We start from the raw sequence: 71,498 nt of genomic DNA, 5'->3' as shown, positions 1-71,498 counted from the left end.
CACAGCTCTTGCAGTTATTCCACTATAAAAGACAAGTTCTCTGATAAAAATTCAAGCCTGTCTACTCCTGATGTAGGCCAAGACTCTGTAAATCTTTCTACATCTCATCTGTGCTGCAACTCTCAGTGCTGTAGTCCTTTCCAGGAGCTGGACACTACGCATATAGACACCAGCCACACTGGTGGTAAAATGCCTGACTCTTACCAGACTCGGTGCAAGCACATCTGCCTGCCTGGCCTCTGGCAGGACACTGGGACCCCCAGGGCCACAGACCATCTCTGCTGCACGGGAGCAGTTTGGCAGGCTGACCAGAGCAAGAGCCATCCTCAACTGGTCTGCAACCTGCGCTTTTGTCCTTTTCCTCCAGATTTTGTTTTTCTTTAGTCAAAGTTGCCACCCTGAAGTCTTCCCCAGGTTATATTCCAGCCGTCCTAGCATGCTGCCACTCTCTCCAGCCTGCCCGGACCCATCATAAGTATTTAGACAAACACTGCACAATGTAACGGCTCCCTTGGCGGTGCGGAATGCCCCCACGGTAGCCCCACATCACCTCCAGCAGCTCCGGGGCAGACCCCGTAGGGTGAGAGCAGGTAAGCCTCCCTAAACCCTTCCCAGACCTTCGCCCGGCCACCGCCCAGGCCCCGGCGGGAGGCGCGGCCCAGCGGAACGAGGCCCGGCGCGACCGCCAATCGGAGCGGCGGGGCGGACACGGCCGCGGCGACTATAAGAAGGGCCGCGGGGAGCTAGTGTTGTAGAGCTGAGCCAGCTGCTTGAAGTGCGTGGGTGGGTGAGCGGGCCTGAGCTGGGGCTTCGGGTCCGAGCGCGCGTTGGGCCCTGTGCTGCGGCGGAGTAGCTCCTGCCGGGACGGGGCCGCCATTCCAGCCCGCCAGCCCCGCCGACCGAGCTTGTTTACAGCCGCGGCCGAGGGCCCAGCCCGCAGGGGGAGCGGGCAGAGGCTGGCTCAGATCGTGGGGCCTCCGAAGGGGGGGCTCAGCGGGGCCCGGGGAACTTGGAGGATGTGGCTTGCTCCTCTCTTCTGTGAATGGACGGCCTAATGCAGGGGTTGGGGAATCGCGAACAGGCGCGTTTCGGGTCGGGCATCGCTGCTCAGGGCTGTGAAGTCAAGGGCGGCTCTCCGGCGCGTTGCTCCGTTTGACCGCTGTTCCTCCGTTCCCTGCAGATCTGCCATCATGAATCTCTGTCTGACCACGCTCTGCCTCTGCTTGGGGCTGGCCTTCGCCGCTCCGAGAGTTGACTCTGAGCTCGACAGCCACTGGCAGCTGTGGAAGTCGTGGCACAACAAGGACTACCATGAGGTGAGCGCCGGGCATACGTGCTCTGCTTGGCAAGCTGTGAGCGCATTCAGCAGGGCCCTGCCAGCTGAGTCATGTCTGCTTTGTTTCTATACTGACTATGGTCTGCACTTGGGAAGGATAATCCTGTTTTTCCTATGTTTCTGTCCTGTGTTTGTGCACCGACTCTGCTGTACTGTACTCTTTGTTTTTGTTAGGAGGGTGGCAAAAAAGACGATCTCAAACAGCATTCAGACTTACGATTCAAGTAATTTACAAAGCATGTAACTCTTGTGCAAGTGAACTTTGTTTGTACTGCCTCCTTGAAGTATGTTGTTTTCTGGCCCCTTAGAGAGAGGAAAGCTGGAGAAGAGTGGTGTGGGAGAAGAATCTGAAAATGATTGAACTCCATAATCTGGATCACACATTAGGAAAACACAGCTACAAGCTGGGAATGAATCAGTTTGGTGACATGGTACGTACAGAGGCATGAAACACAGTTCTAAACAGCGGTGTGTGATAGATGATGACTTCATGTCTTATATTTTTCTTCAGACAACTGAGGAGTTCAGACAGTTGATGAATGGGTATATACACAAGAAGTCAGAAAGGAAATACAGAGGATCCCAGTTCCTTGAGCCCAGCTTCCTGGAAGTGCCACGATCAGTAGACTGGAGAGAGAAGGGATATGTAACTCCAGTTAAAGACCAGGTATTCTCCAATGGGGATTTTTAACCAGGTACAAATCTGGCTTCCTGAATGCTATGTCCACTTCCATAGTGGAAAAACTATAGACTTGTGTAATGAAGCCTAGGGTATGCTTACTAAATTGAGTGCCATTTTGATAAAATTGCTGCACACCTTTAGGATGTTTTATGGATTCTGTACTAAATACTTAAGAACGAAAAAGGCCTGTAATATCTTCACTTGTACATGCTAGGAGTGTAAATCTGAAGTCAGCCTTGTGGCTTTTGTGTTGGGCTTTCTTGTGCTTAGGTCAGTGATAAGGGAACTGTAGTTGCCTAATCTGTCCAGACTTGTAACATGTGACTTCGTTTGTGTCTCAGGGTCAATGTGGCTCTTGCTGGGCTTTCAGCACAACAGGAGCTCTTGAAGGGCAGCACTTCAGGAAAACTGGCAAACTTGTTTCGCTGAGTGAGCAGAATCTGGTGGACTGTTCTCGTCCTGAGGGGAATCAAGGCTGCAATGGTGGTCTTATGGACCAGGCTTTCCAGTATGTGCAGGATAATGGGGGAATTGATTCAGAGGAATCCTACCCATACACTGCAAAGGTAAGTTATAGCTGAACTTGTATTGCAGGTGTCACATGTATGGACAAACTGTGTTGGGGGAACTCATACCTAGAAAGGAAAGTGTCTATGTAGAAATAGGTACATCTGTTCTTTCTATTGCATCTTTCCTAAAAAAACTAGAGTGACTCCTAGCCCCAGTAGGAATCATGTACTGTACTGCTCTTTGAGGTCAAAATCTTACCAGACCAGCTGGAAGAACTAGGGGAAATATTGCTATTGCTCTCCCTCATTGCTGCCTTCCTATCAGATGTCATTCTTTATCTTGGTTGATCCACCAGACCAGGACCCAGTCCTTGTCAACAATGCTACATAGTTGTAGGGGTACAATTCAGCTGTTACGCAGTTGCGACCCATAGACAAACTAATTCTTTCAGCTAGTGTGATTTGTTTTCTTAACAATAGTTGTTGCCAATGCCACTAGTCTAAATGTGCATAAATGCGTATAATAGGCAGACTTCTAAAATCTCTATCTATCAAAAGTTAAACAGACATGAGAGGACACAAGCACAGTGGGAAATTGTGGTATCACTTGAGAGCCCATGGTTTAACCTCTTGACTACTTAGAGTTCTGCTCACTGCAGAGTACCTTCCCCTTCAGGTTAGTGTTGACTGAATGTGGAATAGCAATGCCATATTTTGTGAGGAACAGGAAAAGAAGCCTGTGGATTTGGTTCCTCTTCATCTGCATCCCTGTAATCTCAACTTTTTCCCTAATCTTGGCTCCTACAGAGGTCCCAGTGGATAATAGAAATTGCCTAACTTGCTGAGTATAAAAAGTAAGCAACTGAGGTGTATTCTGTGTCCCTTTGGTTCATGGATGCAACTTTAGTACTTAAGTTGCCACACAAGGGAGGGATGTGCTTGCTCCAGTCTGTTTAAATTTCACATGGCCTAACTTCTGAACTAGGCCTCTCTCCTGAGATAAATGCCTGTGACACTAATAGTTCGGCTTCATTCTTTACTGGAAAAAAAGTAAAAAAAAGTACTTGTATGTAAGGTCATATGATACAAATGACTAACTTCCAAATCATTCTGTACCGTTCTTCAAGGTATGACAGGGTAAAATTGTGGATTTTAAGTGCTTGCTCAATGAGCAGTTTCTGGATTGCTTAGTGAATGAATAATTGACTCTCTTGCATTGCTCATTAATGCATTCAGGGCTTCTTTTCTCCCTGAAAAGACATTTGTCCTGCTTGCCGAAAAAGGCAGGATTCCAGGATGTGATGGTCCTTTGCATACTGGTAAAGTTTTCCTTTTGGGCTCCACTCCCTGTGCTTTTTCTGTAAGTTTGAGAAACTCAAAAGCCCCTTCTGTGTTCTCCCTCTGCTATTTCAAAGCATTGCTGAAGCAATTGGATCATCTTCAGTATCTTGTTTTCAAGGCAGCAAAGTCCCAGGATGTCTGGAAGTTCACCTGTATGTTAAGAGGATGACTATATAATAACTAGAGCTTTCTTTTTATTTAGGATGATGAAGACTGTCGCTACAAGGCAGAGTACAATGCTGCTAATGACACTGGCTTTGTTGACATCCCTCAAGGACATGAAAGAGCTCTCATGAAAGCAGTAGCAGCTGTGGGTCCAGTGTCTGTTGCTATTGATGCAGGCCATTCTTCATTCCAGTTTTATCAATCAGGTGGGGATTTGTTAGCAACCTTTTTTTAAGTTATTTTTAATACTCTGTATCCATTACCCTTCAGTTTAATAGGTGAAAAACCCCCACAATTATGATGCTGAAATTACCAGGAGTGATTTGAATTCTACTCCAGGTTCTCCACACTTCACATTTCTCTTACATATCTGTGTACTTGTCCTTCAGTTTCTGCTGTGATACACTTCACTTAAGACTCCTCTTTCTATGACTTTCAAGAGGCTGTGCATCATTTAATTTGAAATATGCAGAACTTCTGGTGAGGGAGAAGAGCTTCCTGCAAATGAGCTTGTTCACATGTGCGCTTATGTTTCTACAGGTATCTATTATGAACCAGACTGCAGCAGTGAAGACCTGGACCATGGTGTTCTGGTTGTAGGTTATGGCTTTGAGGGGGAAGATGCAGATGGGAAGAAATACTGGATTGTCAAGAACAGGTAAGATTGCTGTCTATGCTTTGTACTCTGGGGATGGGTGGAAGGGAAGGTAGTTCATCACTTTAGTGCACAGATGGAAAGACAACAGCAGTTAAAAATAGCATAAAAATATGGGAGCAGTTTCCAGGTTGTATTGTATGCAGAAGTTAAACCCAGCTTATGCTGCTGGCAGCCTAATAAAGTAGAACCAAAGCAGCAAACTCTTTCTTCTGCTTTTTCATTTAATTCAAGGGAGCTTAGTAGTGCAACAGCTTATAAAGCTAGTGGGTGTTAAAGTGGTGGAGGAGAGCAAGAGGAAGCAAGTTTGTAAGGGTATAATGGAATTTTTGGAAGCAGAGTACTGCTCGCTGCGTGAAATAGGGTAACACTTGAACTTTAAAGAGGGAGTTACCTCCTAGCTTGGCAAGAAAATAAATTAAAGCTGAAGGGCATGTCACATGAGCTTGTCTCATGTTCTCAGCAGTAATGGGGCACCACCCTCAAACGCTGCTTGCAGTCTTGGTCTTCCCTTAAAGTTGGCTGGGGGCAGTGTATTAGGTTCATGCATCTGTAATCGAGGATTGCATGTTGAGGTCTCCACCTCATGAGAGGATGGCTCACCCTTCTGTGAGCTTGGGGTACTTCTTCCGCAACATGCATTTAATTGCTGGAAAGCACTTTAGTTTGGCTGCAGCTATCTTGATCTGATTTATTTTTTTTTTCCCTCCACAAATGTAAGGTAGCAGTTTTCAATTTAAATATGGGGGAAGGAGGGGGGGGAAGGGTAAAGTCTCTTCTGAGTATGAAAACAAATCCTTTACTTCTGTTTTCAGCTGGGGTGAGAAGTGGGGTGACAAAGGATATATCTACATGGCCAAGGACAGGAAGAACCACTGTGGAATAGCAACAGCTGCTAGCTATCCACTTGTATAATTTGAAGACTGAACATTTCAGTACAAGAGGGGATTTTAAACTGAATGACCAAACCCATGTTTGGTCTACATGTGGTAGATTTGTATCCTTCAAAAGTCAACTTGATTTTTTTTTTTAACTTTTGAACTATGTCTTACATGTTGGTGACATGCCACTTGTTTTAAATTAATGTAAATGTTGGTATGTAAACAGCTTGTAATATTGCTGGCTTGACTGGTTAATCTGATAGATTCTTCTTTGTATTTTTTCTTTTTTTTTTCTAAAAAAAATTTCAGTATGTCCAAAGGTTTACTTTATAAATAAATCTTTCAATTTCCAGTGTGTACAGATGACTTGGCTGTTTGATATGTGTTTTTTCTACTTGAGACTCTATCAAATGGGCATCCTAAATGATACAACTAGCTGAAGTTTGTATCCATGCCTCTTCATCAGTTACTAAAACATAACCCTATCTATCTGGGAATGGTTAATAGCCGTTATAAGCTATAGTATTTGTGACACAAAGACATTTTTCTACTTTTCATTTTATCAGCTAAAATGGAGAAGCGATGTAAATATGATCCTTAGTCCTCAAAAGGGCTTGATCCCTGGACTGCATTTGTAAATGAATTTTGGTGTAGTCCCATGACCCAGCTGTGATGGTGTATCTTGTTCTTTGTACTTTGTTACAAAGTTTCTCAGTCTTTTTCCTGCATGCAGCAGCTGATCTTCACTTAGGCTTAATACTGTCAATGTTTTCTTATGTCACCTCAGAGTACTACACTTATGTTAGAAAAGTTGTCTCCTTTGAGCACTGTAGGATATAGCGGGAACACCCAAAGCACCTGGGCTATTCAGAGAGAAAGCTTGGTTCTTGAGATAGTATTTATCGTCCTACATATTCTGCCCATACACCAGAGGTGGCAGGAATTTCATTCCTATGGAAAGTGAAGTTGAGCCACTCTCAGTCCTTGGATATTCAGTGGCTGACAGAACTATGATGATTTACACTGTGCCCTGTATCTCCTCTCTGAAAGGACTTTTTTCTTCTGAGAATATCTGTGCTGCTGAAATGTGATTACTGTTACAAACTCTTCCTTAGATGTGGTTTTGGTAACTAGTTTCTGCAGAGGAGGATGAATTGGTAACACCAAAAACAGCTGGGGGGAAGACTTGCATGGTTTTTGTCTCCTCCCATATTTGGGCTGGAGGGGAAGGAGCCTAGTCCTGCAGATTAACCAGCACTAGTTCAGACTTCATGGGTGTATTGTTTCTTTTTAAGTACAGTATCTTTCCTGAAACTGCTAACCATGCATGCAAGGGAACACTTGGACTGCATGTTACAGAGACTGAATCCATCTTTGTTGGTAACTTGTCCATCTTTGTTGGAAACTTACCATCTTTGTTGGTAAAATAAGCCTTGAGCTTGCATTCCATAATCAGTTTTTTAAGTAAAACCAAGATGAGTTATTTGGAATAATCAAAACTTAACTAGTGCTGTTTGTGGATGAATTCCTTCACCTGGAATCTACCTACAAGGTTTTTTTGGGTTTTTTTTTTGTTTGTTTGGTTTTTGTTTTTTTTTAGGAAGAACCTCCCTCAGCCTAGTAGCTGTTTAAGAAGCTGCAGAGCTGAAATACCGGTTAGAATTTAGCTATTAAGTTGTCTTGCTAAGCCTGTTATGGAGAGCATCCATACTGCCTGGCAGAACCTATGGAGGAAATGAATATGGAGCCAACTGGTAGTCCTGTAAAGGCTTATGTTCAGAAGGAAGTAGCAGTGGTATACACATTCAAAATGGGAGGCAAGACGAAAACGCTACCAGCCCTGGACTGTATCAGCTTATTCTGTAGCTGTTTTTCATTCTTGCTGCCCCAGACCTGGTGGTTGGCAGAGACCTGTCTGAACGTTTTTTTAATCCTGGAAGCTGACATTACTGTGAGCTTAGTAATACTTAAAATACTGCTGGTTTTCTATACTGATTAAAACAAGACAGTGAGAATATCCAGTGTAGGGTGAGACTAGTATAAAGCCTGCTAGGACTTGAACTGCTGTAAAAATAATGGGCAGCGGGCACAGGTGTTTGGTTACAAAAGCCAAGGTTAACAAAAGTTGCTGTGAAAACAAGGTTATTTATGAACAGATGGGAAAAGAAAAGGATGTAACTTTCCAAAGTATATGCATCTGAATAGGAATGTAGCTCACAAAAGACTCATCAGCCTCCGATTTTTTTTGAAGTAAAATGTGATAATGCCACTATTTGTATGGCTTAAAACTTGCTGATGGTTCTGGCTGAACATCCTCCCTTCTGAGTGGAATAATCAAGAAGGGGACAGGGTAACTCAGGTCATGCAGATAACTGAATAAACAGCTTCAGCCACTGTTGCCTTACATGACACTAAAGCAGTAAAATTTTGTGTAAGTTGAAGTTAGGCAAAGTGGTAGAAACTTAAAATCTGTGACATTTCAAGAATTACTTAAATCTGTTTTTGCAGTTCCACTGCAGTGGCCCTATCTTCTGTAGAGCTGTTTCATTTACTTCAGAAATACTATTACAAAATAGCAAATGATTCCATAATGGTATATTCTGTTGGGCAAAGTGTCATCACTCTCAAAAGTTGTTCCTTTCTGAAGATACAGCCAATACACATTATGCATGTGCAGAGAAAGCTTCTGAGTTGTTCCTGGAAAAGCTGTGAGTAATTATAGCTCTCTAGCTGTGTGCCAGTATTTTTCTTTCCAGATTTTCTTTGGCTTTATATTCCTGCTGATAGCTGAAGTTGCATTTATTACAAGATGTTTTATTTATAAAGGTACTAATGCACAGGTATTGCCAGTAAAACATCCTATCTGGACTGCTGTGTTTGGGCCCTGCTTATTACAGCTATTGTTGCTAATGGGATCTTACACGTATCTAAATATGTGATTCAGACACTGTGTTACATGCATGGTAGATGGCAATTCTGTATAGTGATAAAGCAGTGCATTCCTTGCTTGCTTTCCTGTTTTATTTAAATTTGGGAAGAAAAAAGACCTTGCGTTTTGTTTCATGTGCTTCTTAGACTGTCCTTGACCTAAAGGTATCATAAGTTTCCCTGATCTACTTGATGAATGACTGTTTATCAGTAGCTGGTCATGAGTTTCTAAATGCAAGTACTTTTGAAGCAAGGAGAACCATGAAAAGAAATTATTCAACTCACACATGAAGTGTCTGTTCTTTGAACTGCAGTAAGAAATGAATTTAGCTGTCATTGGAAGCTTTATTTTCCCTTTAAAAGTGGTCTTTTTCTTATTCTACCTCTGACTGCTAAGTAGAATGGATTTTTTTGGTTATTTTTGGTTTTTGGGGTTGTTTGTTTTTGTTTTGTGGGGGTTTTTTTGCACAGTCTAAGAAGCACACAAAACAAACTTCCCAAAATTTTTCGTTTTGGTTTGGGTTTTTTTTTGGGGGGGGAGGGTTGTGTGTGTTTTTTTTCTTTTAAATGTGCAAGGTTTTTCACCTTTGCTAATGTTAACATCTATTAACATTATCAGTGGAACAAATGAGCTTATTATCCCCCTACACAATCCATACATGAAAGTAATTTTCAAAATACTTTGAAGGGCTACAGTGACAAAATATTTGTCATCTCACACTGTTGAAACCTTGCAGAAAAACCAAATGTGATGAGTTGTATCGGTGAAGTTCTGCTATAGTGAATGATTAACTGGTGATGTGCATAAGGACACTCGGCAAACCCATCATTCTGAGACAACCAGAGGTGTAGGAAAATAGGAATAGCCACTAAAAACAAATAAAACTAGAAAAACTCTAGCTTCTGAGCATCAGTTAAGCAGTATTTGGTCTTTAATTAATCTCATTGAAGAAATAAAAAATCCTGCCATGTATCTCTTACGCTTAATCAGTTTTTACGTATTTGAGTTTAACTTCATTTTCTGGTTATTAACCAAGGAATTGTGTATACTTGGATAGCTGTGATAATGTAAACTGATGCTTCTGCTTCCTAGCTGGTTCTTGTTTGTTTTGTTTACTTTAAAGGTATATGACAGGTTGAGAGCCTATTTTTAGTTGCAGTCTGCCCCAGTACCTTTCCCTCATTTTGTTGGGAAGTCATAGCAGGAAGTGCTGACTTAACTAATACACTGTTTTGCAGAAAGAATTATTCAAGATGAAATCACTAATGGGGATGTTCTCCTCATTCTGTAATCAGGCCTTTAGCACAGAATCATAGAATGGTTTGGGTTAGAAGGGACCTGAAATGTTGTCTAGTTCCAACTGCCGTGCCACAGGCAGGGACACCTTCCACAAGATCAGGTTGCTCAAAGCCCTGTCCAACCCGACCTTAAACACTTCCAGGGATGGGGCATCTACAGCTTCTCTGGGCAACCTGTTCCAGTGTTGCACCAGTCTCATAGTAAAGAACTTCTCCTAATATCTAATCTAAATCTACCCTCTTCTAGTTTAAAGCCATTCACACCTGCCCTTGTAAAAAGTCTCTCTCCAGATTTCTTATAGGTCTCCCTGGAGCCTTCTCTTCTGCAGGCCATTATCAAATCACTGGTGAAATTTAATTTAATTGCAGGGGCACCTAAAGCATTTGGAAGAAAGGATATAATCAGACACAAAATTTCATTCACAAAGATTCAATTCCAAAGCTGAACCTAGGTGATGTTCAACAAGGCTCATCTGGAAACAGGCAAGGAGCCCAACCTGAAACTTTAACTTCAGGGAGGAAACTCCGTATGCTGGAGACCTCATCCATGGATTGGTAAGATATATTGGGGTAATTTGGTCTGCAGTAGAAACCACCTTCACTTGTGTTCACAGAGAACTTGCTTGCTTGCTTGCTTGCTTTCATGCTAAGTTGCATGATTATTCGTTTTCCAGTGGTCTTAAAATTTTATTTTTGCAGCAGTTTTTGTTTCCATCTTGCTAGCGTGTTGAATAGCTACTACCAACCTTTGTGACTAAAGGGGCAACAAAACTATGAGGACAGGTATTTATATAATACATACCGTGTTCTTTTTAAAATGCTTCTTCCTTGCTTTGTTCAATTAGACTTCTCACCACCTCCAGGAGATGCAAAACCTACTTCTGAGCAAAACCTGATAGCCTTTCACAGCAAAGTGATGACCTGATAGCCTTTCTCAACAAAAATATGTGTTTTAGAAATAACATGTGTTGGTAGGTGTGGTGCTGCAGCTCTGATACCTGCTACTTTATCTTCAGCAGCTCTTCTGGTTTCAAAAGAAGGGGTCAAAGATGGAGCAAAGTCAGAGAGTGAGCTCCTCCTCTCCCCGGCCAACTTCAGAAGACAGTTCTGGGTAGAGCTGGCTTTGTGAGGGCCTCCAGGGCAAGACTGTGGTTGGGCTGAGATGTGAGCAAGGAAAGATAGGATTTTCCAGGCTGGTAAAGGTCACCCATATGCTTTGTGACACCTTATCCACTTTGAACGTTCATCAGGGTTTAACTTCTAATTTCAAAGTAAACTCTTCATATGTGTTAATGTGTGTTCCTCCAGGGCAACAGTAGTCTAAATGCATTCTCCCGGAGTGCCCCCGAGGACCCGCTGAAGCTCTCTCCTCCCATATAGACTTCATGTGTCTACATGGGAAAATCGCAATCTTGGGAACCACTGTGGAGATATACTAAGTTTTGGTTTTAATGAATACGTTGGCATTTTTTTAATTACCAGAGAAAGCTTCCTGTACAGCATGTGTACAGTGATGTAAAAGAGTTTAAAATAAACGCTGGGCTGTTAAGACACTCAAACCGGCTTAGGATGTCTGGGATGCTGAGAACTCCTCGAGGCTGGAGCACATGTTGTGGGACACAATTCATTTTGCTTAAAATCTGAAAGTCAAATAAAATCGGCCAAACCACAGATGTTTTTTCAGACTTAAAAAGGAGTCAGAATCTCTAGATGTATCTCTTAATATATCAATTTATGAGACCAGTAACAAGTCACAGAAAAAAAAACCTAGACAAGGCTGCCCACAGAGCTCTTGAAACAGTTCATTGGTGTTCCTCTAGGTGCCCAGTTGTGCTAGATATGTGTATGGCCAAACACATACCACAATATTTTACAATTATGACACAGCAATGCAAGAATTGTGAGTGCAAATTCTTCTCTATAGCCCTCTTAACATTCCTGCTGCTCAGCCATGTTTACTAGTATTGCAGTTGGCATTCCTGATACAAGCATGAAGCACTGGCTGACAGCAGCGTGCTTTTTTTGAATAGGAAATACATACTGAAAGTGTCAGCTGTGATGTGAAACTGCATTGGCTTTTGGAGATTTATGATAATAATTGCCTGTAGTTGAAATAAACTTCTGTGTTTATAGAGAAATTATAATGCCTTTTGCAAAGATTAAGGATAAAAACTTCTGCCATTTGGCTATTACTGTCTCACTAGTCGCAGGAAGAATTGGAGGGGACCTGTGCTTTCTGATTCAGTGCTGTTACGAGGTTTTATCACATTCCTCTCACAATATAGTAGAGCATTTCAGAAGCAAAACTGTTGTCACAGGAACCCCATCAGGAATTGTTTAGAAGTGTTACTTCACCTGCACTATTTCCAGACATTTAAACAAATTTCATAGTCCCATTTTATTAGGCACTTTGTAAAACAAAAAAAGCAAGAGAACCTCTCTTACCAGCAAGTTTTTATTCTAAATTGGCACATTGTTGAGGAGTGGGAGAAAGGCCAAAAGCAGTGAGGCTGCCTGGCAGAGGCCATGCAGCTGATTAACAGATGCGCATGTGCATCTGGGAGAAGGCTACCTTTCTTCGGCTTTGTTTTCTCAGTGTAGGTTCACCACAGCTAAAAAGTAAACATCCCCATTCTTGTGCTTTTCATGAGTTTAAATTCCAGATGTACCTTTGCCTGCATGGCTCTTTCCCTTCATCTTTCCTGCTTTCTTTACATTTGTCTTCTTTTTCTCTTCCTGTTTTGGAATAGCAAATCACACTGAGTTGTTACAAGAGGGAGAAAATTGTTCGTGTGGAACAAAACAGGAAACCAGGCAATCAAAAGGGCAGAACACAGGTAGTGCGTCACCTGCCTGGTAGGTAGGCGCAGGGCACGCTTGTGTCTCAGAGCAGTGCTTTTCTCAGCATGTGATCCCGAGGCCGGTGCTGCCACAGCTGGGCGTGGGGAGAAATCGACTTCTTTAGTTCCTGGGCATGTGCCTACAGTGCAACTGAGCGCAATGCTGAATCGGTGAGACATCGCAAACAGTTGTGCCCCGGGCTGGGATTAGGCTGGCCTTGCACATTCAGCACTAGTACAGCGGAGCGGGTAATCGAGAGGGTGTATTATCTCCTCTGTGGAGGAGTCTCTTCAAAAGTGATAAAATACGCACTGGGTGATCTGCTCAGCAGCTGACAAGACTACTTCGGCTAAACTGTGTATTAGTGCATGAGTACATAGCTTTCCTGGCCAACACCCTCTCCAAGCTGGCTTACCGAACTCCCTTCATTGGTCAGAGTGGCCAGAACGGCAAAATCCACTGCCAGAAACCTGCTGGGCTCCTAATGAACAGGATCCTGCAAATCCGTGATGTAAATCATCGCACTGGGTGAGAGCAGTCCCCACCCCAGGCAGATCTCTGGGGAAAAACGTGTCTGTCACCTATCTCCATGCACTATTAAAATCAGTTCAGTGAAATCAGATCACATGCTTGGTTTGAGGTTTTTATTTTTGTTTACTGAAACCACATCTGTATTTGCAGAAAGCTAGGAACAAAACCTGAAAGTGTTTTCCATACCAGTGCCTGGGGTTTGTGAATATTGCCCATGATGAATGGTAGGGACTGTTCTGTACCTTCGGGCAACTGCCTGCAGATCCTCTAGCTCTGTTCATTTTGTTTGCTGCTTTACCCACAATTGGGCATTGGATATCTCTGGAAAACAGATACTTCTAGCTTGATGTCTTGAAGGAGTCAATGATCTTTCTCCTTGTTAATCCCTCAATTCTGTTTCATAGGTACCAGTGACCCTTTTCTCACAGTGAGCCCAACTGGGTAGTATAAGCTGTGTACTGAGAGCTCTTTCTTGTGCTTTCTCCTTAATTAGCCTGAAGTATACTGCTTCCATTTTACAAAGAAAGAAAAGTCTTGCCTGATTTTTCCACAAATATCGATTGTCTTTATTTAAAAAGACAAAAAGCAAACAACCCAAACGACAAAACTCCATGTGGGTGTTTCATGGAAAACAGAATAAAAGTAATGACTTTTGATACAAATGCCCACAGGCACGTTTGAGCCAACATTTCAAATAGCATCTCCATTTCAGCTGCCTTGGTTTGTCACTGGAGGGTGAGCTCCCACTGCAGAGGGTCCAGGATCAGCTGCCTGCAGCTCTGGGCTTGCAGACAGGCAGCAGCACAGGCAGGCTGGTCATCATCGCAAGCTGGGTGGGAAGCCTGCCAGCCTCAACCTGTTCTCTGATCCCTCGTCTTGTGATTGCAGTCACAAGGCCAACTCTGTGGCTGGCTGTTCAGACTGACTTAATTCCAAGCAATTGGTGAACATCTGCTCATTTATAATAGACTGCTGGGGTTTCTGCGTTTTCTTGTGCTATTGGATACCCCCAGGTTTAGATAGTTAGCTTTTATTTTATTTCTGAAATAATGCAAATGTGTTCTGCAGTTGGAAATAAGAATTAGGTTTGCAACAAGTCACAAACCAGTGCTTTAAGAATAGTAATACTTGTTACATACCTGGTACAATACAACTAGTATACTTTCCTTTCCATGTCCTCCTCCAAAAGTAACAGGAAATCAAGCTGGCATTGGTTTATATATAGAACTGTATTAAAAAAAACTACATAAAATGCCTAGTTTATATATAATTTTATAAGAAACCATTAAATAGTAACACAAAGGCACACGTGTGAGTTAATATTTAAATGTGTTTGTTCTTCCATGTACTTTGTGTTTCCATGTATTTATGATTTTGTATCATGCTGATGAGTATCCAAGGAATAATACCTGGCATCACCTTCAGTAAGCAGAGGCAGTGAGTGTTGGTCCATGCCAGCTTCCTCTCTCCTGTAGGCAGCACTGATAGCAGCTAGTGGTACATCCCCTCTCTCACTGCTCCAACCATTAGATGCAGTCTCTAGACTCTTAAAAAAGAACAAACAACAACAACAAGCTAAGTCTTGTTTTCTCAGCTGTCTGGATGCCCTCAGACACCCTGGCAGCTGACCGTAAAGGGAAGTTGTGGTTCAGTAGTGCAAGGGCTTTGTAGATCATGATCCACACCCCCACCCCCCCCACGCCCCCCCCCAATCACCACCACAGGCACCCTGTGATTTGTGTTGGAGAGCTCTGGAGAAATGGTCTGAAATGGTATTGCAGTGGGAAGGAAAACTGAAAACTCTGTCCTGATGCTTTCAGAAGTGCTCCGTGGAGCAGTCTGGTTGCAGGGTTGTACTAGATGTAGCAGATACCACAGGGATACTTAGGAAAACAGTATAGGTGTGGTACGTTAAAGTGGAACTCCGGCAAAGAAAATCCACAGTTCACAGCAAAGTCACTGCTTTCTTAATCTGCACTTGGGGTTTGCATGGGTTGTTTATACAGGGAAGATACTGATCTCTTCGTAGATATCAGCCGCCCTGCAGCCCACAAAATGTAAGCATTATCATTTAAGCATCAACAGCCACCCAAACAGCAGTTGTTTGTCAGGTGGGTGACATAGTGCTAGCTCCTTCACTAACAGGTGTTTCTGGTGTAAATTCAGGGAAAAAAGGAAGTCATGGGAAGTCTACCAGCTGGGATTATATGCAGGTTTTGCTGTGAAAACATACTTAAATGAAGGCAATTCAGATGCTGCTGATTTATCTATATACTGGGCTGCATAAAAAGGAGCATGACCAGCAGGTCAAAGGAGGTGAATGCTCCATCCCTGGTGGTGTTCAAGGCCAGGTTGAACAGAGCCTTGGGTGACACAGTTTAGTGTGACGTGCTCATGGCAGGGGATTGGAACTAGATGATCTTAAAGTCCTCTCCAACCCAAACTATTCTATGATTCTACACTGGCATCAGGGCACTGAATGACTGACATATTGCAGTGTGCAGATATATAATTTAACTGCCAGCACAGGAACGCTGATCTTAGTCATTAGAGTGTGTATACCCACTGCTATACAAACTTTCAGCATTTCCCTGAAAAGGGCTTATTGTTAGAGGCCCTGTAGTTACACTGGGGAGTACCAAGACCCTGTTCTTGCTCTGTGTTTAACCATTTCTCTTGGCCCTTTTAATCAATTACCCCTTGTCCTATCACTACAGTCCCTAATGAAGAGTTCCTCCTCATCATCCTTATAGCCCCCCTTCAGATACTGGAAGGCTGCTATGAGGTCTCCACACAGCCTTCTCTTCTCCAGGCTGAACAGCCCCAACTTTCTCAGCCTATCTTCATATGGGAGGTGCTCCAGTCCCCTGATCATCCTCGTGGCCCTCCTCTGGACTTGTTCCAACAGTTCCATGTCCTTTTTATGTTGAGGACACCAGAACTGTACACAGTACTCCAGGTGAGGTCTCACGAGAGCAGAGTAGAGGGGCAGGATCACCTCCTGATTTAAAAAATGCAACAAGAGTTTCTCAGTAAATTAGTGACATCAACAACTATTTTTGTTCTTATATGGAGAACGTGGGGGAGAGAGATAAGGCATGAGTATGTATGTATAAAATATATTTGTGAACATATATATGGGTACATACACTGTGTGCATACTTTGAAGGAAAATTGATTTACTAGCTTTCATAGTCAGTGCACAATTGTGTTCTCCAGTATAAAGTTTGCTATTACCTAAACCCTCACAGGTTTTTCTGCCTCCTCTTGATTCTCCAGGATTTAAGTGTTCCTTGCGTTTTGCTGTTGATAGCAGAGATTCAGGAAGCACATGACGAGGAGCAGAATAAACAAGTACACACTGTACGTGCTGATCCTGGGCAGTTGTCGCTGTTAAAGCTCTACAGAGTGCCAAATTAACACCTGTGAAAAGAGTGCTTTGATACCTGAAGCAGTACTGAAATCACATCCTCACCCCTGGGATAACAATGCCTAAGGATAAAGACGTGTGCTGTATAATTTGCAGTTTGCCTTTGTTTGGCCTCCTTCTTCTTTTTGAATAGTAGAACATAGTTGTAAGTTTAAAAATAGCCACTGGAGTTTCCTGGCATGAAACTCTGTTCTGGCATGAAATTCTCCTATCTGTGTCCTACTGTAATTCGCAGAATGTTCTTAATAATGTCTTGTACCAGCATACAAGACAGCACTACTCCATGTACCCCATGACTGAGAGCGTGGAGTAGTGGTGAAAATGAGCAGTAGGGGCTGGAATTGCTTACAGCAAGATGGTTGCCCAAACAAACATCCATATCATGAGACAGGAGGCTTAAAAAGGTATCAAGATGTCTAAGTATCAGGGTGTCTAATACTAAAAGTGACCTAAAGCCCAGTTTTCACACCCTTGTCACTTAACATAATCAGACATTTCTCTTAATTAATGATTTTTGCTCTCTTGGTTAATGAATGCCTGCTAGTGTCAGAGCTGATTCCCGATCTCCTAAGGCAGTGTTAAATCTGAGACAGCACTAGGGTACCGACAGGACGGGTGTGCTGCAGATGGGGAGGAATGCCAGTATAACGTGTAGAAAAGGGCAAGCTTCAATCTGAAATTAGAACCTTTCAAAGTAAAAGAAAATGGAGTTATAACAGCTCTATGGTGATAGCTCATCTTCTGTTGCAAAGGACAATGGATAAACAGGGAATAGGCATGATTTGAGTGTCACATCCATAGCAACGGTTTATTGGAATTTGTGCCACTGGCAGTTACCTGTGTGCAATAACACAAGGCATTTTCCTGTTCTTATGAAAACTGAATTACACTAGCAACACTGCAGCTTTTTCAGCTTTATTAATTACCCAAGACATACCTAATTTGAAGCTTTAGAACACTGTTTTCTGACAACATGAGACTTTTGGTCTTCCCAGGGCTGTCAAGATAAAAAGCACCTTGCAATTAAACCTCTGACACAAAATCCAGATAATGGCATTGCAAATGTTGATGTGAAAACCATGCCAACCACGTAGTTTCAGATGTAAAGCTTCAGATCAGATGAGGGTACTGACACAATCCACTTCCTTTGTTAATACTATATAAAGTAATTTGCTCCTGTTTAACAATCAGGCCTCTTGTCTCTAAATTTGTGCTGCATAAATCAGAGATAGAGGTGTTTTTTTTTTATGTTTGTCTGCAAGAAAAAATGATTTTTTTTTGTTTTTCCCATCAGCCATTTTCACTATTTTTCTTGTTCTCATAAAGTGGGATTTTCACTTGGAGATGGGTGCTACTTGCTAGAATCCATCATCTTGAAAGGTACGACTTTTTCTGTAGACTGAAGATGGATGAGCAAGGTCTGATGCCAAAAAGCCTTTAACTGCTCTTCTGATGTTTCTGTACACAAGTGAGGTATTCTTGCACATCATCTGGAGAACCAAGGATGAGAGGGACTCTCTGGTGAAGACTCTCAGGTTTCACATCCAATACTGCCTCAGTCCCTGTAGTTGCCATCCCACCTGCCTGCTCAATGATGAAAGCCATAGGATTGCACTCATAGAGAAGTCGGAGCTAGAAAGAAAGAAGGAGCACATGATTGCCTTTGGGGAAAATTACACCAAAGAACTTACCAGAACCTGGCCTTCCTTTTATCAATTGACCTAAGTAGCAATGTTTCTCAGTCCCACCTTTTTCACTTTCTTTCTCTCACCTCCCTTAACATCTTCTGTTTTGAGGAACACTGTACAGACCCTGCGTCCAAGCATCACCACCATCGTTTCCAAGTTGATGGACTGATTTGCAGCACCAGTGAAACTGTATTTTGTCAAAAATGTCAAAAGTAGCTGTCAGGCTCACACACATCAGCGAAAGAGTTCAGTCAGCTAAGTTAACAGTACCTGGAAACCAAAGTCACAATCTCTTCTCATATGGAGGCTTTATGCATTACCTCAAAGCTTGGAGTAATCACACTGTGTTTGGTCAGGATATTTTGGAGTTTGAAACTTGATGCTCCTGGTTTCAAATTTCAGGATTTAATTTTCACTCTTCAGAAAAGTGAATAGATATTAGTGGCCTGAACTCATCCAGATAGCGACTCTGTTTTCAAAAGTAACTGCAGTTATTAGTGAAAGGAAATTTTCCCTTTTTGTATGGACACACTTTTGGTTTGGACCCTGATATCTGTTCACATCTTTACAAAAGTTGCCTCTGGAGTGCCTGTCTGGAATGCAAACTAATTTGGGACGTATGCCAAAAGTTTCTGTGTTTAAAAGGACATGGATAGTAGCTGGCTGTTTTTTAACACATTATTTGTATAGGTTTAGTTGAATCTTTGATGAGCTATGAAGTGATTATGTGAGACAATATTAGTACATACTATGTTTAAAGGGCTGTTCATATGTGTGAAAGAGAGAATATTTCCTGGGGAAAAGAAATCATGACAGAATGAAACTGTATATAGACACAAAGAAATGGGTTGGACACAGGACATTACTACCCATCATTCCTTTATCCCGCTGTTTGTGATGAAACCATGTGTCAAAAACTTAAATAACATGTCACCTTCACGTATCTTCTAAAATGCTACTTCTGGTACAAGGTCTCCACCTGACAGGCAACATAAGACCAACAGCCTCCATTGTTCTCAGTGCATGGCCAACTATTGCAAGATCATGAGCCAGAACATAGCAGTGGAACCACATGTTGATTTTCTTATTGCTCATACTGTGACTACATGGCTTAAATAAAGCAGCTTTCCTTCAGATAATAGTGCAATTGCACTTATGGGTCTTCAGATGGGCTCTGTCTTCAGACTGGTTTAACATTTTCCACCTAATAGATAACTATAAGCCTTAAATTGATTAAAAAAAATATGATTTAATATATCTAATTTGAAAAGAGGATCTATTTGTTGGCTGGTAGAACCAGCACTGGTTATTGAGCATTTTGTTTTAGCTCTTTCTTTAACCTAATGAAGGAGTTCTATATGCTAGAGCCTACGTGCATGTCATTTATGTTTGCTATGACATTTGGTTCCTTTCAGCTAAGTGCATAGACTGTCTTTAAGGAGATAATGATCAGGTACCTGCCACAAAAGCATGATCTCTCTATCAAGAAGAGGTTTACGTGGAAAATACTGTCTACATCTGGCCTCTGAGAAAGAAAGAAGAAAACTTTGATTTGTAATGGTAGTAGTTTTGCTTCTTTCAATATTCTCTCCATTATTTCATTATGGCAGTGCAAACCAGATCAAACAGTCAATGTAGGCTAACTCATGCAGAAATCTTGATTTTTATAAAATTCTGTACTTTGTACATTTGTACTTCTGTTTCTCGTATTTTCTCTACACCAATGGCTTAACACAGATTTCAAAACAAAAAGTTTAATTTGAAGAGGCCCATCAGCAAATCCAGTTTTCTCACACACAGCAAATTCCTTTTTTGTCTGTTGCTCTGATACACAAACAGATCCACACCGTTTTAACGGGTTGAGGGGTTTTTGCTGGTTTATTTTAATTGGCTTTGGTTGGTTGGGGTCTTGTTTATTCGTTATCCTCCTCCTCTTCCACCCCCCAACTATGCCAGCTGTCACAGGTATCTCAGCAAGTTTCTGTGGTACTGAAATATTTCACTTCAGAAAGATGAATAAAGCCCTTGGTTGCGGTGAAGATCATTTGAGTAGTTTGTAATAGAAAAGCACATGGTAAGTTATCTGGCCTAAATTGGGAATTGCCTAAATTTGACCATCATATCAGTTTTCTCCAGGGGGTGGAAAATTATTATCTGTTTATATATATAAACTATTCTTTTACTTCTGCGGGAAAATCAGAGGCATTAGGTTGACTAAGTTCACCAGACAGTAAGTCAAACTATTTACCTTTCCTTTAGGACTCTTCTGATTAGCAGGATACATGAAGATCCCACCATACATCAATGTACGGTGAACATCAGCTACCATGGAGCCCACATACCTGGCACCATATGGGGAACTGCCATCCTGAAAAACATAAAGTAAAGCATTAAATCTACCAGGCTAGACAGGTAGTAGCACAGAAAAATGTAATTTTCTTACAAAACAGGAATCAAATCTACTTACATCAATGGCTGCTTATGGACACTATAAATGCCTAAACCAGCCTGAAGCTTAGCTTTTTGTAAGATTGGCTCTGGAGTTCTGAAATAAGCACTTTAAAAAGCTGCATTCACAGCATAGAAAACAAGCTGCTTGTAATTTGAGTTCACAACCTGTAATTTGGTATCAATCCCTGGTCTGTGAAAAAGCAAGGGTTGCAAACTCACTGCAAAGTGAGTAAAAACTTACTGACATTATCAGAACAAGGTATCCATTTGTTTGCTGATCCTTCACCGTTTCCTAAGCCCAGACAAGAGGTAGGATGTCACTTTTCACAACAGGTATACATGGTTCCCAGTGGGCTTCTAGCCTATTTGTCAAGTCAGGAAATTGGTCATAGCGTTTATTCTGCAGCTTAGTTTAGGAGAAAGCAATTTATTCATGAATATGGTTTTCCTTGCTGTAAGCTGAGAAATTAATGTAATTGAAGGAGAGTTAATTTTACTAAGAGCACACAGGGAAGTATTCAGATCAGTGTCATGTTTGTTAGTTATAAAAATGGTAAGGAAAGGTAGGAAATACAGAAGACAAACAAGGTGTCTTGCACAAACAGAAGTTACATACACCAGATATATAACTTGAGGAATGCAATGCATCACCGTACTTTTATAAGGAGGAGATACACAATACAAATGTAAACTGAAGGAAAGCTTTTTGAAAGCTACTATGCCAAGAAATCTGTCAATATATTTCACTCTGTCTTCAGTGAAGCAGAGGAGGAATTTGTGCCTCAGAAAATTATTAGACACTGGGACTTTGTGCACATTTGATAGATGCAGTTGTGTATTGCAATGCTACAGGTTTGAAAAGACCTGTGCACATTTTTTCTATCTGGATCAGTTGTCTAATGACAGATCCTGGCAGAGCTGAGCCACCTGAGTACAGATCACCAGATACAGTTGGGATGTGCCGGATTTCCTATTCATGCGCAGGTCATTTACACAATCTATGTGTATAGGGGCAGTGTTATGTGAAGATGACGAGATCACACTTGCAATTTTAATTGCTTTTTGCCCTGATTGAAATTCATCTGCTAGAAACACAGAGCTGAATCTGTGCTGAGAAAATTACATATGAGAAAGTCCTTCATTCCAATACTGTTATCTCTGGAACTACAGACTGAAATAGAAGTTTTTGCTTCTCTTAGAGTCCAGCTACCTGCATGGGAGGAATAAATAGTCCTTTTAGTTATTAGAAATGTTACTTCTCGTTTCTCATGTTTGGTCACTTACGCGTTTTTCTTACAGCTTAATAGGTGTTGCGTGTGTGTCGGCACATTGCCTATGCTTCCTTCTCAAACAAAAAAGCAGAGCATGAGTGATAGGGAGTTCCATACTGGGTTCTGAGTAACATCAAGCTGTGTGTTTGCCCAGTGAGAACTTCGCACTGGTTCAGCTGATGCTAATGAAGGATTTGAAAAACCCTGATGTTCCCTTAGTCAGCATTCATGGTGTTTGAGTAAACTTGTGATTGCTCTCAGTTTCACCTTTTTCTTTTTTTGTTTGTTTGCTTAACCCAAAGGAACAAAAAATGGCTCATAACAGATAGGTCCTGTGATTTTTTTTTTCTTCACATTGTGATGGGAGTTACTTTTTCACTTCTTTCTTTATTCCACAGATATTCCAACAGCTATGTTCACCCACAGCAAAACAAGACCATGTTATTCTTGCCTAACTGTAATGACTTAGGAGACTGGGGGGAGCAAAATACAGCAACAAAACCGTGCATCCCTTGGTCCACCTACAGATACAGTAACAAAAAAGCAGAGTTTTCATTAGTTTTTATTTATATCACTCAGGCACATCTTGGCTGACTGGCAGAAGAATGCTTCATGCTAAAATGTGCTGTTGCTAAGATTTTGATGGTTTTGCTAAGGCAAATCCTTAACTGTCTGATCTGGAATGCTGGTTACATAGTGAGGGAAAATATCTCCTCTCCACATAAAGAGCTGATTTGTAATATTTGATTGCTAATGACAGAGATACAGAATACAGGACAGCATCTTGTTTTTCCTGTTTTATTTCTAACTTTTCAATTCTTTCTGGCAATGTTAGTGTCATCTGAACAGGATGTTGATCAAGAACCACAGGGAGGAAATACAGGTAGGATCAAAAGAAAAAAGGGGTAAGGTAGTGACAATTAGCTAAAATAAATGCCTAGTCTCTTGGCTTCTAGTGACCAGAAGGCCACAGGATCAAAGTGGTCTGCCTGAGTAAGAAGGGGTCCCCCATGCCCCACACCTCCTCAAGTCACAGGTGGGGAGTATCCAGCAGATACCCCCACTGCCCTTCTACATACTGAAGAGAGGAAGACAAAGATACCAAAGCTGTGCAATGCGCTGTCTGGGTGCTGCAGGGAAGGTAGGATCATCACCAATGTAGCTGGTAAGGTTTACAGGCAATGCTAGGAAGCAGTTTTCATGCTATGGAAGTGTGGTGGCACCTTCTCCCTCTTCTCCTTCCACAAAGCAAATATTATTTTAAAATCAAGGAACTGAGTTATGCTGTTTCCAAAAGTCAGGCTCCTAACAGGCTTTCAGATAGGCAGGGAACCTTCTTGTGCTCTGTGGCAGTAACACTGGTGCCTTGGCCCTTCTCATGCAGACAGCCCTACGTCTCAGAGTAGCAAAGCAACATGCTTGCTCAGCACCCTTGAGGAGGCTTCCGCTGCCCCAAATAACCTATGCACCACTGTTTTTTTGCTTTAAAGTAACAAAAACACCTTCTGCAAACTTCTGTTGCATCAGTGCAATGACACTTTCAAAAGATTTTCCTCAAATGAAGCACAGATTTAAGATAAAATAGTGTTTGTAAATGAGGTTTTTCCTGTATGTCCTAAGTATTAGTGAATCACATGATAGAGCTGTCCTCACTCAGCCTGTGGTGAAATACCTCTGCCTGGTCATTCCACTGAGTTTGAAATTTCTTCAGTCTTTCTGAGGTTGCCTGGAGTTGACAAAGAGTTTTACTTTAAGCAGCACTTGGGTGGTTTGCAAAAAAACACAAATTAGTAAATCCAGTGTTAGTGCATTATACTGGATACGTAGCTCAGCGTAACATGAGCAGAATGAGAGGCACAGATGTCCTTCTCTTTCTCAGCTGGATTAATTTTCAGGAAGTAAGAAATTTGTGCTGTGGGCTTCTGCTTCTGTCACAGCTGGACTGAAAGCAGACTTTGAAGTTTCAAAATTACCTCAAATATTAAAAATGAATGTGTTTAAAATGCTATGATGCGGCACCCTTTGTAGCTACAATTTCATAATACAGAAAACACATTTAGATGAGAAGTCAGCATTGCAATATATGTGAGAAGGAGCTTCTCACAGGATTATGTTCTAAACTCTTACTTGTTAACTTTCCCAGGTACAACACCCTGAAGTTTTCTACTGGATACATCAATTTTCACATAGCCACGCTTTCTAGGGAGCTTCCAGCTTTCCACATTGAGAGCTTGTGTGATAGCCTGCTATGGTTGACTAGAGGTCATACAGAGTTCTATGTCTCCACAAGGAAGTTCATCAGATGCAGGATGTTCTCATCTTTATCCCTCTGAAAGTTACAGTATAATCCTCTTAACAGAATATACTGAAAGTATGCCTTACACCATTGGGGTTTTTTTCCCAACCTATGAGTTGGTTCATGTTCCATATAATTCAAGTAGATGATAGTGCAAGGGTGATACTGCATACCTCAGATGCAAACGTGTACAGGGAGGAGAAGGTGATGCCACCCAGATGCCTGAAAGCACCTTCTGAGCAGTATGTGGAATCTAGCCCCAAATGCCCAGATGCACATACGACTGAGCGGCATAGTCAGATAACGTAGAAAATAAGGATACCACCACTTTTTGCTGGCACAGTTTCAGAGCTTTGTTGAAAAACTCGGTTCTTCATGTACAACACATTTTTCTCCACACAATGAGGAACAAGCTATGAATTTACTTACCAAAGTCTAAGTTATGAAAGACGTCAGGGTGCCAGAAAAAAACACATTGAATACATACCCAAAATGGATCCAACAGCACAAAAGTATTATATGGGGCTAAACTCAGTGCGGCCTTCAGATCTTTTCCCATCATCCAGCACTTTGTGGAATGCAGTGCTTGCCAGCCCACAGTACATTAGATACAGTACTAATATTTTCTTACCTCAGGGAATTTCTTCTTTTGTAAATATTCTGTCATTGCAGGATCAAAATACTTTGCATAACCTTCATTCAGACTGTATACCTTCCCTTTCTTCTTGATTTTAACATCCTTGTCAACCAAAATAAATTCACCAAGACCCTATAGACAAAAAAGGTAGACCAGCTATTAGCAAGCAGCAGAAAATCTTGTTGGCTTTTTGTAACAGTTACTACACTAGTGATGGTAGAAACTGTAGTACAGCTTGGTCCTTGTAGCAACAGTCTGTGTATAGCTTGACAGCATTTCAGACAGAGCAGAAAGCACAGAATCTGTGTTAAGTTCATGAAAACTTGTCACATTATTGCTATAAATAAAAAGCAATTCAACTCAATAGTTAGCCTATCAAAAGAACACCGGGCAGCCCTGAAAGCAGATGTATCATGAATTTCTGACCACAAATCTTAAGGTTACAAATTAAGAAATTACACTGCCTTCTGATTTTTGAACTTCTCTTGCCTGTCTTGCCTAAATATCTTAAAGTGAATGCTACCCCCAGGTGTTGCTGTCTGCAGTCTGAGTACAACTTCCACCTTCTATGTGTTTGTCTCTAATCAGAGCATCCCAGCTCCCAGTTCCTCACACTTGGTATAAGCCTGTTTATAAGGTTAAAAGAAGTTTCATAATAATGCATTCTTTTATCAAAAAAAAAAAATCCTCCTATGCTATTGCTCTCATCTAATGTTGTCTCTTTCTAACCAGAGGTCTCTTTTCTGCATTCCTCCAGTAACACTTTTGGGGCTCCAGGGGTGGGCACCAAGGGGTGGCATATGTCCAGTTGTATGGGTATGGTGGTGCTTTTGCAGATTGTTGGGTATGCAGCTTAGAAGGCTCAGTCATAAATCCAAATTGTACTCAGGTAATCAGACATCACTCTGCATGAACCGTATTGAAAAACAGTCCTTGCCCCCAGCTAAACACAGAACGTGCTGAGGTTCTTCTACAGAGAGAAAAATCAAGAACAATCTAAAAGCAGGAGTCCTTTAAGTGGAGGCAAAGACACTGCTCAGAGTAAGTTTTCTTAAGTGTCTGTGCAAAACAGCAGTCTGGAATACTCATAACTTACACTCTCCTTCACTGAGTAGAAAAACCGAATAGAGGTATTGCAACCAACATATTAAATATTGCAACCAAACTATTAAATACTTGTGAGGTGGAGGTGGGATGCTCCAGGGCATGGGTGAAAACAAGAATCATATAGATCACCTAGATTAGAGACAAGGAGTAACAAAAATGATTAAATCCAAGCACAGAAAGCTCTAAAAGATTGTGGCAATTTGATTAACACCATGACTGTACCGGATCGAGCATGAAGCAGTCCACTCCTTGCCCTGTGGAGAGGGCAACCAGTGTAGCACTCCCATACAAGGCATAGCCTGCAGCAACAATACGGCGTCCAGGCTGCAAAGCATCTTTTTCAGAGGGCTCGCTGTCTGTTTCCTGAGGAAGAATTACCACTGGACTGAAGGTTAAATTCTTACAAGAAACAATCAAAACAACTTTTCAATAATGTTGTGGGGCAGATTTCCCTTTTGTTTCTATTCAGGCCTTTGAAACAACTGAAGTAGAGATTGTTCCCACTACTTCAGGGCAGGTTTGGTACAAGTACATATGCATGCTGGGACAGGACGTGGAGAGTTTGGTATTTATTACATGTCATGCAGTCAATACAATACCTGCAATAAAAGCTGATACCTTAGCTTTACAGCACAGTCCATTAATTCCGGATCACTAGAAATTTGAGACATAGCAGAGGTACTAATTTTGTGGAAGTATAAACTTAAGCTATCATTCTGACACCCCTCAGAGGAAATAACTGTGAGGTGAGTGCAGTCATTAGTATTACAAACTGCTTCAGTAGTCAGAATAAAAGCATAGATGGTGCAACATGATGGAACCAAGACTGTGCATTGGTCTCTGCTGGTGAAGAGATGGGTAACTGAAGTGGTATAAATGTTCAAATTAAATATAAAATAAAATTTTATAAAAACTATTTATAAAATTATATATATGTTTATACGTAAAATAGCATGTTTAATGTATGGAGGTGTGTATATATAACTCTACACAGAACATTCACATGAGATTTCACATCAGGCTTTTAATCACCTTCTGACACTCATATTTTGATTTGAATATCACTGAACAACAACAGCTCAGTCAGACCTGGTGCAGTATTTCCAGCCAGCAATAGTGGGGTGCCTTAGCCAGGGCTTACAAGAGATTGACCGGTGTGGTAAGGAAGAATAACAGACACGGATGGGTACCTGGAACTGCAAAATGGGTAGGGAATGCTTGATAGTAATGTTGCTTTTTAAAAGCTTGTCAGTTGTGAAGGGTCTTCTGTGGATGTTTTGATGGTGGTTTGTAAGGAATTAAAATTAGATCCTTTCTTCTTTATTGTTCCAAACTCAGACAATTTCTCAGTGATTGCATGGTCTTAATTAGATTAAGTAACAGCTAAATAGAAATAGCAGGCCTATTCCAAAATATGTGGTTAAAAAAAAATCAGTGACTATTTTGTGTAGGAAATAAAATATTTCATGAATATTGAGTAAATTCTTTAAATAATCAAGAATGCCTTCCACAGATAATTTCCAAAGAAAAACACCTCTCCTTCAAGGAGAGGAGCACACCAGAGAGCAAGTAACTTTCAGGGTGCCCATTAGGGTCCTACCAAGGTGGAAAGCTAAGAGTAACCTGGGGATCCCATTCATCATTTTATGCCAACACCTGGAGCAAAGCTGAGATGAGAGACACCAAAACTACATATTTCTTGGCATATGAAGATGAATTGCACATCAAAATATTTTCATTTTTAACTAAAAGATTTTGCTACTTATGTTACTGTGGCTTACAGTTTTTAGCTGTAAATTTTGCTCAACTTTTTTAATTAGTATTATTTTGCCAAGTTCTGTGGAAAAAAAAAAATCCCTTTGCCAATCAGTTTGTCACAGGAGCTGAAATAGAGTGTGTACAAATACATCTTGTACACAGTCCCTTGGAAGTGCTCTACATCAAGCTGCTTATTCAGCAAAGTTATAATACATGTAATGAAGGAAGGCTGGTTAAAACCCCTGTTTGTATATTCCAGAGCTTTGAGTACTGACGACTAGTGGCTAATCCTTTGCTAAACCATCTTTTACAGAACCAAGGATTATACCTTACATAGCATCTTCTGTTTCCAAAGTGTATCTCCATGGTACCTCTCAACATCAAAAGCAATGGTTGTCTATAATAGACTAATGGTTTGCAACACTAAATACAGACTTTAAAACATATTTACAGAACTAGTTGCAAACATATTATGATTATTGCAGGTTTTTGTATGATTTCTCATTGAATAAAAAATATTTTTGTATAAATACAGTAAAAAGGTTTGCTTTGTAGAGCATGATGTTTATATAGTATACGTAGCTCTAGTTACATGTGTTGTTGACTTAAAATATCTTGTGAGATGAGCTTTTCAGTCCTATCTCTTAAATTCATTTTCTATGTTTACATGACTGAGAAACCACACATTTGCTGACTCTTATAAAAAACAGAGGAACTCTTCCATCAGGAGATGTACAGTTGGCAGAATTAATTTGTTTTTTCCATACTAATTCACAACTGCATTTGCTAGAGGCAGCTTCCAAAAGGAAGGAAAAAACTCAAACAAATATTTTGCAGAGCTTGTCAGAATGTAAAAAAGCTAGAGATCAGCTGATATTTCACTTTTAGGACTGCAGAAGTCCTGCCAAGTACCATGCACTGTGAAACAAACCAGGGAATTAAGCTGGCCGTAGACTCTGATAGCTGCTGAATATTTTCAGTCCTTTCTAGTGTGCAGATGGGTTTCCTTTCCATTACATTTTGACTATGAAATGCTGGTAGTCAAATCTCTTTAGAGGTCTTTATGCAAAGCACTGAAGTAAGCAGAGGGACTGCAAAAGTGCTCTGACAAGCACCGACATGGTCACTTTGTCTCGTTGTTGTGAAGCAGATGAAACAAGGTCTGCAGAGTCTTGCTATAGGGGTACCCTCAGGTGATATCCGAGTTGGAAAATATTTGCATATATGGTTTGCCTGACATCACATAGAGGAGTTCTGATCAGCACCAGGTACAGCTCTGGAAGGACTTGGTTTACAGGTCTCCATTTGTACCATATGTTTGATGAGTATCCATTGCATTCAATTCTTACACGAGGATGTTGTCCTCATGACAATGGATGCATCCGAGCTACTGTGCAAACATACAAGTTGAAAACGAACAAAACAAAGCAGCACTGTTTCATAGCATGTATATGCAGTATCAACTGAAGTTGTTGATTCACCTTAGTGGCATGAAAAATTCTGAAGAATCCAAGTAAAAAATACATATTGTCACCACCCTCTGCACTGCAGCAGCTGAGAGCCCCTTAGCGGCAGTGACTGTCAATGTATTGCTTGCTCTGGCTTCCACTGATTCCACAAGGGGCCTCCCTCAGCCCTGCTTTTTTGATGTTTCTGCTTATTTTATCGACACCACCCATGGATCAGAAAGTAAAAGCCAGGTGGAAAATTAAATAAACCTCAGATGACATTTATTTTTTGGTGGTTTTCTCTATGAAACTGACACAGTGCTTTTCTGCCACTATGGTGGTGGCTCTGGACTGGGAGCAGCCAGAGAACCATTTTCAGGTTTGCAATGTGCTGGCACTCAGTCTGACCTTTGTAGAAAAGTGCTGTTTATCCTTTTGTGGTTTGTTTTTGTTTTTTTTTCCTGCGTTTGTTTTTTGTTGTGGGTTTTTTTTTTTTTTTTTTTTTTTATGAAATATTTCAGTTCTGGAGGGTAGGCCCATGGAAATGAAGTGTTGACATGGTGAGATAATCAGATAATCATCTGAGAATTGGAAGGTAATAAATATCAGACAGGAGCTAAGTATCATCCTTTGGAATTACAATTCTTATAGCTTTTCCAAAGGAACCTTGAATAGTTTGAAACTGTGTTTTCTTTCTTAAGTGATTCTCATCCATCAGGATAAACAACTCTCTTTTATTCCTTTCGTACTACTCTTCAGTAACAATCAATAAAGCACTTATTTCATTATTTCAAAGGATTTGAAGTTAATAGTATTTAAAATTAGCAGTGTTGCTATAAAATTTTCTTCTCTGAGAGAAGGGTGCATTAATTAATATGTACTTTGGAATTAGCATTTTAATGGAAATAATAATGCAAGTGAAAGACTGTAAATTGCACATTGTTTCTAACTTCGCAGGGAAAATTGGCAAGCTGTTCTTATAATTGACAAACCACTCTTCATCCTAGCAGCAGGGTTTTCTTTTGTACATGAAGCATTTGTACAAAGCAATGTAATTTGCTTTTTATGAGGTGGTGAAGGGTATCCACCCACATGAAAAACAGAAACTTAGAAACAGTATTTTACAACAAATATATTAATCAGAATCGTAGAACAGTTTGGGTTGGAAGGAGCATTCCAAGGCCATCTAGTCTAACTCCTCTGCAATGAGCAGGGACATCTTCAACTAGATCAGGTTGCCCAGAACCACATCCAGCCTGGCCTTGAAAGTCCCCAGGGATGGCGCATCCACCACCTCTTTGGGAAACCTGTGCCAGTGTTTTACTACCCTCACTGTAAAGAATGGTTTCCTCACACACAGTCTCAATCCCCTCTCTTTTAATTTAAAACCATCACCCTTCATCCTATTGCAGCAGACCCTGATAAAAAGTCTTTTCCCATCTTCCTTACAGGTCCCTTTAAAAAACTGAGAGGCCACAATAAGGTGTCCCTGGAGCCTTCTCTTCTCCAGGCTCAACAAGCCAAACTGCCTCAGCCTTTTCTCATAAGAGGGGTGCTCCATCCCTCTGATAATTTTTGGGCAGAATCACTTCCCTCAACCTACTGGTCATGCTCCTTTGGCCAAGACTGGCCTTCTGGGCTGCAAGCACACATTGTCGGCTCATGTCTGTTATTATGCTTAAGCAACAACAGTGGAAGGATCAGAAAATAAATTGAAAATTTGAACATTTGGGAACAGTATGAGCTCTTTGGGGAATGTTTCTGTTCTGAAGCAGAATCCTTCGGCAGACTAGGCAGTCTGTAGTCTTCATACTCACTATCAGGTGAGCTAAAAATGGTAGGGAATTCTGATCTGTATTTCCACTTGCTAAGCTGTATTAATCACACTGAGCACTTGCTTTTAAAGCTAATGTTTAGTATTTATGTGATGCTGCTTACCAACTTTAAGAACAGTGGACAACACAGCTATTGCCCACTGTAAATCTTAGGAGGTACTGTAGTCTTTTAGGTTATCTTTAGAGAGGTAAAAGGATGGGGGCCCCTTTGCGTACCATAAGAACACATGGCATCAACTGCATCCATACAGCTAAACTCTTTTCCCTGCAAAACCCAAGATGGTAGAAGGTACTGGAGGTAGTCCTGGACTGCTCTTTCCACAAACCATACCCAGGCATCATCTCAATGTTGTCTGGCCAGGGCTGCATCTATGATGGGGGTTTGCACTAACCATCAACAGTGTAGACAGCCATTTTCCAGCACTTGGCTTGTGTCATGAGTCTATAGACATCATGCCCTGACTATTTGGTTTGCTAGTAGATGCATATTCCCAGCAGTGATGATTACTGTATTGCCTAACAGAATGTAAAAAAGGAAGACTAGCCAGTTGAAAATTATGAGTTAGAAGGTGAGACAGACTTTAAAAACTTATCTTCATATGTTTGAAGTATAGCATCTGAGCCTGTAAAGACTTCTTTGCACTCACAAGAACTGTAAAAGTTACTTCACAATAGTAATGGCCGAGGGTCTCTCATAGTCATATGACTGCGAGCTCAGGGTTTAGGAAAAACACCAGCTACTGAGAGATTAAACAATCAAATCACAAGACTTGGCATGACTCTAACTGTTAACATTCGTTAATTAGCTGCACAGTTGCTGTTCTGTACAGCCCCATGAAAGCAGAGAAACTGGCAGGGCCCTGATGGCTGTAGGTGACTGATTCCTTGAGCCTCAGGTGGCTTTCACTGTTAGCATGCTTATAAACTCCCATCTGTAACAAGCACACAACATGCGGTGGGAAGTCACCAAACTGCTAGCCTTAATATAGTCCAAGCAGTGACCGTCAGCCCTCCCCAGTCAGTATCCATGATACAAATACTGTGATTCACAGGCACTGTGACACCCTGCAGCTCACCTGCAGCAAGTAAAGAATCACTGAAGAGCTACCCAGCTGCCTAATGGTGAAAGAGTTTTGTTTTAAGTGTCTGTGTGTCTGAAGGAGGGAAGTGCCGTCACACAGCAATTTCATGGGGCTGAATGTCTCCTTCCCAGGAATTCAGGCAGCATTTTAACACATGTGAATCTCAAGTGTCATCTCTTTTGCTTTCTCAGGCTCTGTTGATCACTTACAGAACCTAGGAAAGAAACTAAGCAAGTTGACATACCCAACAAATTTTGCTTTCAACAAGTGTTGATGTTGATGAAAGCCATATGTACTTTGTTGTCTTACCTTCTTGTAGATAGCAAATATCGTTCCTATTGGTGCCAAGCAGTCTATATTGGACGAACCATCAAGGGGGTCAAAGCACACCACATATTTACCCTAAGACAGAATTGGCAAGGGAAGCATTAAGTGATACATATTCTTACGCTATTCTCCCCTTTTACTTGACAAACCCCATATTTTTATCACTGCGTGTAGTCCTGCAAGCATGCCTGACATGGCTTGCCAGAGAGAGCTGCGCTGTTGACCCAGCTGGCCCTGCAGCATAACACCCACTCCCTGCAGAGCCTGCCAGAGAAAGAGGAGAGAGCATGTTTCTGCACAGATAGATAGCACAAATCTGATGATAGAAAGGAGCAGTCCTCAGCTGCCAAGTAATGCAAGAAATCACTTGAAAGCAAAAGGAGTGACTCATTCTGGAAGCAAGCATCTTCCTCAAGTAAATAAGGGTGGGTTTTTTGTTACATTCTGTTCCAGACTAAATGATTTGCCTGTGATGGGAGATTTGAAAGTAAGAAAACATCTTGGGGAAAGGCTAGGTTACATCAGCAGTACCTTGCTGCAATAGGATCCTCTCCTGAGGGAAGCCTGGTGAAGCAATCAGGTGTTTCCTCTGGACACATAATGTAAACCCCAGTTCTGCCAGCCTCTCCTATCATTTTATGTTGCCGATTTACTAACATAATCCAAAACTGTTACACTGGCCCTCAGGGAATACACTAGTACGCATACACCTGAGATCTGGAGTGTGTTAGCAACATCAAAAATGATTAGTATCCCCCTTCACAGAACATTAATGATAATTTTACCCTGCACAGCTCATTTAGCTGTCGAAGCCGTGCCCTGCACCACGGTTATTAATCAAAACACGCAGTAACAGTGCAAATGCTCCGCATTCCCTCGGGGAGGGTTGGCTTCCATACGCGAACCACGACTGCCCCCTGCTGTCGCCCGAGCCGGTGTACAGACCCTCTTGTCTTTGGGGGTGACGATGGCCTCTTTGTTCTCCTCCGAGACCAGGACGCAGGTGCTGTAGGAAGACTGCAGCATATTAATCACCAGGGAGTTGGATAGTACGTCCAGCTTCTTCACTTCGTCCCCAGTCACGTTCACAGTGCCAGCTATACCAAACCTACAGAAAAGGGAAAACATCAAGAAACCGGAGGGAGGCCAATGTTACAGGTTTTTAGGAAAAACAAATAATCCCAACCCAAGTCAGGATGGCTCCTTCCTCTCATCTTCCCACACCTCTAATCTTTGGATTAAACTACTAAGGTGAATTACGAGATGGTTGCTGCTGCTAAAAAACAAAAGTGTGCGTAAGAAGGGCATCATTTTTGGGGTTTATCTGTGTCCTTTTGCTCCTGATTGGATGTTCTCCAGGACAGACCAGACCCCCCCCCCCAGCCCACCCAGTGGGTGCCAGGCTTCCCTAGAAACCCCACAAACAGCTGGCAGCAGCTTTGAGGAAAGAGAAGAGGATTTAGCATCTGCATTATTTTCTGCCACTGGCCGCTCAGAGCTCCATGATGACCTTTAACCCTGCCCTACTCAGTCCCCAACCACCCCAAAACCAGAAGCATTGAAGACACCTCCAGATAATTCCTCATGCTGAACTGTGTTCCAGGATCAAGGTCTGTTTCATTCGGGGGCCCTTGGCTGAGTTAAGATGATGCTTCCATTCCCTATTCCAATTTTAGCAATATATTAATGAAGCAGTATACAGTAGTAAACGTATTTCTGAGATTCCTAGTTGAGGAAGCACTGTTTAGACCTGATGTGCATGGTCTGGGCATCTTAGAAGTATAAGGATCATGTAGGAAATAGATACAACATTTTTATTCACTATGGAGAAAGAAAAATAAATGAAAGGGACAACTAATTAGTCCCCAGGGTGTTGGTCAGCAGCAGGCATTAGCTGGAAGCAGGGTAAGTCTTTTATTTTACTCACAGCTTAAAACTGCCTGAGCTTTTCAGAAGTATAGTGTTTGGGGCATTCTATTTTTGAGTGCCAAGTTTGAGATACTAGAAAGAGCCATGATTTTCAGGGAGTCCTTAGCACACATTCTTCTGTTAGTGTGTTTTCAGGCACATTCCCAGCTCAAGTCTATGTCTTGGAAAAAGTCTTCCTTTACTTTTGAATGGCAAATGTGCTAAAAACTCATGCTGAGGTCTTTAACATTGAAGGAGACACTTCACAGTGTCTGTTTGGAGGCAGTAGAAAAATGAGAGCTCTCTAGCTTCACAAATACACATGGATGCAAGCCAGTGACTGTGGCTGAAAGCTATCCATGAGAATTTCTGAATTTTCATGGTTACTTGGTGTAATTTGAACGGTACAAGTTACTCATTTGTGTGTTTGGATACATCAGATATTTCTGGCTCGTTACTTGAAGCTTTTGTTTATTGAAAAGGACATTTGCTCTCCAACATAACAGGTGTTCTATTTCTGAGGGGAAGATCCATTAGCACAGTAGCCATGTGTCCTGTAGACTAGGTGGCTATTCTACCTCTAGTCTACCAAATAGAGGTTCTCCCTACTTATTAAACACTTCAGAGGCTGCATATTGAAAGACTAAAATGAGATAAAAGCAACTGTTCCTCTAAGTCAGGGAGGCAAACCAGCTCAGCTTCACCTAGTAAGTACAGAGACAAATTATAGTTTAACAGCTAAAGGCATAGGAGCTTGGTGCTGTGGTTAAATTTGAGTATGCCTCATGTCCTTTCTACATGTTATGTTCCGTACCTCTAAAGTGAGGGTGATAGTACTGAGATATTAAATTCATCATTTGCAAAGATCATAAAGGACTTTGACCAAATGGTCAAACGGCCAACGAAGCACACCCCCCCCCCCCCCCCCCCCGGGGTTACACATTTTGGTGTTTCCACAGGAAGAAAAAAAACAACAAACACACAACAAAAAGCCCAACAAATTACAAACATTGTGTTTCCTAACGAACATATTACCTGTCTTTCTCATGCATGGTATGCATGCGTACACGCAGGAACTTACAGAAACATGTATATCAATACATAACAAAACCTATATATTTTAAATACATAATTTTATTAGGATATTCCATCTCTCTGAACTGCTTCAGATAGATCACCATTAAAACAATGACACTGATGTCTATTTCATCTGGTTGTGTGAGGAACAGCTTGGTTCATTCCAGCCTTTGCTAAGGCAATTCTTTATTCCTTCTTTATTTATTTGCCAAACAACTACATGCCAAATAGTGTTTTTTTCGTTTTCCATATAGGGCCTTTTAAGACTCCCCATCTGTAATCCTGATACTGCTTGAGGAAGAAAGGGGAAATGCACTTATGCATGGCAGCATATGGCATTTCTTGCAGGTCTGTTGCTTCAGTCCATTACTTATACTGCAGTGAGGCAGAACATCAGCTCCCAAAGATAAGCCAAGTTCTGATTTGCATAGCTCAGCACTAGGTTGGGATGCTAGCAAAAAATATTGTGGTGTGATATTCTGCACTGAAAATACCACAGTGTGATATTCTACAAATTCACAGTAGGTTTAAAAGTAGATCAATATCAACATTTACAAGGGATGACGAGGTGAGCAACGCACTGATATTCCGGCTTACATTTTTAGAGTAACAGCAGTTAGTTTAAATGTCTGCCTTTCTCCTGATATTAAAATAATCCAGAAAAAGAGATTTCCCACTTCCCACTCTTGACAATCCAGGCTCTGGCCTCATACATACAGTCACTTGGCTTAAAAAAGACACTTCCAACGTATTTGTGAATCCCTGCCCACTCCCCAGCCTTCCTGTGCCAGCAGCTGTCTCTCTAACCTCCTCTTCCTCCCCTTATAGCTAGGTTGGACTCACATGTGGGCAAGGCCTGCCTTTCTGACTGCAGAGGAAATGGCCTTTATGGCAGTCAGCATGGAGTTGAGCAGCTGTGTCAGTTCCCCCGTTGCTCCTTTAACACGGCGTCCCTTCTCCATAACAAATCGCGTGAGCGTTAGCATATCCGTTTCAAAGGGGGTTTTGTCGGACATTTTTGCTGGATGCCGGAGTTCCTCGCCCCTCGGCTGGACAGGACACTATTGCAGTGCTGAGATCCCGGGTAGCTGTTTTATTCTGAGGCAAAGCTGTTGTCTGCGTTGCTGGTCAGATTTTATTAAGATGTTTCTGAGACCATGTGATTTGAGTGCTCAGAATAACTGCACCCCAGGCTGGCTCCACAGCTCCTCTGGATGCAGAAAAGGAACCAGAGACAGGACTGCAGCTGAGCAACCAGTGCTCAACTGCTTTTCCCCAACACTCAAATTCGTGATGTGTAGATCTATTAACATACTCAAATTCTGCATTAGACTGTTTGTAATGCAAAAACCTCGCTGTCCACTTAGCTGGAAACAGCTTTCCTGTACCTGCTGCTCAGCAACAAGCTCAGCACAGCCAAGGCAAAGCGCACGATTTGCAAGGCACAAGAAATGAAGCCATAGCACATAGGTAATCACACAAGTCATAGTGCCCCACAGCAGAGCATCTGCCATGCTGTGGCTCTGGACAATGAATTTCCAATCCCATGCTGCCTCAGTCCTTGCTTGTTCACTCTCTTTCAGCTTCTCCATAGAGGAGAGTTTTGTAGGTGTATGGCACAACCCATGGGAATCAAGAGGAAGTGCAGGGTGCATCTAGACATGTATTTATTAAAATGGTTTATGATGCTAGTTGGTCTGCTGCAATCTCCTTTTAATGACTTCATTCCCAGTCTGCGCCACTTGTAATGTTATAGGGCTTGTGTGAATGAGAGGTACTGGTCAGGTGTGGCTTTATAGGTTACAAAATAATTACACCTTCAATAATTTACAAACAAAGCTTATCTGATTTAAGCATGTCTGTCTCACAACTCACAAAATGAAATTTTATGTCAGCTTTGGCATTGTAGTATGCCGTATGAATATAGGTATGTCCAAATTTGCAATTGTACTGCCTGCTTACAAGCAATATACCTGCATCACATCACAGTATCACAGTATCACAGTATGTTAGAGATTGGAAGGGACCTCAAAAGATCATCTAGTCCAATCCCCCTGCTGGAGCAGGAACACCTAGATAAGGTTACACAGGAACGTGTCCAGGCCGGTTTTGAATGTCTCCAGAGAAGGAGACACATGCTGCTAATGTGAAGGTAGACAGAATTGTCAGTGAACTAGCTACATGCTATCTGGAACAATGGAATTGTGGACTTTAATTACAGCACTGTCTTCCCACTCGGATAAGGAAGTAAGAACAATTACATGTTATAGCCTTCATTTTATGTATTAGCAGCACTCTCTTTTTTTTAAGCAGAAGATCTGGAAAGCCCACAAGCAAAACAAGAAAACTGAGAGTTACACAAGAAAAGTTTCATTGAGTTTCTTTGTTATCACTCATTTAACCCAAATTACTGCACTAAAATTGTGCCAGGAACACCGAAACGAAATTCAGTAACAAAACATGCCTACCTTTGGCTTCATTAATAGTAACTGCAGCTGTAGGCACAGAGTTTTGATTTCCCTTTGCATTCCTCTCTTCACCTATGAACTATGCATTATGTGGAGAGTTTTAAAGGGATTTGATTGCTAAGGTTTTCTACATTGAAACTAGCCTCAAGCAAAGGCCTTCCTTGAGACTGACAGTTAAGTGGCAGAAAAACATTAACTGAGTCTCTTCAAAGTCCTGTAAAAAGTGCTTTAGGGCAGTTTAGTCTTCCCTACAGGGTTCAAATTTTACCACCTCTTGCTTTTTGACAGCATTTTTCCTAAGGTGTGGTGGAGCTCAGAGGGAAAGTCAGGAGGTGACAGCTTACAATCCCATCACCCATTTTAATGGACATAACTACTGTTCATCAAACACCAAAGGCCTGACGGGCAGCATGACGGGTTGCACACAGAGGACCTTCTTACCCCCATGTCACAGTGCCACCACCCAGCAACACAGCAGTTACAGTGAAAGCATAAAAGGGATCATCCTCCCATGTTCCTCTGCCACCGATGCCCTGGGGGCAGCCCAGAGACATTTGAGAAGTCTGTGAGCTGGTGGAATTACTTAGAGGGGGCAGAGGGAAGAAGACCAGAGGCTGGAAGAGGCTGCTGGATGTTCTACACTGCAAGGCCAGTTCCTCATGGAGCCACCATCAAAGCTCATCTGAGGGACAGAAATCCTTTTCAGCTGGATAGCCATGGCCCAGTAATGGGAATGCCTTCTTGAGGAGCACTGCTGAGCTCACCATCCTCGTTCCCCATGGAGTCAGGGGCAGTAGCCGTAAGAAATGGGATGCAGATACATTGAAAGGGAGCACCCACTGGTGCCATACCAGGCATGGAAGAATTCTTGCCCCCAAGGTCAATCAGGCTGGGGGCATTTGGCCTCTCTCAGGAGCCACTGAGGTGGCTCCAGGTTGAGGGAGAATAGGGCTTGGGAATCTCTGAGGAGGCGTGACCAGCCTGTGGACCAGGAGCAGGTCTTGCTCCCATGCTCAGGGATCATCGATGCTGGGATCAGGAAGAATTTTCCCCCAGGGCAGATTGGCCCTGGTCCCTGGGGATTTTCTGCCTTCCTCTGCAGCTCTTGAGCATGACCATTTGTCAGGGCTGCTGTGATCCATTCAGGCTAGGTTACTGCCTGCTGCTCATGCACCACGAAGGTGGCCCCTCATGCCCTGCAGCTGGGGGGGGAGGAAGGCTTCCTTTACCCCACAGTGGGCTAGTAAGTGTTCCTGGGGTTTTTTGCCTTCCTCTGCAGCACTGAGCATGGCACCTTGCCAGGGCTCCTTTGGGCCATTTTCGCTAGGTGCCTGCTCATGCTCCATGCAGGTGGCCCTCATGCCCTGCATCCAGGGGGAGGAAGCTTTCTAGACTCCAGGGTTGCCCTTGGGGATTGCTGCTTGTCCTCTGCAGCACTGAGCACAGCTCCATGTCATGGATCCCCTGGGTCCTTGGGCTTGGTTCTTGCCCACTGCTCTTGCACTCCAGGGCCATTCATGCCCTGGCTTTCCCTATCTCTCATGCCCAGTGCAGACTCATAGCAGGATTGAGCTCTGCTCTTCCCTTAGCTGCATTTCGCTGGGGGTTCTTGCTTGTGCACAGCAAGCCTGTGCTTGGGAGGGCTCCAGCCTTGCTGCCCCATCAGCAGCTGCTACTTTCCAGCTCTCCCTCCATGCAATGGATGAGCACTGGGCAGGCACACAAACACTTTTCATGCACCACTGCCCAAGCCCCACAGCAGTAGAGCAAGCTTTGGAAGACAAAATGTGCTTGTCATCAATAAATTTCATAGTTTGGGAAATAGCCCGCAGTACCACACACCTCTTCTACTCCGGTGACCCCAACACAAGTAGGACATGGACCTGCTTGAGTGAGTCCAGAGGAGGCCACGAATTTGCTCAGAGGGCTGGAGCGCCTCTTGTATGAAGACAAGCTGAGAGTTTGGATTTTTCAGCTTGGAGAAGAGAAGGCTTCAAGGAAAGCTTAAAGCAGCCTTCCGGTACATAAAGAAGGCCTACAAGAAAGCTGGAGAGGGACTTTTTACAAGCAGGTGGTGATGGTTTTAAACTGAAAGAGGGGAAATTTAGAGTAGATATTAGGAAAAACAATCTTTACTGTGAGGGTGCTGAGGCACTGGCACAGGGTGTCCAGAGAAGCTGCGTCTGCTCCATCCCTGGCAGTGTTCAAGGCCAGGTTGGACGGGACTTGGAGCAACCTGGTCTGGTGGGAGGTGTCCCTGCCCATGGCAGGGGGCTTGGAACTGGGTGATCTTTAAGATTCCTTCCAACTCAAACCATTATGTGATTCTATGGTTCTGTGACAGCACTGAACACTAACAAGTTCAGTGCTACTTGCACCCCATGTCTGTGAGGATGTTATTGAAGTCTCATTTTGAGGAGGAGGAAGAACAGATGAGCAGAGCTCCTCAGGTGAAGCAGCAGCCAGACCTTGCCTCTAAGGCAATGGTAGAAGAAAGTGATCTTGAATATTAGTTTTTCTCTTTCCTACAAATGTGCTGTAGTTAAAACTATGCAATCCCACTCACATCACAAGATTCGAGTACTTTTTATCAGGTTAAGAGACTTTCTTTCTTCAAACAGACTTTGTACAAGACGAGAAAATAACATACCTAGTGAGCTCTGGCATAGCATATAGTGCTATTAGTAAAAGAAGGGGACAGGTTTCACATTATAATGCAAAGAGATCTGCTTTTGGTACAGCCATTAAATTCTGCACATTATTTTGCCACCATGGCAGTTGTCAGCCTGACCAGTACTAAAATGCTTTTAATGCAAAATCCCTCTGCTGTGTAGCTAGAACATCATTGGTATATTAAATCAAATTAGCAAATAAGAAATGGGGTAGTGTTTGGCCTATTGCGTCTAACATTTGTCAAAACATCACATGCAGCTCTTCTGTTGATTCCAAATGATCTTTTACGTTGGTCAAGAAGACAAAGTTCAGATAATCTCCTAACAGAAAGTTTGTTTTGGACTTGGTGGTTGAAAGGGTGCTATCAGAGCAAGTCCATTATTTGCCTCTTTTTCTTTTTTCCTACCATTTTCCTTTTTTTTTTTTTTTTTTAACTGAAAAATCCCCAGATGCTTTTTACAGGTCCTGAATACTTTTTAGTGTTTATAACTCACAGTGCTTTGAGCTGCTGTTCAAAGAGAATCAGGCATAGAATCAGTCATAGAATACCAGGTTGGATGGTACCTCAGGGATTATCGGGTCCAACCTTTCTAGGCCAAGCATGACCTACACTAGATGTCCCAGTGATTGCATATATTAAAGGGAGTATCCATCTTCTTTGTAGCCACCCTTTAAATACTGATAAGGTATTCTCTGAGCCTTTTTTCCTCACATGGCAGGCTTCCCAGTCCTTGGATCATCTTTGTGGCATTTCTCCAGACCTTCTCCAACCTTTAAGCACTAATCCAAAACTCATTTCAGCTTTTGTTTCAGTAATAGATAGTGTATAGATACACTGATGCAAACTATTTTCAGAATAAATGAAAAATGTGTGGATCTTGTGAAAAAATTTATGAGAAAAATAGTTACTTTATACATGCAACTTGTGTCAGTGTGGCATTGCTCAAAAGATTAAAGGCAAAATAATGAAATAAAAAGTAAAAACAATATGCTGAATATATGTTTATTTGTTCCACTTAGATTTGTAGATCTTTTAACTGATAGGTAGGCTTTTACACTGTAAAGAGATCTGACAGACAAATGGCAAAAGGGGACACACAAGCACTAATAACAGGAGATGAAGAGACTGGTACAACATTCCTTCAATATGAATTTAACTTACTTAGACTAATACCTAAAGAACACAGACTCTACATTTCAAGCTTTCTAGAAACATTGTAGCCAGCAGCAAAGCAAGAAGAGAAATGAAAGGATAAAACTTGGATAAAGGCACAAGCTTGTGTTGCATGCAAACCTTACCCTGTTTAGATAAATACTGCGATCCCACGGAATGATTAAAACCTTGATGATTAAACTGATGATTAAGCTATACACATAATTAGCATTTAAGGGTGATGGGGGGAAAATCAGATTGTTTAAAAAATGTGTGATGATTGTTTTTAAACCTGAGGACCACTCAGTAGGGTGGGTGGGAACAGTATAGAAAGGTAAAAATATAAACACCTCCATCTGACAGATTGATGGGAGATTTGCGCTCTAAGTTTACAGAAGAGCTCTCAGAAGCGATTCATACTTCCACTGGCATATTAAACTAGTCCTGTGCCTTGAAGGTGACACCTTTTCTAGCTGATTTTAAATGTTAGTCTCTTGGATGGTGCCAAATGAAACTGGAGCCAGCGACCTTTCACCAAATGCCACAGTTCAGCCTCTGAGCAGGGCAGTGGGTACTACTGCAGTGGGGGCTGACAGCAGATGCTGTGACAAACCAGCACTCCCAACCCACATAAGAGTGCAGGGCAAGCACTGGAAAGGGGGCTGTGGAAGGCAATCACTAAATAGTCCTCCCTGTTGGTGCCTACGTGGGGATGCAGTTCAGATCTGGGCTTACATGGTACAGATAGAAAGGAAAACCCAGGTCACAATGTGAAAAATGATAACTATAAAACGTCAGCCTACAGACACGACCAAAACACTGGGAACTGACCTAGCAAACACAGGCAGTATTGGCTTTCCTTCTATAACCTTTGCCTGCTGCCAGTGGTGTCTTAAAAATAGATAACATGCAGCCTAGGGACCCCGGAAGAGCTTGAGTTCAGAATACAGCTGATGAATTACTACAACTAGACAAAAACGGCCTATGTGGACACTGTCTGTCAAGTTGTGCCAACAGACTACTGAGGCACTGCAGTCCAAACTCATATATGGAAAACCAGAAAAGAGTTGTAAGCGCTTCCAACTATCCTCTGCTTAGTATATTAAACGAAAAATTGTGCCATGGGTCTGGGTGCAGGTTGAATTAAAAACATAAGGATCTAAAAGAGTTGTGTATGACAACAATATTCATGCACTTTGCCTGACAAGCAGCATCCAGAACCTGAGAGATCTAGTCTTTCTCAGCATGCTGCTGGCTATGGCTGATTTAGTGAGCCTGGAGCCCTTTAAAGTGTTATAAAGCATGTGCTAGAGCCAGCAAGTAAGAATATGCTAGGGACAGAAACATGCAATTCCTTTGGAAGAGCTTCACTGCATGAGGTGGGAATCTCCAGCCACTCCTAGTACCTTTATACCCTGTCAAAACTCAGGCTTGCTGTTTCTTTTGAGATCACAATGAAAACGCAAAACAGATGCAAGAAGTGCGTTTTTTTTCTTTCTTTCACAAAAGTGAGAGCATGGACGTATACCAGTCGTTTGCTGCTCACATGAAGAGGCAGAGGAAGCATCACTGGTCCTAACGCAAGAAAGAGCATCTTATGAAGAAAAGCCCAGGCCCCAGGATAACCCCAGTACAAAGCTGTCCCACTTTCTGTCTGGTTGCATGAAATCCTCTCCCACATCATGGCACAGCACTCACAGGTTGGGGTAGTAAACCCTCTCCTTCCAGGATGGCTCCCACACTGGTGACAAGGGCACCTCACTGGGAGATGGGTGTTTGAGCCTTCTCCCAGGGGGAATTAGTCAGAAATCAGACATCATGCCACATGGTTTCTCTTTTTGGGGTGCCTGATTTTGCAGGCACATATCAGGCAAAATACACAAGCCATGGTCAGCTCATCTCCCAGAGCAGAGCTTGGCCCACAGAGGAGCAAGATCCTGTGCAAGGCCAGACTTAGGCCCCCACAATATGAAAGACGAGTGCACAGGTAGAAGAAGAGCTCAGCTAGAGATTTCCAGCACTGTCCACTCTTTAAGGGCTCAAGTTCCTGAAAGCCCTCTCTTCACAGAGCAAGCCTTATTGGAAACAGCATTTTCAGTGGAAACGAGGCCATTCAGTCCCTGACAGAAAATGCTAACTATTAAGAGGTCAGCCTACAGACAAAACCAAAACACCCATCTAAGGTGTGCCAGTATGCCTCCAAATGCCCTGAACATAACCTGTGACAGAACAAGGGCTCTCAGGTTTTTTTCCATGTGTTTTTCCATGTCTCACAGACTATGCTTTTGCGTATGCTTTTTTGCTCCTGCTATGGCAGGGGGATTGGACTAGATGATCTTTTGAGGTCCCTTCCAATCTCTAGCATACTGTGATACTGTGTGATACTGTGATACCACGGCCTCTAGGTTCTCTCCTCTCTTCTTGTTTTACAAGAACCAAGCTCAGACAAGCTATCTCCACTGATGCATACAAAATCCTCAGACAAGCAGGTTTACAGCTCATTGCACCCTTAGACAGGGGCTCCCGGACCACGGCTTGAGTGAAAGTTCAGTAGCAGTCTACCCAGCAGCAACATCCCTTAGTCTGAGTTTGGCAAAGGTAAGGGGGCAGTTAGAAATGTCAAAGATTTGTAGATTTGGACCAATTCAAAAAAGCTTGTGAGTCATGAACATAAACCATACCCAGACAAGTGGTCAGCCTCTCTAGCTCTCAAGCACTAATGTCGTGTTCCCAGCAGCATGCTCTGAATCAGCATATTAAATGTCAGTATGCTTTGTGGGGATCTTTGCAACTTAATTCTGCTTGAGCAGCAGAATCCCTTTCCATGGTAATGCACACTCCAAAAATTGTGCTAGCAACACAGACATTCATTTTTTCATCAAGCAAGCAGGTTAATTTCTGGCAAAGATAGCCAGATTGTCAAAGCAGAATGGTACCAAAGCTGTCTACACATGCTCCTTACCCAATTCAAAATCCACCTTTAAAATGCCATTTTGTGTCCTTGTGTAACTGGATCTGACAGAATGCCAAATGGCAATATCAACAGTATGAGCTAGAATTAGCATACACTAATGTACCTGTTTCACAAATGTTAACTCTCAGTCAGATTAAGCCCAGACCAAAGTCCCGTGAGTAACTTCTGGGGCCTAGAAACAACATGTAAAGGTGTCCACATTAGCACTGATATTTATTGCCAAACAGCTACAAACTGGTCTAGGAAATGCCACTCACTGTAAGAGGCTTCAGAGTCTTTACCACAGCATTTTCAGAAGAGTACATAGTCAGATATTCTCAGGATATGCTGCAGCTTGTCTGAGAAAGTTGCATCTTCCGCTAGTTAATTAATGCAATGCAGTATTGCCCTGTAGCACAGTGGCTTTTGTGTAATGACAAATGATAAACGAACAAGTAAACATTTTTCCTTTGCTTTTACTTTTAATGCTTCCTTTAATACAATCTTCAAATGCCTTTTTATTACACAATGCAATTGCACAAGATTTCACTTAAAAAAAAATCTTAAGAAAATATGGCTCATCTGCTCTCTTGCTACAGTGGTCAGACAGCTCAACCTTGCAGTACTGCTATGTGTTTCTTGGTTCAGCTGTCCGATATTTCTCCCCATCTCCACAGTGACTCCAGCAAGCTTCCTCTACTTAGTTGAATGCTTCCTGACTATCTCAAGGTACTCCTTCACATCATCAGGAGATCCCAAGACAACAGGCACTCTTTGGTGGATATCCTCAGGCACTATATCGAGTATTGCTTGATGCCCAGTTGTTGCTATTCCCCCAGCCTTCTCAATAACAAAAGCCATTGGATTGCATTCGTAGAGCAGCCTCAGCTAAAAGAGAAAAATAAAAATGGCAACAGTCAGCCCAGGTAATGCTGAGAACAGTGAAATGTAAATACATTTGGCATTTGATTTAAAACCAGCCAACACTCCATGTACTCCAGATTTCATATAAACTTTAGCTCAGGAATGAAATTGTGTGGATTTTTACTTTAAACAAAACATGGTGAACACAGTGAATTTGCCCAATTTGAGTGCTTTCTCCGTAGGTCATGTTTGCATTGTGCTCTTTACACAGAGATAAAGCTCATATGTACGATGCAACCTTTAACAAAGCAGCAGACCACGTAGGCCTCTGTGAAAAGAAAAACAGTGGACCCATTACATTTCTCTAATGAATAACTGCATCTTATCTACAACCTGAAGCAATGATTTACAGACAATTGCAAAACACATGAAAGGTCTTTGCTGAATAAACGGTCCCCTTGTCAGCCTGCAAGTGTGTGACCCTCCCTGATGGACTGTTGTCCTGGCAGAGGCAGCCAGGCATAGTTCCTCCAGATAAGGCAGTGCTACCAAGTACAAGACACAACACGGTTTTCTTTTGGGCAGAGCTACTCATAAGGGGCACGCTACCCTTAGGCTTCTTATATACGAGCTTGTAATGGGAATCTCAGGATAATGTGGGTTGTTCGTAACGTTTCACTTGGTTGTGGCCAGCCCAATTTGGTTGTAGATGGTACAGAGAAGCCTGTTTGAGCAGCATATCCCCTGGTACATTCTGTAATCTGAAAATGTTTGGGGGATAAAGGGAAGTCAGTACAGTCGAAACAGGCTAGTTTTGACAACAGGTTGCTGTCACTTGTCACAGTGTGCAAGGGGTAGCGATACTCACACACCAGAGGTGCAAACTAACAAGCTGTAAAACACATGTTCTGCAGTCAAAATACTGTTCTGTGATATTGAGGTATCTAATGTAACATTTTCTATAATTGGGCTTATTCAGGTTTACCTTTCCTTTGGGACTTTTGGAGTTAGCAGGATACAGAAAGATTCCTCCATACACCAGTGTGCGATGCACATCAGCCACCATAGATCCTATGTACCTCCCACCATAGGGTGAACTGCCATCCTACAGAAGGAGATTTAAATAAGTGTAACTTTCAAGCACATCCGGTTAATTTCATCTCCCCACCCATCCACCCACCCTCTTTACTCATCTTAACATCCAACTCCTCCATATTGTTCTTCACTGATAATATTCAAAGTAGTTTTGGAGAAAAATTAAGCTTCCTCCTCATTTTCTGAGAAAATCCAAGAAAAAGGACTGACAGAATATTTCAGTATAGATGAGTGGTAGTGCCAACAACAGCAAATGCATCCCGCTCTCCATCAGTGCTCTAACCCTTTAAAAACATTGCATTTCTAGTAGATAAAAGATCAAGTGCTAGGAATTGACGCTGGGATTTTTTCTTTGTAGGAGAAAAAAATACCAAGGAGCAAAAGAAGTGACCTTTCCTGTTTCTTCTACAAATTTTTGCCATGTTCTACTTTTTTTGGTTTTGGAAATAAAAAGTCAGTAGTTGGCTACTGGTACAATTTCCTTACTATACTCCAGACAGTATATTAATTATTTTATTACCTAAATAAACTAGACCTTAAGTGTGGCAAGATGCCAGATGAAAACACCAATGTTTGTTCTAAGCAAGATCAGGAAGTCAAGAAGGTACACAAGCAGTTAACAGTAAATGTTTACACTTCAATGTCCACATAATAATTCCAGTGATGACAGGCATAAGGCATGAAAACAGATGATTTTTATGGGCACTCCTTAGACCTTCAGGCCTCCTGACACCAGGAAGTTGCCAAACCATGAAGAGGACCTTGAAACTACACTAGATTTTGAAGTGAGAGGCCCCTGCAGGACCCATCTTGTGTTACCACTCAGCAGTGACCCACTGCTGTCCCCACACAGCTCTCCACATACTCAGATGCTGCAGTGAGGAAGCAGCAATTTAACACGCCTGTCAACCAAATTTCTTCATGACCAGATAATACTTCCTCTCTACTTGGCTACCAGATGCCCAGTGTTGTCCCTAGCACCATTACTTGGGCTCCCAGCCAAAAGGAAAAATTAAAAAAAAAAAAAAAAGAGAAAAAAAGAAAAGAAGAAAGAAGGAAAAAAAACCACACAGAAGAGGTGAAGGGCAAGAGCATCACATAAGCATGGTGAAATATCTGGTCACATCAACTGCTGCTCTAATTATCTAATTATCAGTCCTACATGATACATTTTAAATAGGTAGGAAACAAAACCAAACTCTGAACAGCGACTGGTCATAAAGTTGGAAATTATGAGTGTTGATTGTTGTCAGAAACTTTCTCAGAAACAGGATCCTTTACCTCAGGGTATTTCTTCTTTTTGAGATATTCTGTGACTGCAGGATCAAAGTATTTAGCATAGCCTTCATTGAGACTGTAGATATTTCCCTTCTTTTTGATTTTCACATCCCTATCCACCAAAATGAATTCTCCAATTGCCTAGCAATAAGAAAGAAAACCAATTTGTTCACATTAATTGCTCCTTATTTACAATGAAAAGCAAAAAACAAGTGTGCACACAATTCAGGAAAAATTTACTAGTGCTGCCATTATCATTAGTAACTCAGTGTTCTAGATCAGAAGTGGTTTTTTATACATGAAACACAGAGCACAAATTTTTGGGCTCAAGCAAGCTTCTTCACACTACTACTCCCAGCTCTCTATCACTTTTCTGTGCCAAAAAGTACCGTTGCTTGTGTATTTATTGAGCTCTCCACCATCTTGCTAGTACAGCTCTGGGGAGTTTAGAAACTGAGCATCGGCTGAAGCAATGCATAAACATCTTCAAGTAGCTGTAGATATTAATAAATTCTAGTTCATTTTAGGTTAAGCTAAGTGGATCCCTGGAGTCAAGAGAGCCAATCTCTGCAACCAAGGTATGGTCTGTTTAGTTTTCATTAAAGTAGATTCCCAAGTTAGTGATAAAAATAAACACAATAACATGCATGCATGCTCAAAGTTAAATCTGTTATCTAAATACAGACAAAAATACATGCAGCTACTTAAGCTGTTACTTAACGAGGGGCACCAAGTAGTATTTCCTGCAGCTTGACCATTGCATGTTCTAAACATTTAACACTGGCAGGTGGCGCAGCATGACTAACTGATTACAAAAAAAACCCACAAACAAACAGCTCACTACAAGCAAACAACTTTCAGTTATGACAAACACAACTGTTATTTTAACTTATGAGGTCAAGGTGTGCTAGAACATCAAACACACCCACACACTTCACTTACTCTTTTACACATTATGGTGGGATCTGAAAACACAGAAGAAGGTTAAATATTTCTCTTTTTCTGCTTTACTAAGGTCCTAACACTAAGGAAAAGACGAATAAAGTCTTAAAGGCCATTCTGCCTTGCAGAAAACAGCTCATTTTAAATGACACATGGGTTGACACATGCTGTATATTTGCTTCACTGACTTGGCTGTCTTCCCACTGTTGAATCACGTATAGCACCACTGTAGCGGACAGGCAGAACACCGAAATCTCATGACATTACTGCTGATGTGTTATTAAGCATACTTCTCCACATCAGCTTGAAAATTGCTGCTTTGTTTGATTCGGGGGGAGGGGGGCAAGCAGTTCTTACAGACAGTACCTTTTTACACCTAACAAAGAAACAAAGAAACAGAAGACAGTCTCACCGGATCCAGCATGAAACAGTTGACACCTCCAGCTGAAGTGGCCAGTACCAGCATTGTGGCACTCCCATAGAGAGCATAACCAGCTGCCACAAGATTACGCCCAGGTTGTAAAGCATCTTTCCCAGAAGGTGCTTCAGGGGACACCTAGAATAAGAAGGAGCATGGGCAAATTTACTTCATTTCTATAATTCTTACATAACTGGACTCCCTGGGACAGGGACAGTCTTTTACTCCATAACAATGCATGAGGTGGCACAAATGACCATGAACAACAGCTAAGATTCCTACTGGATGCACTACTACAAATTATAAGGAGGAGACAAACACAGTGATCTAGAAACACTCTTGTATAAGCCTAGTTGGAATGCAGGAAGCCGGAAAGAATTAAGGTGATAATATAGAGCTGTGTACCTCCTTGTAAGTGATGATGAACACAGCTCAAAGGAAAACACCAAGGCACAGCTAAAGAGCAAGCAATGAAAATGACTCATGGAGTTCATAGCTGATCTAAAGTACTTGAATTTTTTTTTTCTTTTGCATCATGCAAAAATGAGGTTGAAAATAGTTATTTTGGAATATATGACAACATACAAAAGATTATTAAAATGGACAGCCAGGTGTGGCTTGTCTTACTTTTTCCCCCATCTTCTGGCATGTAGGTCCGGTATTTCAAGCTTCTTCAGGCAAGGTTCCTGCCTTTCAAAGTAAATTAGACACTTCAAATATACATGCCATGTTTCAGCTCTGGTTTGTGTTTGAAGCCTGTCCTCAGGCTAGCAGGACTATTAGCACAGAGAACAAGAAAACCTGAAAGCACATTCGCGAGGTTGATGACAAACACGTGGTATTTTGTCTCAACACAAGTATTCATGAAATCTAAGACCTGATTTGTTGTGAGGGATAATTTCTTTAGATGGGTAATTAAATATCAGCCAGGCTTCCATTACACATAGGTAACTCATATTCCAAGACACTAATGCAAATCCCTCACAAATGTTTTATACAAGTGTCTGCAAAATAGCAGATTTAACTTAAAGCTGATCCAGAAAGTCTTTCACAAACAAGTTTGGTTAGATTTTATTAAGTCTTCACAAGAAATTATGTTTCATCAAAAGATGCACAGTAGTAGTTTTTCCTGTCCTATATGAAATCATTTTACCTTTTTATAGATGGCAAAGATGGTCCCAATGGAAACAAGGCAGTCGATATTTGATGAGCCATCTAGAGGGTCTATGCAGACTATGTATTTACCCTAGAAAACACAAAAGAGGGATCAAATAGATTACCAATATCATTTACCCACTTTCCCTAAATAAAAATACTGTGGAAGGTAAATTGTATCAGAGGCTTTCAAAACAATATAAACTAAAAGGCTTTATAGATTACAAAGGAACTGAATTAAAATGTTAGAAATTCTGTGGCCCAGCTTCCATCCTTGATTACAACTGCGAGACTTGTGCCACTGCAGAAGATGGGAAATCTTTGAAGTAAGTAATAGGAGATGACATGGGAAAGATTTTCCTACAGAATTATATCTATTATATATTATCATATATACATTATATTTTTATATATATATAATATTTTTACTTATTAGCTTAGCTTCACTTAATCTACTTAATGTTTTTGCATTTCGATAAGTATTCTGTAATAGCTATCTAATATCTATTCAGGCTGCAGTTTCTTGTCTCCTGCAAAACGGCTTTCTGAATCATGAGGAAAAAAGACAAGAAGATCAGTCTTTTTCATGTAGAGCTAAAAGTAAGAGACATTAAAAACAGCTTTAACAGCTTACATTCATAAACCACACATTTCATTTTATCTTAAACATTAAACTTTATCTGTGCTCTGCATGCACAGATGGTCAGAAATTACCTTAGGCAATCTTTGGTAAGAAACACAGCTTTTGGAGTTTCCCACCAAAAAGGAATCATCTCTGCCTACTGTTGTATTAAGGATTCCTATAGTTATATATATATTTCCTTTTCATTTGATTTCACCCTGCATGCCAGGATGCCATGAATTTACTTAAATCCACCAATTCTCTATTCTGAAGCTACTCACATGTAATTTAGAAAAGCATTAACAGTGAGCCTCCCTCAGTGAGGATCTGAAATCATGTTTGTTCAGATCTAAAGCAATCTTTGTTCACCCAATGCCTATAAAATAATTTTTCAAGCTTCCTCAGGAGGGAGAAAAAGAGAGAACTGCTTCGGCAAAGCAAACATTATTATACTTTAAAAACACGTTTTAGTCAGGGTTGGTTTGCTACTTTTTTACTCAGATTTTTACTTTTTTTACACCAAAATATTAGCTAGGAAAAAAGGAGCTATGACTCAACAAGTACATGTGAATATAAATAAATTAAAAATATTTCTGCTTTATTGTTGCTGGGTCATTCATGGGCTTCAAGGAAGATTTTCATGAATTAAAAAACTCGAGGTTTGGTCTGCATAGAATACGTACCCAGTGTCCTACTGACAACGCCACTTTAGAAAAGGGGTTGACTGAGTCAGAACATATCCCTTGCTTATCCCAGAGATCAGACGGGATAAGCAAGAAATAACTTTCCTCCATAATTAGGGAAAGGTGAGAAAAAAGAAGGTGGGTAGGAACAACAGAATAACATAAAAATAAGAATCAGTCTCCAGGGCAGAATTAGCAGAAAGAACAAATGCTGAATGACACTGTCTCTGCCCAGCCCACCCCCTTCATTTGCCAGTATAAAAAAAGTACAGTTTGTTTTTTTTTTTTTTTAGGTCAGTTTCAGTTTCTCAGACCTGAAGCAATACACCTGTAAAGGCTGATTTGAAGTCAAGCAGTGAGAACCTTTAAAGTTACTAACCTGTTTCTCAGTTTCCACTATCACAGCATCCTTGTTTTCTTCCGACACGATTACACATGTACTGAAGGATGACTTGAGCATGTTAATCACCAGGTCATTAGAAAGGATGTCCAACTTCTTCACTTGATCTCCTGTCACATTGGTAGACCCAGCAATCCCATAGCTGGAGCAATGACAAGAGAGAGCATTTCATGAGAACAGGGCACTACATCTTCCAAAGCACCCTGTTTATGGCAATCTTATGCTTGCAAAACATCTTGTAAAACAAACACTTTTGGATGATTTCTCAGTTCTCTAAGCCTGTTTTTTCTTTACTGTCCTGTGGATTCTTGCCAAGACCTGGTAACATTAGCTGTGGCAGCAAATCCAGAAGACACTGCACATGAGGAACACGAAACAAGGAATCACCTTTCATACTCCATAAACTAGAGGCAAACATAGCCACAGCAGGCTGTGAAGGCTGACTTATCGTAACTGTGTTATTTAATGAGGAATTACCTTCAAGACTTAAATACTGCCCCTGAATCCTAAGTTCCAATATTATAGCTGCATACCCTAAAAGCTAAGACTTCTTTAGAAAACTTAAAAAGTAACAATGAATCTGACAACATAGTTATGGTCTAACTTCTCTATGTAATTTGCTCCTACTTAGCAATATGATGAAACACAAATGCTCACAGATAAATCAACATTTTTATGGTTCAACGTTTTCAGTTTTTACTTCAAGTAGTAAAAATTCCCTTTGGAATAAAACCAAGAAATGAAAACACAGAACACAAATCAAACCCTGCGAGCTAATCTGCATCAAACCATTTGGCATCAGGAAGTACCAGGAGACTCTGCAACAGGAGATTTTGAAAGCACACAAAACAGAGAGAGAGACGGGAAGTTTAACTGTTCGAACAGAAAAACAATAGCCAGCTCTGCTCACATTCAGGTGACTCAACATAGTTCTGCTGCAATTCACTGATTAGCCTGAATACCGGTATTGTAGGTCTTTTTGTAATAACCCTGAACACTCTACTTCAGGAATGTACTTCATTCCTTCAGTTTAATGACAAGAAAACAACCTGCCATAATTCTCTGTTTTTTTCTCTCTTCCTGCAGTAGCTTGAACATTTTTCTGCAAGCATAAAAGTGCCATTAGGAAACAATGTACTTTGAAGACCACACTTGCAAGTGGAGGCAGAAGTTCTAATCTCAGAGCAAAACCTACACATGATCAGCAGCTACAGCTCTCACGCTTCATCTACTGGGGACTCGTGGGAAGGCATGGCAGGGTGCCCTGCAGAGAGCCTGTAACTGGGAGGGGGCTGTGGCAACTCCCCTTTGACTGGATGACTACTGTTCCTGAACAGTGCTCTTTCTAAAGGCCTTAGACATCCACAGCTTCATAGAGAAACTCACGTTACTATGATGCAATACGAAAAAAAGCACACTGAATTTGATTAAATGCTCCACAGCATAAAACAGTGCTTTCATCTTAAGCTAGTAAGTGCAGTGAGCAGTAACTCAGACATATTTTGACTCCCCAAAGCACCCAGTCTGCTGAAAGTTTGCACAAAGGTCTATCAGCAGCAGACATGTCAAAGAATGCAAGCCTTATCTTATTAAAAAGTCATAGGATCCATTTCACTTGAGAAAATCAAGATTCCAAGATACTAAAGGAGTTGCTTAGAGCTCTGGGTAAGGGGTAGGTGGTCATCACCACGCTGACACGCCTTTCGGGTGACATTCCCCATCCCCACCACCCAGGAGGCATCAGGATCCCTTGGATCCGCGGGGGTGCGGGAAGGTGCAGGATGATGCCACCGGCGCTCCAACCCCCCGCATCCCGAGACTCACAGGTTGGCGATGCCCGCTTTGCGGACGGCGGTGGAGATGGCTTTGATGGCCGTGCACAGGGAGTTGAGGAGCTGCGTGAACTCCCCGGTGCCTTTCGCCCGCCTGCCTTCCTCCATCACGAAGCGGGTCATGGTGATGACATTGGTGTCGAAGGCGGAGCGGTCCGTCATGGTGGCGGCGCGGGGGCAGTGCGGCCACAGCAGCAGCCGCCACTGCCACTAGCCCCCGTGGGGCGGGGCCGGGCCCGGGGCGGGGCTCAGGAGGGGCCGGGCGGAGAGAGCCCGGGACAGGAGGGACCCCTCCGAACTGGAGGTAGCCAGGGGTAGGGATGGGGATGAGGATGAGGATGCGGCTGGGCATGAGGATGGGGGTGAGGATGAGAGGGGCCCTACTCCACCTTTCTCCCAGAATAACCGTGGCAGGGGAACCTCGCAAGAATCGTTTTGGTTTGGTTTGGTTTGGTATGTTTGTTTTTTTTACCAAAGCATGTCTAATTCCCGTGCACTGTGGGGGAACAGGTGCTTGCAGGCACAAGTATGTGAATGGCACAGAAAGCAGATCGAGACATAGGTCCTGGCAGCTAGGAGTGTTTGCACTGCTTGTGCTTAAATGCTCATGTTCCTGAAAACATGCCCAAAACTTTAGGGGTCTTACTCATTTCACTGCTTGATTGCAAAACTCTGAGTGTGACATTTGGGTTAAGATGAACTGCACATAACTTACAGAGCAAGGTTAATGTCTTCTGCCTCACAGAAATGTTCTTATCCTGACCCAGCAGTACAGAAAAAAAAACACACATTTAGTAATCGATTACATCAAGTATTAACTTATTCTGTTTAAAGAGATCATGCTAACCCCACACACATCAGTATATCCAACACCACAAAAAAGCTGCAAGGAAACAGCTACTGGCAGCTGAACCCAACAAGTTTTAAACAAATTCTCTAAACTTGTTGAATAAAAAGATACAGGTCAACTTGCACTCCAAAACCTAGAAATTAATGCACCTCATACAAATACTGCTGCAAAACACACCAAGGTACATGGACCCTCATGAATCTCACTGCTTTTGACTTCAGCCTTCTGATGATTGTGCAGCAAAACCAAGCAATACATTTTGCAGTTAATGTTTGATCAGAAAAATCCAGGCAGTAGTAAGTGAAGCAAATTCACCCAGCACCTGACGCTAGATACACTTTTTCACATAATAATTTGACAAACACAGATATGGATATGAGTGATTTACTCTGTACATTTGTTATACTATCCAGCATTTTATGTTTGCAGTATCTAATGAGATAAATTCAAGAAACTTTGATTACTTTCCAGCAGAATACATCCATGAGTTGGAAAAGCAGGCTCAAATCGAAAATTCAAACCACATACTGAAGTTATTCCAGGTGAAGCCAAATGCAGGATGAAAATAATTTAAAATGTACACCTCTTTGTATATATATGTTCTTTTCTTTATGCAAAACGCACTGATTATCTGTACCTTAAGGGTAGACAACGCTTTACAAACACCTATAGCAGCTACTTCAGTTTTAATAGTTGAGAGCAATTGATAGGAAAGACCCGAGAAAATTTCGGATCAGTGCATTTAAACTTGGTAGAAGCAAGTAGACTTGAACAGCCTGGGAATATATGAATTATGGTAACAAATTCCGGAGTTGCTTATCTGGGACAATTTACCTTAATTGTGAAAACCCCAATAAATACATCAGTAATCTCCAGAGCAGCTGTAGTTCAGTGTAAAATAGCCACGAGTAGTCACAGCCTAAGGTTTTGGCATCCATGCATGAGAACAGCGTTACCTCTTGCACCTTACTCACAGGGCTGTGCCTACCCTCCTCAAGTTCTAAGCTTAATTCCTTGCCCTGTGGGAGTTGGTGAGGTAAATGGGAAAAGACTTTTACTTTGTTCTTACCACACAAGCCAGGTAGAAACAAGCAAACTGTGAACTGAAATAGCAATCATTTGAAGGGATGATAGTTCCACATTGGTATATCTAGATGCACATTTTCCATTGTGTGGAAGCAATGTAATTATTTTTAGCATATATAGCATGTTCATAATCTTCTGCAGTCGAGACAACTCAACATACTATAGCTTAACCCATTTTCACACCCCTGGCAATATGTGCAAACTTTGGTCATTTCTAGGATTTCACTATAGTATAGAAAACTGAGATTAAATAATTAATGGTTGAGGGTAGACATGAAGCTTAATGCCATACATTGCCTGACACTTACCCAGCTTTTCAGGCAGATTTTGCAGTCTGGAGTGAGTTCCCTTCTGTTACAACTGGTTATCTAGCTAAGCTCTCTAGGTAAGTCTGTACTAACCACAGTCTGCAGTATAGGTCTCATGAGATTATTCTGATCCCTTCTCAAACATGCATTTGTTATGAGAAAAGGTCTTAACAAATATATGTAGCTCACAGTATAACAGCAGCTTAACCAGTGTTGGACTATGAGCTTCATTTTTTTCCTTGTTTTCAGTATTTTCACATGTCTTTGGACAGGACAGAAAAATGTCAGGAGCAAAGTGAGGAAGGAGATAACACAATGTAAAAAGACATTTGGAATACAGACGAAAAATTTTAACCTGCTAAAATGCATAAGCAGCCCTGCAGCAGCCATGCTATGTGGTAACTATAAAATCAGTGTAAGATTAAAAGTAGGTTCTTTGTGTCGTGAACCTATCCCTTTAGAAATCAGTAGTTAAACATTTATTGAAAACGAATTTGTGGCACTTGAGAAGAAAGGTCAGTGCTGGTTGATTAAACATTGCTGAAACAGCTCACTTCTATGTAGAAGAAAACAGTCTTGTTTGTGAACAGATGATGTTCAACCAGACATGGTTCACAGCTGGTTTAGAACCATAAGCATCCAAAACCACTTAACTTCTTTGAAACAAACTTTTCTCCCAGCATGTAAAATCTCAAATCTAATTATTTTTGAAAATAAGACACGTGCTGATGAGAAATCCCCAGGCATTTTATCATGAAGGTTGCCTCTTGTAGGTTCAAATCACTGCTAAAAAGACAATGGGAGTGAAACTCCTTCACAAAGGCCCTTTCTTTTCATGAAGTAGGAGTGTCCATGTGCAGATTCTCTCTACCTTGCAATACTGTGATGTTCAGGGCTGGAGCAGAATGAGGAGGATGACTGAGGATGGTCCTGGGTGCTGCAGGAGATGAACCAGGAGGAACTGCAGTAGCATAGGATGACTGAGGATGGTCCTGGGTGCTGCAGGAGATGAACCAGGAGGAACTGCAGTAGCATATGCAGAGCTCCAGGAAGGGAAGAATACCACATGGGAAATTACCAAGTGGATTTCTAGCCAGATAATCAATCTTTTGTTTTCCTTGCTTCAGAAAGCACTTTGTTTCACCAGCATTAATTTCCTATGCTGAGACAGCATCCCAGAATATTTATTTATGACTGTGATTGATAGCAAAGCACTTCACATTTCAGGACACAGGTGAAAGATACCAGAAGTCATGTAGCTATAGTTAAACATATGTAATTATGAGTACAAATTGGCTAAAAAATAATTTCTTAGTACAGTAGCTGTAAATTAAGAGTCATTAGATATTATGCATTAAATTATTCTCACAATTTGTACTATTTCCTATGATTAATAAGTAGAATTGAACTATGTTGTTGATACTAACTAAAATCCAGTGCAAATGGATTTCCCTGTGCCGTGCTTGCTTACTGCCCTCTTGTGGTAGTATGAACATTGTCAGCATTTTATTGTGAGATAAGACTCTGTCGGAGTCCCTTTGCAGTTTTCTGCAGGGTGACAAAACTCTTAATGTGCACACAGGAGATCCCGGAAAGGAAGTCTGTGTGCTTCTGAAATACGAATATTGAACCGTAATGTTTAGATCTCTGTATTTGTTACTTATCCACAAGACCCGACCAAGAAAGCAGAGCAAAGCATTTGCTACCTGAATATTACTTTTGTTGTTACTTCTCATCTTGTAAAATGTGTAAACTGAAAGACTTTTAAGTAATCATGCCAAGCCTACATCGACAAAGCTAAAATGAAACAAAACTGCTAAAACCATGTAAAGGTTTCAGTGCACTCAATATTAAGCTAAGAAGGCAGGGGGGTTGGAACCTGATGATCTTAAGGTCCTTCCCAACCCTAACTATTCCATGAGTCTATTCTATGGTTCTATGATTCTAAGGTATTAAAGTGTAGTTATAATCTATAACAGTTCACTTTGCAGAAATAAATAATTTTTGTCAGCACTGAGTGACATAATGTCATTATTATATGATGCAATTTATCAATTTAACAACTAAATGGAAAAAAAAAATTGCTTTTATACACTTAAACTGGGATCCTGGAAAACTGAAGACTGACAGAGGAAGAACACATGGTATAAAAGGTCAAACTTTGTTCTTAGACCCTGATCCGTGGTTAGATTGCTGGGACAGATCTCCCATTAACGATTGAATTGCTGGCTCAATATCTAGTTGTATTGCTGTATTTCAAAGTACAACCTGTTCAGGTTTTTCAGATCCTGTTGTTCAGGATTAATTACATGGACAGTATTAACAGAGGTTCAGCTGTGAAGGTCTAACTCAGGCATTTTTTCAGCTCTGGTAATTTTAACTTTACATTCAATTCAGAATTTCTAGGTAATCTCAAATGTTTATCAGCACAACTAAAAGTATTTCCTTGCAAAAAGGCACAGAAGAAAGAGTGGTTGGCTGTTCCAGTTTTATTGGCAGTGTGAGGAAGGTCTGACCTGAAATTCATGTAGTGAGATGTACTATAGAGCATTATGCAGAAATGCAGAACAATACTCACAAAAGAGTCCTTTTGTGTAACGTCCGAAAAATATGGCCAACAAATGAGCCTGTGTGACTGTTTATACAGTTTTCCCCTGTTCTTTACCATAAATATTCTGTTCTATGCCAAAAGTACAGGCAAAAAGAGCCCAACAAAACAAACATTTAAAATTACTGATAAGCATCGGTGGCCTTCTATTGAGGCAAGATAATTTTACTATTATCAACAGGTATCCTTCTGGGACCTGGATTAGAAGTTTTGCTAAATGGATTAAATGAGGGTTTAACCCTACTGTTGAATGGCACACCGCATTTCATAGTTTTGTAAGAGGGCTAATTCCATCTTTGGGAGTAAGTGAATTAGAGAAGGCAATTGTAAGTATCTCAGCAACTATAGAGGAAATGGAAAGCGAAAACATTATATAATCCAGGCAGAACAACAAGAGATAACCAGCCTGTCTGAAGTAGTATTACAAAACCGAATGGCTCTAGACATGTTACTGGCATCACAAGAAGGGGTTTGTTCCATAATCAATGAAAGCTGTTGTTCCTATATAGACCAAAGTGGCAGAATTGAAACAGATCTGGAGGAAATTTGGAAACAAACTAAGATATTTCATGAAATGGCCATGGATGACACCTCCTGGGGTTTTGAAGAAATATGGAAAAAGTTCACTTCATGGTTACCCAATCTCTCCTGGTTGAGCATCTACTGCACGTGCTTCAAAGGCTGCCAGAAGTGATGAAGATTGTTCGAAGAAGTAAACGACCCTCGGAGACCACCACCACAATTCTGTACACATGCGGGGAACTCTCTGGAAAATAATTTATGCCCAGAGACTATATAAGGAAGGCTTGTATAGCAGTACAGGGACACACATTAGGAGGAGTTATCCCCCGTGTCTCCCGGCGCCGCAATAAAGAACACCTGCTTGTTAGCTTGAAAACTTTGTTGGCAAGTTTGTTCCTGGAGTTTTCTCCGAATCACTATGACACAGTTACAGAATTAGTGGATAAGAGAAGAGCAACTGATGTAATTTACCTGGACTTGTGCAAAGTATTTGACAGTGTCCTACACAACATCCTTGCCTGTAAACTGGAGAGACATATGTTTGTCAGAAGGACCACTTGGTGGGTAAGGAATTAGCTTGACGACTGCAAGCACAGAGATACAGTCAACAGCAAAATGTCCAAGTGGAGACTGGTGACAAGTGCTGCTCCTCAGGAGCTGGTATGAGGACAAGCACTGTTCAGTATCTTTGCTGGTGATATGGACAACGAAATCAAGTACAGCCTCAGCAAATCTGCAAATGACACCAAGCTGTGTGGTGCAGTCAGCATGCTGGAGGGAAGGGATGCCATTCAGAAGGACCTTGACACACTAAAGAGGCTGACCTCTGCAAATCTCATGAGGCTCAACAAGACCAAGTGCAAAGCCCTGCGCCTGGGTCAGGGCAATCCTGGGCACAGCTACAGGTTGGGCAGAGGAGATTCACAGCAGCCCTGTGGAGAAGGACTTGGGGCTGTTGGCTGATGAGAAGCTCAACATGAGCCAGCTTCAGTGTGCGCTCACAGCCCAGAAAGCCAACCGTATCCTGGGCTGCATCAAAAGGAGCGTGTCAGCAGCTCAAGGGAGATGATTCTTCCCCTCTACTCTGCTTTTGTGAGACTTCACCTACAGTACTACATTCAGCTCTGGGGCCCCCCAACACAAGGGGGACATGGACCTGCTTGAGTGAGTCCAGAAGCAACTTGACTCCCCCAGTTCTTCTGGCCCTAGAAACAACTTTAAAAACTTAGCCAGCTGTCGAAGCTAGCATCTGAAGTAATGAGGGGGTGAGGCTTGCGGAGTCCACAGCACTGAATAGAAATTTTTTGGTAGAAGAGGTATTAAAGAATGCTCATGGGAGATTCAGCATTGACTGGAGAGAGCGAAAAGGGGTGCCAGTCCACTACCTCAAAATGTAGACATATTGTCATTTTTCCAGTGCACGCTGACTCCACGGGAGATATTTGGCTGTTACGTCACCCACCTCAGCAAAATATATCACTTTTGTTGACATGTTTTCAAGGGCTTCTCCAACCCTTTTTTTAAAAGAGCAAGCATGCATTATTACACTAGGAAAGATCAGAAGTGCTGTGGCACTGAAGTATGTCTTCCGCTAGGGCCACTTGCTGCCACTGTGTGAGTGGGGCCAGGGCAGTGTAACTGCAGAGCTGACAACTGGCACATGGGAGAAGCATGCACATGCATATACACACAGAGACACAGACAAACACGTTTAGTGGGGCTTCTGCAACTGGCAGCCAAGTCATTTTTCTGAGTTGATGAGAACTAGACCTCTGCAATGCCTGCCTGACCACAGGTCATCTGGAAGCTCATGAAAAGAGCATTATATTGCAAGAAAGGTGAAGGAAGCGTGATCTCTGATCTCAGATGAGAGATAGAAGATGATGAAGCAGAGTGTGGCTTCAGAAGGCCAAAGTCTGTGAAGGCACTGCCAGATGAGGGCAGCTGTCAGCTGGGTTCAGTGGAAAATCTGGAAAGGAGTGTAAATGAAAACAGCTAGCATGATGAACTAACCTCATGAACACTGAAAGAGAAAAGGAAGTCCCTTCAGACACCACGACTCAGTAACATACAGATAACAGTAACATACAGATATCGGTATGAACAGCAGATGACTGCTGCCTTCATGCACGTGCCAAGATGTCTTGAAGATGTCCCTGCTCATCACAGGAGGGTTGGAGCAGATGAACTTTGAAAGTCCTTTACTACCCAAACTATTCTATGGCTCTATGACTATGATAAGAGTATCCTTTTAATATGTGGGAAGAATTAAGACTACACTGATGAAGACAGTTCTGTTAAGTTCTGACAGTTCTATTAAGACAGAACACTGTTCATGCTGATGACAATCAGGATAAGGGTACTGTGCAGCACCATACCAGCAGATACAAACAGCACAGATATTTGCAACTGCTTTCATCATGGCAAGATGACTTTAGGAATAACCTTTCATGTTAATCCCATCTGCTGTTCTTTACCATGTAGAGCATATTGCTGCGTAAAACACCCTTGCAGACCAGAAGTTAACTCTTTCCCTAAAGAAAGTGGTATTTCACCCTCTTCAGCAGCTGCTCACACATATGAAAGGCCTGCAGCTAGGTTTGGCCTAAGGTCTAGGGCACATCAACATGCCCCAACTCACAGACGTTTGTCTATTCCTTTTTAGAATAGAAGTAGCTGAGAAAACTCCCTGCAGACTGCAGCTAGGTGACCATTTCCTGGGCATGTTACAGATTACACTGTTTTCTACTTTCACACAGGCCAAAAACAAGACAAAAAATCAGAACAGGGAGAGAAAATTTCACACTCACAGCTTCCAACAAATGGGATGATGCTGGTATAGATGGTGATACCAGTTCAAGCAGCTAACTCATACACATTTGTCTTCTTTGAGACTATGCTTCACTCACATACATTTTACTAGTGACAGAAAGAGTAACAACAGTTGAATCATTCAGTATGGTGGAAAATATGTATTCTCTATTTTTTTCGCTTTCTTCTGTAATATTTCCCAAAGATTATGAACTATGAGGTGTAGTTTCCTTGCCTGAAACCTCTCTTGAATGGGTATACAGTAATAAATGAAAATTCACTGTATTCTCAACAAGGAGTCTTTTTGACAGTGTTGTTAGGACAGCATAATTACAGACCAGTAGGGCTAAAAACTTGAAGCTCAAGTTTCTTATGCTTGCAGACAAAGAAGCATGTGGAAGTTCAAATCAATAAATGGCTCTGAAATGTGATTTATTTTATTGGCAGAGTTCTTTGTAATTAATTAAGGCTAAGAATTTATTTGTGAAATTGCTTATAAATTCATCTGGTTGATTCTCTTGTTTTGCACCCATCTTCACTGATATGCTGTGTATGACTTCTGGTAAGAAGAAAGTCCAGTTTGCAGCATGCTGCAGCAGGCATGTTACAGAGTAACGGTGGAAGAAATCTTCAGCATTTTAAGTAGAGGCCATAATGAAATGTGTACTTTTTTGTACACAAGGCTGGAGTGGGTGCATTGAAATGCAGCAGTCAAAGCTCTGTCTTGCCAGGAACTGCTCAATCTGTTTTCTCAGAAGCACCACAGAAAACCTGAGGGAGAAGTCACACATTTCACTAATGAAGTGAGACAAATAGCGGGTAACAACAAAACCAAGCAAGAGAACAACCAGGGTCTAGTAAAGCTGTTGCTTTAGAAGTACTCAGGTTTGACAGTTATGAGCAGACTGGAGCAAACTGAGGCTAAAGGTTTGTCAAACAGATTTGGATTGTACCTCCACTTAAGTTGCATGTTTTGTGTATGTGAATGAGAACAGAAGTTCTACACCTCTGTTTTCACCCTGTGGAAAGCCATTAGTACAGAATACAGTAGAGCATGCTGTGTAAGACATGAGAAGATACCCAGCACTTATAGATAGCACTGATCCTCTCTAAATGTTACATCTTTTTACAAAGATGAGATGGTACTTTCCAGGTGACAAATTAACTGTGAGAGCTCTTAGAACAGTAAGCCCATGCATGACAAAGGATAGTAAACCCAAGGGTCAAGTGGATGAGGTATGTTCCATTTTTCAAAGGACTGTGGGTTTTGCATATGCAGAAATATATATGTATTGGGTTTAGACTTGCTAGGTTTAGTCTTGTCAGCAGCATGAAGCTCTGCAGTGATTTCCAGGCTACTGGAGAAATAATCTCAATAACTCATTTCTTTCCAGGAGGAACTGTTAAGATACAAAGTTGTGAGCACCATCTTCCAAACTGAGAAAAAGCTATGTGCTAAGAATGTGGAATTCTTTGCCTGGCCTTTCAGAGAAAAGCAATATGTCAGAGTTTCCTCATTCACAGGATAGGCTATGAAGATAATCAGTTAGTAAAAGATTTTGATATCCTAGCACAGACTACGAAGTAGAATTTCAAGCTACTTATTTTTCTCCTCCTAAAATAAATTAGTAGCAATCAATGTTTTTCTTTTTCCAGGCCCCACAGACAATGCTAGTTTGATCTGGCCTGGTTTAGCAGTAGCACTGAGATCATCAGTATGTCTCTTTTGACGACAATTAATTTGGAGCAGAGTTCTGAATGGAAGGGCAGGCTTCCTGTGCCAAGCAGTAAGCCTGGCAGCACTGGAAAAAGTGATTTTACAGTGGCGAGGCTGCGACATAGTTATACAAATCACTGTCAAAAGTACAGTAGTGGAGAATGAAAACACCACTCTTGACAGCTCAAATAGACAACTAAGGTCTTTATAAGGGATGTCTGTCCAAGCGCAAGACACACTGCCACCTAGAACGATAGAATGGCACTTGGGAAAAGCCAACCATCCAAAATAACAGTATGTGGACTCCGAGAGGTTTCACTGCCTAAAACCTTATGCTTGTCTGAATGGCTGTGAGCAACACCACAGGAAGCCCAGAGAGGGAAAAAGCAAAAGCTGAGCAAAAGTTTCCAGCATCCTGTCTGTAAGGAAAAGCTATAAATACAGTGATCAGGGGAAAAACCCTGCATAGTTCAGGAAAACAGGATTTCCATCACGAGAAAATCATCATTAAGTGATGTCTGGAAAAATCTGGTGTTTAGTCATAGACACTTCGTTTGAGAAAAAGCCATTTTCTTTAGGCAACTTCTCACTGCAGTACCAAAGCTCCGCCATCAGATGGCAATGCTTATTTATGCCAAAGTACTGCAAAACTAGGGTCTGGCAGCTCTCCGAAGGCAGGGGCAGGTCTGGGGAGCCTCTTGTGTCTTTCCCTTCAGAAAAGGTCATGAAGCTCTTAGCATTGATGGCGAACAAGTTAACGGAGGGGCTGTCTCTATTCTATACTGTAGAGACTGACGCTGTATTTCAAACTTACTCCTAATACAGAATTATAATTTAAGTACCACTGAAAACAGTGTATTCACTACCATGAGGTCTCCGCTCCTGCTCATCGAATTTTCCTCATGCTCCCACAGCTGTGTCAGTCCTCACGGTCTGGCTCCTTCCAGGCAATTTCCAGTGGTGAAAAGCTGTATTAGCAGTTCAGGATTAGACCTTCCACATTTGACATCCCTAAGTACTGTTGTTGTGATGGCTGTTTTGGTTTTTTTTTGTTTGCTTGTTTGTTTGGTTTTTTTTGGTAGTATGGTTGTTGTTTGTTATGAAGAGCATAATTTTGTAGCAATGGAAAGGATTATTAGCATTCTACAGACGGAGAAGAGCAACACAGACTTTGCCTTACACAGTCCACAGTTTGAGACTAAGAGAAAACAGACAAAAACAGGCATATGAGGATGTGCCTGATTTTGCAGAGGAGATGCTGCAATGCTTGTACGAACAAAAGATCCACTGCCAGTCAAAACCTTACTGTCAGTTATTCACCTTTTCCTTGTTGCATTCTGCAAACTACATGTCATTCTGCAAATGGCATTTTGACAGTGTCTGCTAAATATATCACCTTCAAAGGAAAAAAAATAGTAACTGTAAAAAAAAAAAAAGTAACTTGTAAGAATAACATATTTTGCGTTGGAAAAGATAATTTTCAATGCTCTAATTGGGTGAGGCTGCCAAGTGCCACATCCTTAATTCTTCCAGCTTACATCAAAAAAAGATGCCAAAGTGTCCTTGCACATTCAGTATTTCCTTCTGTTTGTAAGCCCAGATCACATTCAGCCATTTACAGGCCGAATACCAAATCCAATTAAATAGGCCCCATGTGTGTTTTGTGACATGAACTCCTTATGAGACAGCAAGCATCAAAACATCCAGCCCTCAGCTTCCACTGTGTCTTAATTACGGAGGATGAGCAAGCACTGCCCAACCAGCCACAGCTGGAAGTTGATTTAGCTTATTTTTATAGAGGGAAAAAGATACTATTTTTTATATTGTCTGATAGGATTTCTCTTGCATGCTACAGATGCAGGCCAAAGTAGAGGATTTTATATACTTTATTTGGTACAGAGATAATAGCTACATAGTGCTCAAAGTGAACTAGTGCTCTAGAGCAGCAGTCTCAAAAACTTTTTTTCATAGAGTCATAGAATCATATAATCACATGATTTGGGTTGGAAAGGACCTTAAGATCACCTAGTTCCAGCCCCTCTGCCATGGGCAGTGACACCTCACACTAAACCATCTCACCCAAGCCCCATCAAACCTGACCTTGTGAACACTTCCAGGGATGAAGCATTCACACCTTCCTTGAGCAACCTGTTCCAGTGCCTCACCACACTCACATTAAAGAACTTCTTCCTTATATCTAACCTAAACTTTTCCTGTTTAAACTCATTACATCTTGCCCTGTCACTACAGTTCCTAATGAAGAGTCCCTCCCTAGCACCCTTGTAGGCCCCCTTCAGATACTGGAAGAGGTCTCCAAGCAGCCTTCTCTTCTCCAGGCTGAACAGGTAGAACTGGTATAAGACATAACAATACTCCCATTTCAGGTTTTAACAGTCTTAAGGCTTTGCAGTACAAACCAAGGCTACTCAAGCAGCCCTTCTCTTTCCAGGAGCAGCCCCGGTTTATCAGCATTCGTCTGAAGCTTTTTGGACTACAGTCCTGAAAGTAGCTTGAAGGCTGGAGCAAGCATCAAATCTTAAGCCAAATCTCCACCCAGCCAAGGTATTGCCTAGATCATATCGTAGCTGTTCGGCTTGTAACCCAAATATAACATTTATGCAGTGTTAAGCGATCCCTCTAGACGGAAGCATAAAGGATTGCCATCTGGGCCCTATTATCACTGGTCTTACATTACCCTTGCGACCCCCTGCCAGACGCTGGACTATCTATAGTTAGTCATTCCCCCTGGGCCCCAAATTTAAATTAAAAGTTAAATTTAGCCAGTTCCTTATTTACCCTTGCAGCCACTTCTGCCTTTGCCTAGTTTGTTGGCCTTCTTTATGACAAACCTTAATCTTGAATCTAATCTCAATTTTAGTCATAGCCCATTAATGACTTGAAGCCTAGACCCACTAACCACGTGGTAGGTCTTATCATGGCGTAATGTGCCCATCTACTCTCAGCCTTAGACTCAGCTTCTCACAAGGCCAAAACTTCAACCAAATATTAATCATAGTCTCAGGCATTCAATGACTACTGCTAAATGGAAATCCAAATGAAGTCACCCCTAAACCAGGATCAAGTGGCCCTTTGTTTACTAAGCTATAACTGAGCTGCACAGGTCATGTATTAGCCTTATCCCAAATCCTAGACTTTGCCTTGTGATTGCTACTATCCCCTAAACTATTCTAAGCACTGCATCATCTGCAAAGCTCAGAGATGTTCTTAGCTAACCAGATCATTCCTGACTGATCCTAAACACAATCCACTTTCTAGCACTATCCTGAAACTTGGACAGTGCTGGCTGCATGCCAGACTGCAGTCTAGCCCAGCAGTCCCTGCTGCTGTCAGAAGTAACTATAGTTCATTGGCTGACCACGCATACCCTAACACCAACCACAGCTCTAACTTCTGAGGTTGAATGTACCTGTTTCACAGCCTCTCTTTCAGCAGCAGGCAGCTTCAGTGTTCATACACTGAGGGCTTTGGTGATATGGTTTAGTGTGAGGTGTCCCTGCCCATGGCAGGGGGGGTTGGAACTTGATGATCTTAAGGTCCTTTCCAACGCTAACTATTCTACAATTCTATAATCCATTATCCATCAAAGGCCAGCAGGTATTAAACCAGGATTACAGAAGTCTATTTTCAGGTTAGATCTTTCTGGAGATCTAACTCCTCTGAAGAACTTCAACCCAAAAGTCAAACATCATATATAATTAGAAAAAGGATGCTGAAAATTACAGCAGAGTTAGGAATATCTACAGTGCCTTTATATGCATGTTAGATTTTTCTGTCATGAGAAAATGACAAGGGGTCAAGGACAAGGGGTAATGGGTTAAAACTTAAACAGGGGAAGTTTAGACTGGATTTAAGGAGGAAGTTCTTTCCTGTTAGGGTGGTGAGGCACTGGAATAGGTTGCCCAGGGAGGTTGTGAATTCTCCATCCCTGGCAGTGTTCAAGTCCAGGTTGGACGAGGCCTTGGGTGAGATGGTTTAGTGCGAGGTGTTCCTTGCCCATGGCAGGGGGGTTGGAACTTGATGATCTTAAAGTCCTTTCCAACCCTACCTGTTTTGTGATTCTATGTGGATTTGGGCTGTCGTCACACTGCTTGTAGCAGAAGTCCTTAGGTCTGTTGATGCTACCACAGAGTGCTGCACATACACTGCACAGGTGTGCAGTACATTTTTAGAAGCTTATCCCTCTCCTTAAGTTTTACCCTTTTGCATGGCCCATGTATATTTTAAAGCATGTAGCCACCTTATTTTCCAGATATCTTCTAAATTTGCAGAAGCCATGTGTTACTGCATAAATTCAGACTTCCAAAAGAATGTAAAAAATGGTTATAAGAGTTGCAAAAAAGTTTAAAAATGTGCCTGGGCTAAGGAGTCACTTCCCTGAAGTCTGCACAAAGCTTAAAATAGTGATAGTTTGAGGCTTGGAATAGGCTTAACCAGTGTTTTTAAATCTTGCACTAATCAGCACATGTTAGCTGAAGGAATGTAAACACCATTAGAGGATGTGATAGATTGACTTTGGCAAACCTTGCTATAGCAGTTTATAAGGTCACTGGCCCTTGCTGTTTCCCTTCCCCTTCTGCCTGAGGTTAAAGTCCCCCAAAGCAGCCTGAGCTGAAGCTGTCGCGTGGCTGCACCTCTGTACAACTCCAGCTCACTTTGTCATCCCTCAAAGGTCTGAATTCAGCTCCCTTAGAGGACAGCAGACCATATTAAACCCCAGGTTTTATGGAGGAGAGCAATATACAAACCTGAGCAAAGAACTACCCTCTACAGGAAGTTCATAGGCAACTCTTAAATGCATTTATATAGCGGGTTAGTAGGAGTTTACCCTAATTACTTAAGATCATATGGACTAAGCGTAACTTTTCTGGTGTAGGATTGCATGGATCACACTTGAAGCTAAAAGGCCGAACAGCATTGACAGATAAACTTCTTGGCCTCCTGCATTCTTCTTAAAGACAAAAGATGAAAACAAGCTATAGACTGCAGTAGCAATGGAAAACTCCACTGAGTACTTTTTTGGCAACATTCCTTTCTATGAATGCTTAATAATATATTTGAAGTAAAATCCCCCTCTTTTCATATTTAGCCCTATTTTTCTCTCAATTAATTTTTTCCTGTCTACAATCCAAAGCAAGTAGTTTTGGACCTGAAAAAGGACTGTGCTGTTTCACATTGTTTTTCACAATAATCTCGTCATTTTCAGCTAATAACATGCATTTAATTCACTTTTAAATATTAACATTAGTGCCAGAGAATGTTAAGTTCAGTACACAAAGGCTTGTCTGAATAAGTACAAAATTTCTGACTGGGTATAAACTATGGTTATTTTGTTTCATATAAATGAATTTTGCTGCAGGTATACCCTGCTGATAGAGATTATATCCTCTGCTGGAAGTTAAATCAGCTTGTCAGCAAATTTGCGTGCCTTGATTTTACATTAATTACACAAATATTTAGCAAGTGTATTCTTGCTTCCCACTGAACTCCTTTTGTTTGAATGCTTTTTAGAAAAGCTTTGCTATCTAAAATGGCTTGGGGAATGTGTAGCATTACAGAGCTCTTCTTTAGTGAAAAGACACATAGGAGAATCTAAAGGGAAAACTGAAACTCTGTTGTTTCAAATTCTAATGCCAGTTTTGCTGCTGGTCTCATGGAGACAAAATAAGAACAGTCTCACAAAGATGAGCGAGTGCTAAATGGACAAAACTGTGGCAGGAGAATACAGGGTTTCTACACATCACACACATTTACAGTATCACAGTATCACAGTATGTTAGAGATTGGAAGGGACCTCAAAAGATCATCTAGTCCAATCCCCCTGACGGAGCAGGAACACCTAGATAAGGTTACACAGGAACGTGTCCAGGCGGGTTTTGAATGTCTCCAAAGAAGGAGATTCCACAACCTCCCTGGGCAGCCTGTTCCAGTGTTCCGTCACCCTCACTGAGAAGAAGTTTCTTCTCAGGTTTAAGTGGAACCTCTTGTGTTCCAGTTTGTACCCATTTCCCCTTGTCCTTTCATTGTTTGCCACTGAGAAGAGCCTGGCTCCATCCTCGTGACACTCCCCCTTTATATATTTATATACACTAATAAGGTCACCCCTCAATCTCCTCTTCTCCAAACTATAGAGACCCAGCTCCCTCAGTCTTTCCTCATAAGGGAGATGCTCCACTCCCTTAATCATCTTAGTTGCCCTGCGCTGGACTCTCTCCAGCAGGTCCCTGTCCTTCTTAAACTGAGGGGCCCAGAACTGGACACAATATTCCAGATGAGGTCTCACCAGGGCAGAGTAGAGGGGAAGGAGGACCTCTCTCGACCTACTAACCACCCCCCTTCTAATACACCCCAGGATGCCATTGGCCTTCTTGGCCACAAGGGCACAGTGTCGGCTCATGGTCACCCTGTCGTCCACCAGGACCCCCAGGTCCCTCTCCCCTACACTGCTCTCTAACAGGTCGTTCCCCAATCTATACTGGAACCTGGGGTTGTTCCTGCCCAGATGCAGGACTCTACACTTTCCCTTGTTATATTTCATCAAGTTATTCCCCGCCCAACTCTCCAGCCTGTCCAGGTCCCTCTGGATGGCAGCACAGCCTTCTGGTGTGTCGGCCACCCCTCCCAGCTTAGTGTCATCAGCAAACTTGCTGATAGTACACTCAATTCCCTCATCTAAATCATTGATAAATATATTAAATAATACTGGTCCCAGTACCGACCCTTGAGGCACTCCACTAGATACAGGCCTCCAACTAGACTCCGCCCCATAGACTACAACTCTCTGTCTTCTCTCCTTCAGCCAGTTCACAGTCCACCTCACTACCCGATCATCCAGACCACACTTCCTCAATTTAGCCGCAAGGATGCTGTGGGAGACTGTGTCAAACGCTTTGCTGAAGTCAAGGTAGACCACATCCACCGCTCTGCCATCATCCATCCACCGTGTTATTTCCTCATAAAAGGCTACGAGATTGGTCAAGCATGACTTACCCTTGGTGAAGCCATGTTGACTGCCCCTCATAACCCTCTTATCCTTGATATGCCTTAAGATGGCACCAAGGATAAGGTGTTCCATCACTTTCCCAGGAATGGAGGTGAGGCTAACCGGTCTATAGTTACCCGGGTCCTCCTTCTTGCCCTTTTTGAAGACAGGAGTGACATTTGCTTTCCTCCAGTCCTCAGGCACCTCTCCCGTTTCCCAAGACTTGGTAAAGATGATGGAGAGCGGTCTAGCAATGACCTCCGCCAGTTCCCTCAGCACCCACGGGTGCATCCCATCTGGACCCATGGATTTATGGATGTCCAGATTGCTCAACTGGTCTCTAACCCATTCCTCATCGACTAGGGCAAACCGCTCCGTTGACTTGTCTTGATCCGAGGTCTCAGCGGTACAGGGCTCTTCAGGACTGCCTCCGGCACAGTAGACAGAGACAAAGAAGGCATTCAGTAACTCTGCCATCTCTGTACCTTCTGTCACCAGGGCACCCGTCCCGTTCATCAGCGGGCCTACATTGCCTCTGGTGTTAGTTTTACCTGCCATGTATTTGAAAAAGCTCTTT

At 41.9% G+C, this 71,498-nt stretch overlaps 3 protein-coding genes across 3 annotated transcripts; 1 reads left to right on the top strand and 2 right to left on the bottom strand.

The window, feature by feature from the left end:
• Positions 1-1,147: 1,147 nt before the first annotated feature.
• Positions 1,148-5,935, top strand: LOC133222433 (procathepsin L). The gene is made up of 7 exons (XM_061372115.1): positions 1,148-1,316; positions 1,645-1,767; positions 1,848-2,003; positions 2,360-2,584; positions 4,071-4,239; positions 4,574-4,691; positions 5,504-5,935. The coding sequence occupies exons 1-7, from the start codon at positions 1,191-1,193 to the stop codon at positions 5,601-5,603; spliced, it is 1,017 nt and encodes a 338-aa protein (XP_061228099.1). The 5' UTR covers positions 1,148-1,190; the 3' UTR covers positions 5,604-5,935.
• Positions 5,936-17,499: 11,564 nt separating this feature from the next.
• LOC133222432 (fructose-1,6-bisphosphatase isozyme 2) lies at positions 17,500-36,638 on the bottom strand. Its single transcript, XM_061372113.1, has 7 exons — positions 36,327-36,638; positions 33,444-33,606; positions 32,481-32,573; positions 26,271-26,411; positions 24,936-25,073; positions 20,535-20,654; positions 17,500-18,230 (listed from the first exon to the last, which is right to left on the bottom strand). Exons 1-7 carry the CDS (start codon positions 36,497-36,499, stop codon positions 18,036-18,038), a joined length of 1,023 nt encoding a protein of 340 aa, XP_061228097.1. The 5' UTR covers positions 36,500-36,638; the 3' UTR covers positions 17,500-18,035.
• Positions 36,639-45,190: 8,552 nt separating this feature from the next.
• On the bottom strand, positions 45,191-54,234 carry LOC133222431 (fructose-1,6-bisphosphatase 1-like). The gene is made up of 7 exons (XM_061372112.1): positions 54,012-54,234; positions 52,167-52,329; positions 50,481-50,573; positions 49,322-49,465; positions 47,971-48,108; positions 46,580-46,699; positions 45,191-45,618 (listed from the first exon to the last, which is right to left on the bottom strand). Exons 1-7 carry the CDS (start codon positions 54,179-54,181, stop codon positions 45,427-45,429), a joined length of 1,020 nt encoding a protein of 339 aa, XP_061228096.1. The 5' UTR covers positions 54,182-54,234; the 3' UTR covers positions 45,191-45,426.
• Positions 54,235-71,498: the final 17,264 nt, after the last annotated feature.

The sequence above is a fragment of the Neopsephotus bourkii genome, unplaced genomic scaffold (assembly GCF_033783945.1).
Source record: "Neopsephotus bourkii isolate Nb327-2 ecotype Australia unplaced genomic scaffold, CSIRO-AGI_Nbou_v1 NB_1596, whole genome shotgun sequence".
Taxonomy (NCBI): Eukaryota; Metazoa; Chordata; class Aves; order Psittaciformes; family Psittacidae; genus Neopsephotus; species Neopsephotus bourkii.
The sequence above is the reverse complement of the archived record's forward strand: the minus strand, read 5'-3'. Positions and strand labels throughout refer to the sequence as shown.

Bases quoted from the DNA above. Each gene is read 5' to 3' on its own strand.
- LOC133222433 (XM_061372115.1), top strand. From the start codon at position 1,191: ATGAATCTCTGTCTGACCACGCTCTGCCTCTGCTTGGGGCTGGCCTTC. The intron at 2,004-2,359 runs GTATTCTCCAAT...TTTGTGTCTCAG, and splicing joins TAACTCCAGTTAAAGACCAG to GGTCAATGTGGCTCTTGCTG. The intron at 4,240-4,573 runs GTGGGGATTTGT...ATGTTTCTACAG, and splicing joins ATTCCAGTTTTATCAATCAG to GTATCTATTATGAACCAGAC.
- LOC133222432 (XM_061372113.1), bottom strand. From the start codon at position 36,499: ATGTCCGACAAAACCCCCTTTGAAACGGATATGCTAACGCTCACGCGA. The intron at 32,574-33,443 runs GTCTGTACACCG...ATTCTGTCTTAG, and splicing joins TCACCCCCAAAGACAAGAGG to GGTAAATATGTGGTGTGCTT. The intron at 25,074-26,270 runs GTACAGTCATGG...TTTTGTCTATAG, and splicing joins ACTGCTTCATGCTCGATCCG to GGTCTTGGTGAATTTATTTT.
- LOC133222431 (XM_061372112.1), bottom strand. From the start codon at position 54,181: ATGACGGACCGCTCCGCCTTCGACACCAATGTCATCACCATGACCCGC. The intron at 46,700-47,970 runs GTAAAGGATCCT...CTCCTTCTGTAG, and splicing joins AAAAGAAGAAATACCCTGAG to GATGGCAGTTCACCCTATGG. The intron at 45,619-46,579 runs GTAAACCTGAAT...TTTCTCTTTTAG, and splicing joins CCAAAAGTCCCAAAGGAAAG to CTGAGGCTGCTCTACGAATG.